Here is a 72,089-nt window from a genome sequence, read left to right as displayed (position 1 = left end):
CTCATCCTCATATTCAACATTGTAGTGTTCGTGATGGTTATCTATAAGCTTACATGTGGTCGTAAGAATACTGGCAGATCAAAAAGTCGCGACAAACAACAAGCTATTACCCGAGCTATTAACGCAGTAGCTATAACAGCTATATTAGGACTAACTTGGATTTTTGGTTTTCTTACTATCCGCGAGTCTAATTTGGCCTTTCAAGTTCTGTTTTGTATCTTCAATTCGCTGCAAGGGTTCTTTATCTTTTTGCTGTTCTGTGTACGTCCTGCAGAAATCCGTGATGCATGGACAAAGTTTGCACGTGAATGTGTGGAACGTCTTTCAAAATCTGACGACATAAAACTCTTCGGTCACGAAACGCAAACGCCTTCGCCGTCTGATCCATGTACTAATCAACCATTTACTGATAATAAACTTGGACTTGCTGGACAACCCAAAGCTGCAAGCATTAATCAGCTGATTAATGCTCTGAAGGCTACGGCTTCTAGTAACCCGACATCATCAACACAGCTAGTGTTTGATATAGAGCCTTCAAAACCTGGCGACATAAAACACTTTGGTCACGAAACACAAACACCCTCGCCGTCTGATCCACGTACTAATCAACCATTTGCTGATAATCAACTTGGACTTGCTGGACAACCCAAAGCTGCAAGCATTAATGCTCGCAAGGCTGCGGCTTCTAGAAACTATGGTAACCCGACCTCATCAAAACAGCTAGTGGTAGATATAGAGCTTCTTCCCAAATCTAACGACATAGAGGAAAATGACCAAGGACAAACAGAACCGCCAAAATCACAAACTAAAAAAGCAAATGAACCGAAGGAGCCAAAAGGTGAAAAGGAAAACCAATTTTCAACATCTCAGGAGAGCGATTGCTAGATGACGACAGACCTCGTTATGAGGTAGAGGTCTTCCAAAGACGCATAACTAACAAATGGTGAAATGTATGAAATTGGGTTCTTAGTAAATGTAGGTGTGATGTACATAGTTCTTAAATACGAAAAAGGGTATTATTTAATCAGTAGTTGCACCGCTTAAATTTGCTAATGCCAGATTCAATATGTTCTATTCTCTGTAACTGTAGAAATTCATTGTGTTATTTTTCATAATTGCATTTTCACTTGTATCCAAATAGCTCATGTCATATTATTATTTATCTTCAAAAATATGCAGGGTACAAAGACAAGTTATTTAGTGTTATTTAAAACTTCATTAACCTACTTCATTTGAAATTTTATCAAAAATTCACAAGGCATCATTCATGTATGTACCGGTTTTCTTGGAATGGAAAATAATTATATAGAGTATACAGTATGCACAATAAATAAATACGGTACCGGTTTGGATGAAAATGACCTTACAACAAACGTGAGGGTAACTTTCGAAAACAAGTTGACCCAAGGTGTTAATGTGCACAAAGGTGTTAAGTTATAAAGAACAAATTTATAAAACGAAACCGATGGAGGGAGGGTACCAAATCATAATTGAAGACCTGAGCGCAAGAAGACCGTAAGTCCACTTGGCCCCTCAACATGTATACACTCAAGTATTGTTTCGTATAGTTTGGTAATGTTTTATACATGTTCAGGGGCCAAAACAAATCTTTCACAACCTTTCATGATGTTTTCACCCTGGAACATGTATTATACATTATAAAACCCTAAGAAACTGTACGTAACTTTAGTGTATACATGTTGAGGGGCCCAGTGAACTTACGGTCTTCTTGCGCTTAGGTCTTCAATTGCACTTTTCGCTTCCGTCAGACCATTTGTGTTCCAATTAAAATAACTTGAAAATCATAGTGTCACCACCTTGAAATGGCCCTAAGATCTCCTGAGCTGAATCAACATCTTGTCCTCCCACAACTGTAAAATCACTGGCGTGTGACCTTTGATAAGGACTCATTGGCTATTTTCGTGAGCCGTGTAAAAATGCGGTTGCGCGAAGTCAATTAAAATAACATGAAAATCACAGTTTCACCTCCTTGAAATGGCCCTAAGATCTCCTGAGCTGAATCAACATCTTGTCCTCCCACAACTGTAAAATCACTGGCGTGTGATCTTTGATAAGGACTCATTGGCTATTTTCGTGAGCCGTGTAAAAATGCAGTTGTGCGAAGTCAATTAAAATAATATGAAAATCACAGTTTCACCTTGCAGAATTCCCAGAGACACATAATTGCACAAGTTAACATACGTAGGCAGGACGTCTCTCACAAGACGTGGTGTGAATGCAGTCTTTAGGAGAGCTGAAATCTGCATTCAGAGGAATGGTGGCTATACCCTGTGGAAAACTAAGACTGTCAATTACTGTGAAGATAGTGGTTAAACACAGTGGCGTAGCCAGGATTTGGAACCGGAGGGTCACAACTTGTAAATGTACCGACGGAAATATTTTTTGCCGACGGAAGTTGTGATTTGTTGACCCAAAATTGTTTTTGCATTGTTTGAAAAAGTGAAGAGCAAAAAAAGAAAAGAAAGGATAATAGCCGGTAACAACATAAAAACGCTCAATTTTTATGTCTAATTCACAATTTTTCATCATTTTTTTTACAATTCTCCCCTTTTTCCGTCACCCTGGGTAAAAAAATAGTGTATTGTTAACCCAATTTTTTTTCACCAACGCCTTGATTCTACCGACGGCCTTATATGAACCGACGGCCATGACGAGGGGGGGCCCTGCCCCCCCCCCCCCCCCCACTGGCTACGGCACTGGTTAAACATGTGATTTCAATGTTGCTTTGATTTTAATTGACTTCGCGCAACTACATTTTTACTCGGCTCGCAAAAATAGCCACTGGGTCCTTATTAATAGTCACACGCCAGTGATTTTAAAGTTATGGGAGGACAAGATGTTGGTTCAGCTGTCAACTATATTATTTTGACCAAATACCTCATACTTTTGAATCTAGTGGCTTATTTTGATACACCCTGTATAAAGGTGTTTAATGTAATGTAATGTAATGTAATGTAATGTAATGTACATAATTATTTCATTGTATTTTAAATCATTTTTGACTTCACTGTATTTGACATGTTTAAGTTAAGGGAAGGGGTATGAACGTTTGGACAGTATTTATTGTGGGACATTAGAGCACATCAGACATATCGAATTGCATTATGAATACGAAGAATGGCCTTCTGATATCAAATAACCAAAAAAAAATTAGGTCTTTTTGGGAAAAAAATCCATATATGAAAGGTCAAAATTTTCAATTGATCGTCGGCTTTTCCTCCCAGCTACATACACTTTAAGACTATATCATTAAATTTATAAAATTTACTTCGAGGACTGTTATATCTCCAAAATGTGAAAAATATCAAATTTTAATAATTTGTCCTAAAATTTGTATTATATCGTGAATTTCATAAAGTGAAAATTATTTGATATCAGAAAGACATTCTTCGTATTCAGAATGCAATTCGATAGGTCTGATGTGCTCTCATGTCCCACAAAAATGCTGTCGAAACGCTCAAAACGCTCATTTCAGTTCCCTTAAGGTTAAGTGTATATTAAGCAACTTATTTGGTGTCTGCCGGAACTCTTTTCAGTTAACATTTTTTCTTTTGTTTGTGTGCATAGTTTTTTACACACATTAAGCAAAGGCATGGCAACATCGCTGAAAAATAAAGAATTCGGCAAACTGTAAGTTGAATATCCATTCAATCCAATATGTTGTACATTACGTACTAGATATCAATGTTCTATGAACGATATGATTAAGGGAATGGATAGTGTTACGAGTCGTACTTGACTCAAGGCCAAAATCACCTTTTACCGGAACTCACACGAATGCACAACACAAATACACTGTTTGATTAAGCTAACAAAATCTAAGTCTTTAATTGAAAGCAAAATATGATTGGTACAATATATGACAGCAAATGTACATATAAAAATAATCAAGTATAAGTCGAGGGTTGACAAACAGAAGGCCTTAACTCACTTTTGGCCATTTTGAGATTTTGGTACCAAAATAATCTGTAATACCACAGATTCATAAAATCATAAAGCCTTAACTCAATTCAACTTCCTATTGCATCTATAGCACAATAATACTTGGTCACATCTCAATGCAAAATTATTATTTTACTCGTTTTTCTCAAAAAGGCACTTTTTGAGTTAAGGCCTTCTGTTTGTCAACCCTCGAAGTATTCTTTAAACTAATTAGTACTTAGCTAGCATTCTTCTTCTTCTTAAAGATAACAGAGTTCTTGCAATGTTCTGGACGGCTGATGTAAATATCCTCAATCACTTGTCCTGCGAAAATCAGCGATTCCTTTGTACACTTGCACTTATAAATATTCTTGCGTATAAAATCCTCACACAAAAATGGTGCTGCTTACTCCAAACAATGATCTCCTTGCGCTGTTTTCTCCAAACGCTTATCTGCTTGCGCTGCTTTCTCCAAACATTTATCTCCTTGCAATGCTTTCTCCAAATAATATGGTTTTTCTTTCACCAATCACTCTTTCTCCAGGGAACAGGTTTTTTCTGCATTGCTCCACTGTATTTGACAGATGTGTTGTTTTCAAAAAGAACTTTAATCCTTCGATGAGGAAGAGCACATTTGTGTACTCAAAAATCTTCTTCGTTGCTGTATTAAAATAGCTCAATTATTGGCTATGTAAACTGGTTAAAATGTACCTCCTTTGCCTTTTGAAGCACAATGACGACCAACACATTCATGTAGAGTTTACAATCTCTCATGACATTCTGTAAAGTCCAAACTCCAAATCTTCACCTTTTATACACACAATCTATTAATAGACCATTCTGTCACATTTGCTTCATGGGGAATGTCCAAAATTATGTCCATTTCACAATCTGTTATCAGGGATTCCCCCAATGGTGCAACTATGCACTGAACATTGAGCAATATAAAAAATCCACTATGATATTAATAACTCTGATTAACTTTGTTTACTGTAGTCATGGGAATTTTCCTAACATGTTGTAATGCACAAACTCTTACATAATTACTTCCAAGGGTTTCCCCTTATTGTACATTTCTTTACAATAACATAGCAAATTTAAATGTACGCAAACAAAATACATCAAAAACACACAATAAATGATAAAAGCAGAGGAGCATGCTGCATGAACAAATGTTATAAAAGATGCCAGTCCGGCATAGCAGTTCATGGATAAAAACAAACAAAATAAATATAAAAGCTCCACAAAACACAAATATACGGGGCATGAATAAGCGGTGGTATCAACCGGGGAATAAATAGGTCTTAAGACCCTTCCTAAAAGCAAGGACAGAGGAGGACTGACGAAGGGAAGCAGGTATGGAGTTCCATAGTCGGGGGGCTGCAGCGTAGAAGGCCTTGTCACCGTCGTTTCTGTATTTTCGTGGATTGCGTAAAAGGAGGCTATCATCACTGGAACGCAAGTTTGGCCTACCCCATGAATATCTCTGAAGAAATTCGGCGAGGTAAGGTGGAATGAGGCTTTGAAGTTGATTCGCTGTTCAATTGGCAGCCAATGAAGGTGTTTGAGTAGCGGTGCTGAAGGATGTAGTCTTTCGGCTCTAAAACAATTCTTGCGGCCCTGTTTTGGACTTTCTGCAACTGCTTGAAATCCCAAACATCAGAGCATTGGTGTAGTCGAGCCGGGACAGAATCAGAGCACGGACAAGATGATGGCAACTTTCTGTGGTAACGGCGAATCCGGTAGATGTTTCTGAGGTGAAAATTATCAGACTTAACAACAGCTTTGACATGGTCAGTCATGGACATTGTCTGATCGTATATCACGCGAAGGTTCTTGATTTTAGTAGAACGCTGGATAGTGTTGTCACCGATTCTGAGAGACAAATTATGTTATAAGTTGAAGCAGCGACAAAGAATTCGGACTTATCATTGTTAAGTTACAAAGCTGCCAATCTGGTCATCTACTTTTGGGTTGGACGTCATCGGCATACATATGGTAGCAGATGTTATGATCCCGTATGATGGCACCGATATGATAAGTATACATGCTGAAGAATAGAGGTCCAACAACAGAGCCTTGTGGGAGGCCGAAGTCAAGCGTGTGATTAATTGACGAATTATCCCCCAGACAAACCCGAAATGAGCGGTCCTTGAGGTAAGATCTTATCCAATTCAGGATTGTGCCAGAAATACCAAAATTATTCGAAAGCCGTTTGTAGCTCGAAAGTCAACCACCAAACGAAATTGCACAGAGTTATCAGGAATTGTCTTTCTCACTAAAAGCGTGGGTGCTGCAAAACTAGAATTTGAGGGTTCTATTAAATCATCTTCCAACAAATCATCTTTTCCCTCATGGTTTCCGTTTGTTTTGGTGGTACCCGATACAATCGTGATTTGGGTGGTTCTGATGTGGTTAAACCAATCTTGTGCTTTACTAGGCTTGTTCTACCATAATCACGTGAGTGTTTGCACAATACATCATCAAATTCACCAAAAAGTCCTTGAACTTAATATTTCTGCTCAACATTCAAGTCAGATTCAGATAGATCAACTGGTGGAAATGGTTTGACTCATTTTGAAAAGAATTTGCATGTTTTTGACTTTGAAACCGAGTGTACATCATGAAACGTCTGATTTTGCAATGTTTCAGTTTCACATGTTCTTTCTAAGATTTGATACACTTCATCACTTTGTTCAATACATGATCATAATATCCCATTGGGCTGTCCACATAATAAATGAGCATCATCACTTGACAAATTCATAATTAATACGGGTATTATTCCATCATTGGACCTAGTAGCTACATTTGCAACCAAAATACTTTCATGAATGTGAGAATCTGCTTCAAAAACCCCTTCATAATTGCTAGATACATCCATGTCAGAATTATCACCATCTACTAGTTTTAGAGGTATTATCATCTTTGCAGGTACTATCAACGTTTCTGTCACCAATGCAATGCAAACTGCTGGAGATATATTTTCTTTGCGTAACAATGAAACTCTTTCCCCTAACAGATAGGCAAGCTTCTGACAATAGAATGTCTATTTCATGCGCTAAAAGGAAATCCCAACCCAGAATGATTGACTGTTGGATATCCCTTGCTATTTTGAATGTATGTATAAAATGGTCATTTCCCATGAAAAAATCTACATCTACACATCCTATTATATCCAATGGGTGTCCCCTAACTGAAGTGATTGAATCCTTTTTAACTGGTCTTAATGTTTTATTTTTTAGAGTGGATATACCTCTGAATAAACTTTCATTCATAACACATATCTTAGCTCCACTGTCTACGAAAGCATCTCTGATTGTACGATCCAAGTTTATATGAACATATGAAACAAGATTGTCAAAGTGTTTTGATGGGTCGGATGAGTTTCTGTCATTTAATTTCTCCAGTGTGGTCGACAATTGAACCTCATTATCGACCTTGAGCTGTTTAAATGACTATTTCTGATTGGGGCTCTTTCATAATTTGAAGATCTATTTTCAGAAGTGCTTCCAAATTTCTAGAATTTCTTCTATTTCTAGAGTCATATGAAAAATCTCTTCCCCTTTCTCTTTAATCATGGTATCTATTGCTAGATCTGTGGGCAAATGAATCATCATATTTTCTATATGGAGATCTATGATTCCTTGAATAATCTCGTAAATAATCTGGTCTACGAAAATTTATAGAGTCTGTCCTAAATGAATGATTAGATCTGGATGAACGATCAGGTGAATTTGAGTACCGATCAGGTGAATTGGATCTAGATTCTCTTGAATAATATGATCTACGTCCAGTGTCAATATTTTCTCTAATTCTCGATCGTCCTCTATCTGGTCCAAAATCACTGGATCTGTAGTCATTATAGTACTCACGACCTCTTGATCCATGGTTTGAGTATCTTGATTTACTTTTTATGTATCGAATCTGATTTTGCAAATCTTGATTATTTTCTTTGATGGATTTGACCTCAGTGCATAATTCAAATACCATTTTTACAAACTTCAGTAGTAGGCCTTTCTGAAATAGCTTGAACAGTTTCTTTTTCTAATGTATCAGTTATCCCTTGATTCATTCCTCAAACTATTGGGCAAATTATAAGCGTAAAGTTATTTTGAAAGCCTCTTTTAATGTTTTAGACCCTGTTCCATACATTTTGTTCGCAATGAAGTATGTAATCCCTTCGTGAATTGTCTAAGAGCCTCTCGCTGCTTAAAATCATCACCATAGTCATAATCGCCAACAAATCCGCTATTTATCAGTTTTTGTAAAGACGCAGCATAAGTTTATAAAGTTTCATTTGCTTGTTTTGGTCTTGAATAAGCATAATCTCTAACTTTACGCAATAATTGCGCCCTTTTCCCAAAAACTAATTCAGTCTTACACGATTCAAAATTGAGCTTGGTTGTTTGGGGAAGTTGATCCCAGTATTCACTCTGCTAGATAGTGCTCTATGTAACGCTGGAGCGCCATGGGAAAAATTTTGAACTGCCAATTCAATTTTTCTACACATTTGAAATTGGAGTTGGAAGATACCTTCCCCTAAATAACAGCTAATAACAGTATTGCGAACCTTCAGCATCCATGGTTCGATGTAGAGAGTCTGTCCTATTCAGAGGAAATATTGCAATTACACACCTTATTGCCTTTTAACAATAACCAAAGACACTAGCACGTTATTCCAGTCAAGCACCAATCTTTAATCCTATTGTTGAAGAGGATAATAAGCTTATACTTATGTATAGCATTAGTAAAAAGCTTAAGTCTTTGTTTGCTTTGGCTAAATCCTGTTCAAGTGGTGGGCTAACCAACAATTAACAATGAGAGGACATTCCTGAACCTCTTTCAGTTGGGGGTGATTTGAAGTGACCGCCAATTATGACCATTTGATATTTAATACCAGCAATGTGGAAAAAAGAAATAATGTAGTGCCAAAATAATGTACCCTTTTACGGAAGGAGCAAAGTTTAACAAGCTATAACTCCGCTTCTGCAGTACGAAAGTCAGCGGCGAATGTCAGGTTATTATATCGGGGTCTTTAAAAAAATTGCAGGCAGAGGTGGGAATCGATCTCGGTACCTCCCGGTTAAAAAGCACTGTGCAAAACCACTAAGCCAACTAAATATCTGTTGTGAGATGCTTGACATTAATCTTTGATATTGCTTAATGGAACAAATCGTGGAATTAAATTAGTAATAAAAGAAGTATATAGATTCTTATTTAGTGGTCAAATTGGATAAAAGGGGAAATATTTGTCCCTGCTCTGAAGAAAATATAGGTTAGAAAATTATCAAATAAATTTAAATTTAAAATTAAGATTTTATATTTATTTCTTTCACGAGGCGGCATTATCACAGACAAACACTGTATAAGCTAAAAACTCGACCCTCATCACTAGATGCTGTCATAACTCAATGATAGAGCATCAGACTGCTGATGTCAATATCGTTGGTTCGAGTCCTCCTGCCAGCAATGGTTATATTTATGATTTTAATGCTATGCTACAATTTGTTCAATTTGTTCGTTTATTTATTCATTCATTTATTTATTTATTTATTTATTTATTTATTTATTTATTTATTTATTTATTTATTTATTTTTGTTTATTTATGTAAAAATTTGATATATTTGAAAGAGGTATTTGAGCAATCCTATGGGGTCATTTTGAACCCCCACCCCTCCCAAATTGCCAAACGCACAACACCTATGAGTTTGTATCATACATGTCATCATCATAAAAAAACATTCTATGTATACCTGACGCCGGCAACTAGACTACTATACAAAAAATAGTATCACATCTTTCCTGCCCAATTATCAGTTCCAGAACAACGCCAAATATGGATTAAAAGACCTTTGACCTTGGATGTACAACAGCATGTTATGATCTAATGGGAAACTGTGCACATCAACAAACACCATTTCTATCAAAAAGGCAACGGCCGATATAATTTGAAACCACATAAATTACTAGAGTTGGTTCTTCTCTTGGATTTGGACCAAGCTTTAGAATATCGAATGTTGCGTTTTGAAATAAAACAAACCAGAAATTTATCACCCATTGTAAAGATATGGCACATGTACCGAATACATGTACATACATTGGCTGACCTTGTGGATTTCCTGGCCCAGCCATGCTAACCACATAAGGAGATTATACGATTAACCTAGTGCAGCTATTGTCATAGCAGGGTATTATTATGTAATACTCCTGATCCATATTTGGCGCTCTCTTGGACTGATTATAATACTTGCAAATAGATCATAGGGTCCTTTCATCTTTTCTGTTCCGGTTTCGGTTTCCGGTTTCGGTTTCGGATCTCATTGTTATTTTGAAGTGTTAGCATGGTACGTGTGAACAATTATTTTATTCTAGTCTTTTGTTGACTACAGAAAAGTTGAACGAAGATAACTTCTGTTTCGGTTTCGGGAGTTATGTTAATTTCTGACATGAAAAAAGTGAGATGAGAGGGTTGATGCTAATCTAGACAAAAGAAGTGTCTAAATTTTACGGTCGTAAATTCGCGATAAATTGTACGGCTTCAATTGACTTGCATTGGGTGTATAGGTACTCCAGCGTAAGCGGGAGTAGATTGTGAAAATAACCCAGCGTAGAAATATACATTAACATGATTAATATAAATTAATCAATAATAATCAGTGTTGCCAAGAATTACGTATACTTGTTCGTGCAAGACGCCAGGCAAGGCGAGCAAAAATCGGTCATAATATGATTATTTTCGTCCCAAATACACCTTAAAACTTGGTAATATGCAACACCAGAGAAGTGCGTTGAAGTGAAACTAATACAATAGGATTTCTTTCATTGGAATTGGTAATCTGATAATTGCTTCAGGCAAAATTGCCAGACTCAAATCTATTTTAAATGTATATTATTTGAGAGAGTGGGAATGATGAGACGAGGAGATGATCTGGTGGAGGGGAGGGGAGGGGAGGGGAGGGGAGGGGAGGAGAGGAGAGGAGAGGAGAGGAGAGGAGAGAGAGGAGAGGAGAGGAGGAGAGGAGGAGAGGAGGAGGAGAGGAGAGAGGAGAGGAGGAGGAGAGGAGGAGAGGAGAGGAGAGAGAGGAGAGAGAGAGGAGAGGAGAGGAGGAGAGGAGAGGAGTGAGAGAGGAGATCGAGAGGAGATCGAGAGGAGAGGAGATCGAGAGAAGAGAGGGGCGAGCAGAGCAGGGAGGAGTTAATTCCGTTTATTATGAATTTTCCACGTTGATCATAGGCCTACTACTAAAACAGTGAGGGGGGAGAAGGGTAAAGGAAATACAACATCGAATATAATTCAGATATCCACATAATTCAAAAGATGGCACAGGTGAGAGTTGAGGAGAGGGAGAGACAGACAGACTAGAAAGAGAAGAAAGCGAGAGGAGAAGAGGCAGGGGTCCTTTTTTTTTAATGTCATAGTAATATGGACCATAATGGCACCCGCGTTCGGACCTGATGTAGGCCTATCAAATGACTGACATGAGTAAGATTGCCCACTTGAGACGCCAGTGTTGCATATAATTGACTTATCCAACCTTTATTGACAGACATAAGTGTGATTGACAGCACCTATTATTACCTCTTTAAATGAGAAGCATGATGCCCCAAACGTAACAATGAAGTCAACTTACACACCATCCTACTTAATCCCTTCCGTTTTCGTTTCTGAACAATAGAGCTCCCGAAACAGAAAAGATGAAACGAGGGCTAGGGACCTCAGCCCTCTTTTTAGGGGGTACCTCAATTCGTGAGTTATAAAAGGTTGTTGGGTATGGGGTGACCAGTTGGGTCCCCTTAACACCCTCCAGGTACACAACCAAAAAAATATAGGTAACTTTTTATTTTACGGGGGGTCATAAAGGGGGGCCTCGATGTTTGTTAATTTTTGTTCAAATTATATCGACATTAGACTCAAATTAAAGGACATTTTGTTTGGACCATTGTATATGACATTTATTTTGTCATACTACCTTCCTGAAAGAAGATAATTTGAAAAATGTAAACCTGTGTGTATTTTGTATCAAAACAGGCAAGTTCATCACAGTTACTGAATGACTTACTATCAAAATGGTATTAAGCTGTATAGCCTATTTATCTGTGGTAAATTAGATACCTTATCTGTAATGCCCTCATGTTGTTAATGTTAATGTCCCTAAATATTGTTAATACTCTATAATATTAATAACATTTGATCTTGCCAGAGCAATCGTAGACAAGAATCAAGATCATATGTTTTAAAGGTTATTCTACTTATTGGAGGATACCACCTGGTATATAACTTCTTTTGCAAAGTTATGAGAGACAGTGGTGGTGAAGATATTCTGACAACTAGTGGGCTGTGTCAAGAAGGAACAGCCAGAAAGATGTTTGGTGATTAAGCTGACTATTACCAAACGCTTCAAGCTGTGCAGATTTTGAATGAAGCGATGCGGCGCTTCTTCGACAATGCATTTGAAGATTGGTGTATTGAAAGGAGCAATGTTGATTAGGCTGATGACATTTCAATGATTTTGCAGATAGTACTGCTCGAGTACAACCTGCACAGAGCTGAACTATTAGAAGTAAATCAGTAAATCTCACTCCAAGATTGAGATTCTCTGCCAGCACATGGAAGAATTCCAAGACTACCTCTCTGACAAACCAACGGCAAAGCTCTGGATGACATTTATGGAGATGTGTGATATTCTTCTGAAGTTCCTGTGCCATGAACGAGAAGGAACTGGTTTGGTCATCTAAGTGAGACTGCAAATATGCTACCCATAGGCGTAGATCCTGGGGGATGGGGATTTATCCCCCCAATAATTTGCCAGGGGGATGGTCTATACAATCATCCCCCCCCCAATGTTGACGCCTGATAATGGGTTTCTGACCAAATTAACCTCATATTTGCACATTTTAGCCCCAAAAGTGCAAATTTGCGCGCGCGCTACTTTTACACCATATTTCATCAGTTTAGCTTCAAAATAGCAAAAATTTTCGCGCGCTTCGCGCGCATTAATATCATAAACTAATTTTGTCTACAAAGGGTGCTGGATTGACCATACTTCAAGATTTTTTTCCAACTTCATCCCACCCAATGTCAAAAAGAAATCTACGCCACTGATGCTACCATACCTAACCGCTGCAGGTCATTACAAATATGGTCAACAATCTCTCCCTAAATACTTGTCAGAGATGAAACAGCTAGAATCTGTAGCACCTACCATTCTATAACTCATTTGTACAGGGGAACTTTATTGGTAGTTGTTGCTGTAACAGTAATGGACGCCGGCGTCCGTAGCTACAGCCCCACAGATGTAGATGGTATGCAATCTGCAGGCAGTCACAATGCTGTTTCTCCAGACATGCTACTGAAACAAACATATAATGCAGATACTAAAGAGTCCAGTGGTCTTGATGGCATAACAATGAATGAATCGGCACAGACAAAATGGGTCTACACCAAGTCTCTAACAGCTGCTGCATCATTCCAGTTAAAATCTATGTTGGATTTGAACCCTGAAACACAAAATCCTCACCATATTCGAATCTGGCAAGGCATGCATCAGTAAGGATAATGGTCTGATCCTGAATATTACAGAGAATAATGACAACAACCCATTTTCAGTAGCCAGCAGCGATCTAATCAACATTGCTAATGGACAGATTGCCAACAACGAAGTAAAATCTGATCTGACCACCGTGAAGGATATAGGTATAAAGGCCTGCAAGAAACAACACAAAGTAACAAAACTAAGAATCCTGTCGTAAAATTGAACAGATTCCATACCTGAACAAGAAAGGCAAGAAGCCTAAGAGTCAAGTTTCTGGTAAGAGTATGGAAGTTGAAGCTCTCATGAGAATGACGCAGAATGACGCAGATTATGGCAAGTGGTGGTAAGGTATAATGTAACTAAATTCAATAGCAAACATGAATGTGCTAACAAACCACCATCCCTATTTGACAAAAATGGCGAAATGAGAGCACCCGGGACAAAGGCTATTCTTGTCAGGGTTCTGAAAGAAGACACACAGGTGACACCAGAAACAGAACTCCCACAGACCAACCTCAAAACATGTCTCATTATTGATGGCATGCATGCAATTAGGAACTGGTCTTTTCAGAAAGAAGAGGAAGCAGATACACGGATAATGCTATATGCCATGTATGCCACCACAGAGAATGCAGTCGAACGAGTGGTTGTATTATATGCAAATGACACTGGCGTTGTTGTTCTCAGTATCTACTACTACGCAACATACGTCGTACCTCAGCCTTAAAGAGCTATGGATAAGAATGCGGCATGACTGTTACTTGCCGATCCACAAGCTTGTTGACTGCCTTGGTGATGAAAGATGCTATGCCCTTCCGTTTATTCACAGCCTTTGTGGTAGAGATGTAACAAGCCACCCCTTCTTCAAAGGAAAGAAATCGTGGCTCGACAAGAGCAAGACGGTAGTGTTAGATGGAATCGCGTTAATCCCTTATTACGCAGAGAGTGACTTCACAGTATCTACAAGCCTGATAGACCAAGTTAGGACACTGTAGATGGCTCTGTGTGTATAGTTCTACTAAAGACCAGTTATCCTTCTCTAGTCTGGCAGAAATGCCAGCTTACAAGTTCCTCAACGCTTCTGCTGCACTTCACCTGCTTCCACCTACAGAGGATGGATTTCGTCTGCTTTTGAAATGGGCAGCTTAGCAACCATAATAGATGTGTTAAGATAGCATGTATCCCGAAGCCTGACATACCATCACCAGAAGACTATGGATGGAAGTTGGAAGGAGACCACTATGTCCCAGTACCCATCACAGCTAGTGCTTGGCCAGATGGTACCGCCAGCAAACTATCATGTGGTTGTACTACAGTGCACCATCAACTGCTCATGTGCCAAACGTCCGATCCATGTTATATTAAACGTGCATGAAGAGGTTTGCCTGCAAACTGTAGTCGCGCAAGACACACAAAACAGTTAGGTTCCAGTGACAGCAGTAGCAGCGATGAGAGTGAATGTGAGGATTGATTATTAGGTAGGCACTTTCAGTTCAGTCTTCTGAAAACTTTTGTGTGTTTTTATAGTTTGAGACAAGAGACAACCATTATTGTACATACTGCAGTTACTGTCCGTTTTCCTATACACAATACACAGTGCTCTCACCATTGACGCGTGACCCCTACAAATGATGTATGTTGGGAGAATGGACACTTGCCTAGTTAACATCACTGTGTGAAAAATAACCAGCCAATATTTTATTTATTCTCCAAAACTTCTAGCAAATATATTTATCTAACATGACCTAAAATTACAGCTAGGTTAGATGTTCAGAAATGGTCGTACTTTTGTAAAATATGAGTGAGGGCAAGGCATAGCTAGCCAATTCCCCGTGTTATTTGAATGGAGATTTGACCGAAAATATTGGTATCGGACTGCTCACTTCTGAAGGATGCCACAAAAAAACCGGTAAAAGCTACATTTAAATTATTCTAAATAGGTTCTAGAAAATAAAGTTTTGTAACATGTCCTAAATTTTAGCTAATTTAGGTGTTTGGAGAGGGTCGTACTTTTGTGTTTTAGGAAGGACATGTAAACGACAGATAACACCAAAAATATGAAGAAATTATTTCTAAACCGTGTTAAGTCAAAAATCATTATGTTGCTCATTTTCAAGAATGCTGGTTTACAAAAAGCACGACATTGTCTGATTTCGTGAACAAAGCCACACATAACATTGTTTCCTTTCGTTTCCTTTATAATCGGTTACCCAACTGAAGCTATGAATACCAGCTTTATTGCGATATCGCACATGAAAACAGTCACTTGTGCACAACCAGAGAAGATCCGATTTAATCAGTTGAGCTGTTTCAATGAGTGTTATCTTGGTTTAATAGCTTTTAATGGGGTTAAGTCCTGCAAAGGTCGAGATGAATTCTACTGTAGACATGGCTGCATCATGATTATATCATACTAAAAAGGTAAAGGTAAAGGAGACGATCCTGTATAAACAGTGATCGGAGTGCCCATCTCTGTTTCATTGGCGATTGGGCCAGACTCCTCCATGTAGGCCTAATACTGCTATAGGGGGATCGCTACACCTCCTCTACAGCGAGTCTGTTACCTTCCCAGCATTTAAGAATGCCGGTACCTATTTAAACACCTGGGTGGAGAGGAGTAATCGAGATAAAGTGCCTTACTCAAGGGCACAACACGACGTCGTCGCCGGGACTCGAACCCGCAACCTTCCGATTATGAGTCAGTGCCCGTTCCGCTAGGCCACTGTGCTCCTATCATATATCATACAATTATTAGAGACATAAAGAGCTATAGATTGATTACTGATTGATGATTCAGTGAAGAACATACCTGTTTCGATACACATAACCCATAATTTTTACAGATTTTCAACTACAAACGCACGCTGGTTTACATTTTTCAAATTATTTTCTTTCAGGAAGGTTAAATGACAAAATGAATACAATATACAATAATCTACACAAAATTTCCTTTAATTTGAGTCCAATGTCGATATAGTTTGAACAAAAAATTACCATAATTGAGGCCCCCCCCTTTTATGACCCGTAAAATAAAAAGTTACCAATATATTTTTGGTTGTGCACCTGGAGGGTGTTAAGGGGTCCTCACTGGTCACCCCCATACCCACCAACCTTTTATAACTCGCGAATTGAGGTCATGTGTCCCAGGTCCCTAGGTAGTGATCATTGTGTACATGGTTTGTTATGGTAGGGATTAGTGTCCGATCTCTGTAATGTAATGTAAATGAAGCATATTGATATGCAGGGAGAATCGATCAGGGCGCTATCTATTACGGAAAGATAAACACTATTCAAAATATCAATAGACAAGAAGAAAGGGATGTAGAGATTTGTAATTGAGTCATGCATGATTTAACAGAAGGTTCTTTCCAAAACCCAAACGTAATGACCACATTATGAAATCTTCCCCTGGTTTACCAGTGAAATATGATGGGAGATAACTAGGGTCCCACTCAACAGGTGTTGGAACTTCGCTCCCATATTGACTACTATCTGGTGGATCAGCCATTTTGAATTCCTAATGTAAATTCTACCCTCAATATTAATATCAAAACTTATTGAGGATGATATAATGTATTTTATCAACTATGTGTTGGTTATGACCCAACCAAATTTTTGGCAATTAAATAATTGCACCTTGCAATGAATATTCAAAATTGTGTCGCACCAATGGTGTACCTCATCAAAATTGTATCGAAAGTGACGATACTTTCCAAAAACGTGTTACATCAACGGATCACGTCAAATTTTCAAATGTATCACATTAACAATGTATCACATAAAAATATGACAATTTTCAAAAACGTGCCACATCAACGCTGTATCACATTAAATGTGATATACCAACGGTATATCACATTAAATCCGATAGAGCCCTTAAAAAATGTCTCGACATCAAGGATGTATCACATTGAACTCTACTTGTTATACAAACAAAATATGTCTGCACATGCATCAAATGCATGTATCATATTCACATCACAAAAATGTCATGTATGTACCAATATTCATACATGTATGTACTTTAATGCACATAATAAATGACAATATACTCTTCTGAAATATCAATGCATGCATTGTAAACACTTTGCACCTGTAAAAAACATTGCATAATAATTCACAAATACTATAACATATCACAAATATCGGAGTTATTTTCATAAACTTCAATGCATATCAGAATATGGGGTACATTTCATAATAGATTTTTGGCACATTTTATTAACATATTTTGTATGACAATCAGCAATGATTGAACTGCGAAAGCGGGATTTTTCTCGCAAATGTTCTGTCTTTGATACACGCCGTGAATATTAAAATACGATGAAACGATTTAAATGCGATGACGTGATTTTCCTCGCAAATGTTCTATCTTTCACGCCGTAAATATTGGCGAGATATTTTAATAATGGCAACTGCGATATCCGAAGCTTAGTGAATTTTTGAACGAAGAAAATATTTTTTTTGTTTACATTTTATAAAAACCTTTTCTGTTTTCCGTAAATTTTTCTTCGGTTCAGCTTTCACACAAGTCTTCTTTCTTCAGTTGTCGGTCAATTCCGCTCAGTTTAGCTCAAAAAGTTGAATATAAAACGAAATGTCCAAACACTAGCCATCTGACATCACATCATCACATAGCCATCTGACTTCTGAAACATCACATCACATAGCCATCTGACATCCCAAATTTCTGTATGAAGCGGCAAGTTCGCCTACATTGGTTAATTTTTGTGTCGAATACAGATTGAATATACCACGCCTCGTTGTCCCTGTGGAAAGGCTGCGATGTATTGAAATGCACAGGGTATCAAACCATTGATAATCTCAGGAATCAAGTCCAACATGTCGCCGCCATTTTTTTGGCGATGAGTTCAGACTCGCCTGCTGGCCACCATTGTAAAACGTGGACGAAACGGTAGGCCACTGGTAATAAACTGGTCTGGGAACAATGTCAATTTGGTGAAGTAATATTTATTTCTTCATACTGGTGCAGATAACATAAAATAATGTATAATATAAACTCCGTAAAACAGAAATAATAAAACAACCAGAGCAAAAGCTCCGTGTTACCACTCCATGTTCATGCGTCTGAGTTGATGAGAGATAGAGTGAACCCCGAGCACGTGCTACAGATTTTATCGGGAGTTCCCAAGCATCAGCCCGGGGCATCAGCCCACACAAATTCCGAGCTGTGATTGGTCGAGATCGCATCTTTTCGCATTTCTATTATTTCCAATGAATGACTCGGAATGATTCGGCAATAGCCGTTTGTGAAAGGAATCGGGATCCGAAATCGTGAATTTTCTAAGAAGAATATCCTACAAAAAGTATGGATTCCCCATCAACATTCTGCACTGTTACACACATACGCTGTCATGTCAGTTACCGAGTTAATGGCGGACCTCTATTGTCATGAACAAAAGGTACATTTCGATGAATAGCTTGTCGGAAAATCAAATCGGCACAAAGGAACAATGCGTCACGTTCACTGAAGACTGCCCACTGTCAGTAGAAAAGAAGCAGACCTCGCGTATCTGCTGATGCAACTGCAGAGAGTTTGCAACAAAGTAGGTTACCCCGTACTTCTTTGCGTGATTATTAAATAAATAAATAGGTTGCCCCATGCCTATGAGGTCGGTGATCATACAGACTGACGTCAAATGATCATTTAACAACGATTGGATGCGCGATGAGCGTATATCACTTCATATTCAAAATTCCCGCGCCGACATTTTCTAGTGCAATGACGTAATGGTTATTTATGCTCAATTATGGTCAGCCTTTATTGTATTACTGGGACGTCATTGCACTAGACAATTTCAGTGCCTGGCAATTTTGAATATCGCGTGCTGAGAGACGGCTGTTTTTATCCATTTTTATGCCCAATAAGCGTTTTTTTAAAAATAAAATCAGTTGTTTCGTGCTTAATAATTATTTTCTAACATATAAGGCATAAAGTTGTTCTTTGATAATCACACAAAGAGGTACGAGGCAAAATACTTTGTTGCAAACTCTCTGCAGTTACATCAGCAGTTAGGCGAGGTCTGCTTGTTTTCTGTTGAAAAGGGACAATCTTCAGTGAACGGCTCTTTTCAGAGCCCCCAAACCGTTAAATTTGAAAGATAGGCGAGGTCTGCTTGTGCTCTTTGTTACTTTGTTACATACTGTCAATGATCTATCCCCGGGGGGGCACTCAACTTTCGAGGTGACGCGTATGTAGGGCTGTTAAGACCCCTTTTTCAGCATCGCTGTCACCCAAAGACCCATATTTTTTACGAACACATGCTCTGTCACCCGAAGACCCTCCTATTTTTCCATTTGAGCTGTCACCCAAAGACCCTTACAAGTTCAATTTGAACAGAAACTTTCATTTTTCACTGATTTTGTTACTTATTTTGAAAAAAACAATGAGATTTACGAGGTTTTTGTGGCGCCCGTTTCGGCTCTCACCCAAAGATTCCATTTAAAAAAATGGTCACGTTCTCACCCAATGACCCCATATTTTTTACATTTTTCTCTCACCGAATGCCAAAAATAATGCTCTCACCCAATGACCCCATATTTTTTACATTTTGCTCTCACCGAATGCCCCATGCAGCGAAAATGTCAGCCTTACACCTATATCCATTTCATATTGAAGTGCCCCCCGGGGATCTATCTGGCGTTCTGGTGTAATAATTTGCTTATAATTTTTTCAAATTGTACCTGAAATTATGGGGAGGAGGATTAAAGGGTATTGACATAACCGAAAAGCCTGAGCAACATATTAACATAATATTACATCAAGTGAAAACATAATTACTGCCTTAAGGACTTGAACCTGGGATATTTGTAACAATGCTCTACCAACCGAGCTAACGAGTCAGTTAAATTACTATCTACCCGGGGGGGGGGGGTTACTCCCATTGTGGCCTGTACACCATCCGCGATAATGAAAACGCGTAAAAAGGGTCGTTTTTCGTGGGTAGGCACGATACGCGCGTATCGCGTTTAGGGTGTCAAAAACATGAGAAATTGAAAACAATTTCTAAATACGCGGAAATGAAATTTACGGTATGAAATTTGATGTTAGGAATGAAATCCCTGTTTAGGGTGTCGTTTTAGCCAAGGGTTAAATCCTTGTTTAGGGTGCTTTTCAAAAGTTGATTATCGCGGATGGTGTACAGGCCACAATGGGAGTGACCCCCGGGCTATCTACAGGCTACCAGTTCGGCACCAATCCACACACGGAAAATATACTGTCCGTTAAATTTGTTATTGTTGTTCAGTACTCGACTTAACTGTCGAAATACTAAAAGGTGAACCAAGTTTTATTTATTTGGCCCTTTTACAACTGACGTTAACTGAACTTTCACCTAAATTTTTACAAAGATGGTTACAGCTTGGCATGAAAAATACAATTATATCCCTTAACAAAATCGTTTCAATGTAAATTATATTCAAGCGAACTTTCCATTATGCAGACCTAAGTCGATAAGGTTCATTGCGTCTTCATATGGCGTGTTCTAGCCTCAGCTTGGTGGTAAAAACAGAAATAATTTGCACTTGCAAATTTAGTGTCAACAAACAAAGTTGTAGAGAATAACCAAATACGTGTTTCGTAGCAAATTAACGGTAACAAAACGAACTACCGAAATAAGGTCAGAACTTACATTATTTGATTAAATTTAGCAAGTGCAGATTTAACAAGCGCAAAGAAATGTTTTATAATATCAAGATGGCTGCCAACGAAGGACTGCGCCCATATATGTGGTGCATGTCCGTTATAGGTATTGTCATTCTTCTACTTCCTCGTGAAAATTACGGACTGACTGGTAAGATATAAGTTATTTTATTATGTGGTTCAATACAGTACTGTCATATTTAGTATTTCAATACACCAATATTACAAGCCTAACATGATGAATTTCAACTAGGGTGCTGGAAATATAACATAATTCCGGATCTTCTTCATTAAGGGAAGGGGTATGAACGTTTGGACAGTATTTTTTGTGGGACATGAGAGCACATCAGACATATCGAATTGCATTCTGAATACGAAGAATATCTTTCTGATATCAAATAATTTTGATTTTTTGACATTCGCAATGTAATACACATTTTATGACAAATCATTAAAAATAGATATTTTTGATATTTAACAGTACTTGAAGTAAACTTTATAAATCTGATGATTTATACTTAAAGTGTATGTAGGTGGGATGAAAAGCCGACGATCAATTGAAAATTTTGACCTTTCTCCCCAAAACACCAAAAAAAAGGTCTTTTTGGGAAAAAATCCATATCTTCAATATAAAAGGTCAAAATTTTCAATTGATCGTCGGCTTTTCCTCCCAGCTACATACACTTTAAGAATATATCATTAGATTTATAAAATTTATTTCGAGGACTGTTATATATCAAAAATATGAAAAATATCAAATTTTAATAATTTGTCATAAAATTTGTATCATATCGTGAATTTCAAAAATGAAAATTATTTGATATCAGAAAGACATGCTTCGTATTCAGAATACAATTCGATAGGTCTGAGGTGCTCTCATGTCCCACAAAAATACTGTCGAAACGCCATAAACGCTCATTCTAGATCCCTTAACAACCATAGACATTATCTTTCAGTTCTAGGGGGTAGGGGGTCAGGAAGGTTAACGGTCCTAATTGGAGACTCAAGGCTCGGCCCGCCTTTTGTTTACAGCATTTTTATCAATGATACCCCATATATTGAATATTTGGATGGAATTTCTTTATGATAACATAAAGACTGTACCTTTGTCTTTCAAACCACATATGTGTAAATAATATCATATACTTGATTACTTAAGGGATCTGGAATGAGCGTTTTGAGCGTTTCGACAGTATTTTTTTGTGGGACATGAGAGCACATCAGTACGGAGCCCCTGAAGTGACATGGTAAAAATATTTTTTTGGGATGTTAAAAATATTTTTTCGGAAATTATCTCGAGATAATTTTATTATCCCGAGATAAGATCACGAGATAATAAAATTATCTCGAGATAATAAAATTATCCCGAGATAAGATCTGGAGATATTAAAATTATCTCGAGATAATAAAATTATAATTGATAATATCTCGAGATAATTAACTTATCCCGAGATAATAAAATTATCCCGAGATCTTTATCTCTTTAACAAGGCCATGTCAATCACACAAATGTATAGTCGTTTTTTAATAGACGCCCGTACTGGCAGGTGTTATACATCTGATTAGGAGAATGTTGCAAATGCACCGCGCATGCACAGACCGCGACCGGGAACTTAAAAAAACCAGAAAATTACACTTCGGAGTAAACGTTGGCGAAATGAAATGACAATACTCACAATTTACAGCCTTTTATTTTCATCAGAAGTACAATGGGATAAAACCAATAACATATGCATGAAAGGTGAAAACAAAATTATATATAAACTCAATAATTTGACTTGATTTGCTCAAATAAAGATAAAGTCGACAGTTTTCCTAATACGAATACTGCCAAAAAACCGGGCCCAAAAATGTCACAACATTTCTCTCCAAATTTCATGCAAAATTCCCCCCCCCCCCAAATACTCTATTGTGGCCGCAATTTTAGATTTTAAGACCTGAAAATTAAAAATTAGCTTTTGCATGGGGTTATTTCAACCATAACTTGAAACACAACACTGGACAAAAGTAAAGTTACAAAGCAAATTGGACAGCAAGGTGATTTCAGAGCATAGCACCAGTTTCACGCGAGAGTATTCGAGCGAGCATCATGAAAGGCATTGTACGTCGGGGAATGGCCCGTTAGTTGCCCCCGCGGGCTACCGGCTGGAGTGCTGTAAAGACAGCTTGACGCAGTCGTCTTCCATGGCCGGGGTGGGGTTTGTTTGTTTGTTTGTTTGTTTTGCTGTTTAAACGGTCGCGGCCGTGTGGAGACACATTTGAGTCCTGATGGGAACAGCCCGGTTCAAAAAGTGCTCAAGCCAGGGCCTGGTTGCCAGGCTAATCGAGCCTAATCATGCTGGCCTAGTAGGGGCCTACCTCGAAAAGGAGATAAATATATTCGCAGATTTAAAAGAAAAGAAGGCTACTCCCAACAATCAAGTGAACAATTTTACTGTCAGCCGCCGTGTCAAGAAAAATGGGTTAGAAGCAAGCCTACCCCCTAGGCTTTTTTGTAGGCCTGCTCATTTTTGTCAAAGTTGGCTCCCCTCAACAATCGTATTCCCCTGGCTACGCCACAGTTGTCCTTGCACTTAGCTGAGTCACAGATCTTGCTATGTATGCAGCTTGTGGTAGAAAAAGATCTCGGGATAATTTCATTATCTCGAGATAATTTTATTATCTCGAGATCTTATCTCAGGATAATTTATTATCTCGAGATATTATCTCGGGATAATTTTATTATCTTGAGATAATTTTATTATCTCGAGATATTATCTCGGGATAATTTTATTATCTCGAGATAATTTTATTATCTCGAGATATTATCTCGGGATAATTTTATTATCTCGAGATAATTTTATTATTATCTCGGGATAATTTTATTATCTCGAGATATTATCTCGGGGATAATTTTATTATCTGGAGATAATTTCCGAAAAAATATTTTTAACATCCCAAAAAAAATATTTTTACCATGTCACTTCAGGGGCTCCGTACATCAGACATCGAATTGCATTCCGAATACGAAGAATGTCTTTAAAATTTAATAATTTTATTATCTCGGATAATTTTATTATCTCGAGATAATATTATTATCTCGAGATATTATCTCGGATAATTTTATTATCTCGAGATAATTTCCGAAAAATATTTTAACATCCCAAAAAATATTTTTACCATGTCACTTCAGGGGCTCCGTACATCAGACATCGAATTGCATTCTGAATACGAAGAATGTCTTTAAAATTTGATATTTTTCACATTTTTGATATATAACAGTCCTCGAAGTAAATTTCAGCAGAAGGACATTCTTCGTATTCAGAATGCAATTCGATATATCTGATGTGCTCTAATGTCCCACAATAAATACTGTCCAAACGTTCATATCCCATCCCTTAACAGCATTAGCATAAAATCAATAGTCTACAGTGGCGTACCGTGGCCGCCCCAGCCCCGGGGGGCTGAAGAAGAAACAATTTTGCCGCCCCTTCCGTAACAGCCCGAAAAGGTTGACCCAATTTTTTTCACGGTCGTTTGAAAGAAAAAAAAAAAAAAAAAAAAAAAGGATTTTAGGCGCTAGCGCCCTAAAAGCAACCTTTTTTCAAATTGTTTTTTGCCGCCCTTTTTTATTTGCTAATTCGTTTTGCCGCCCCTGTTTTTGCCGCCCCTTCTTCTTCCGCCGTCCCTTTCTTTTTGCCGCCCCCTACTTTGACACCGGGGGGCTGGCGCCCCCAAAGCCCCCCCAAAAATACGCGCATGGTCTAGAGACACTGCCAAATCACGCAAAAAGGCGGGCCATTTAAATTACAGCAAAGGCATGTGTTTAAAACGTCCGAGAACAGCAACAGTACAGGGTGTAAATTGTTAGTTTTGGGCTGGAATAAACACTGGGTAGGACCCAGTGTCTCCCTTTAGTAAAATCTAAGACTTGCCATTAAACTTGGTGGATACGTCTTTGAACTTCAACAACTTTAGGACAAATGACTTTAATTATCTTCAAAATGAAACGGGTTAAAATATAACGTTTGGTCACATCACATGTGAGAGCTAGTACTCAATACGATGATATAAACTGGTGCAAATGAAACAACAATCTGCGCATGCGTAGGGGAATGGGCGATACAACATGCTGGAAATGTATGAAAATATCACAATTTCATGTAAATAGGGCCTAAAATATTACAAAATGCTATGTTAATAGAAATTTAATAATCTATGTGATTTGATATGGATGACTGCTCTCTCTGTACTTTTTGAATAAAATGTAACAAAAGAATAACAGTTATATTTTAATCACGGTTCCAAATATTTTCTTCTTGGGGGACCCCCGTTTTAATGATTTGGCATTAGGGATTAGTCAACAGAACTGGCAGAAAAATTTAATTTCTACGTTTGCTATTGTTGGCAATATCAAAATTTTTATAGAAAGAAGAACTTGTTTTTGTCAAAAATAACACATACTACACATAAATCAACTGAAACCTTTATATCCCGACAAAGATGGTTTTATGAGCGGGAAGTTTGTGTTCTACTGCAATTTCAACAGGCAGCACTCTCTCTATACTTTAAAGGAGTATTTCGTGATCCTAGCATCCTCATTTTATGACATTTTTCAGTACATATCCACGAAAAAAGCATATTCCCAAAATTTCAGTTCATTCCGATTTTGCGTTTGCGAGTTATGCATGATTATGTGTATTACACTGCTCCATATACGTTGTAATTTCGTTCTGGTGCACCAGAACGAAATTCAAATTTCGCGATATCTTTGCTAAACGAATTAATCTGCAAGAAATATTTTGTACATAAACAATATGTAGCCAGAGTATTCCAAAAATTTCAACCTTTTTTGAGAAAAGTGGGGGATGAGGCTGTGGATCACGAAATGCCCTTTTAATTCCCGAGAAAATTAAAAATATGCAGCAATACCTCATTTCATCCACTTATTTCCCTTAAAAACGACTCATTTTCAGCCAGTGACTGTAGACCATTAATTTTATGCTAATGCTGTAACGTAATCAAGTGTGTGATATTATTTTTACATGTATTGTTTGAAAGACAAAGGTACAGTGTTTGTGTGATCATAGAGAAATACCATGAAAATAATCTATATTGTGACTGGACACTACGAATCAGCCGTAAAGTCGGCCCGGTCAATTTTGTTTTATTATGTGTTTAGAAAATATATATCATAAGCTTTGAAATAGTATATCATTTGACTTCAAACGATATCCAGAAGCGGGGTTATGGTTTTTGAACTCTGCTCCTTCAACAAAATGGTACCTTTTTTCGGTTCTACATCTGTCTCTTTTTCCACATTGCTGGTAATAAAGTCATAATTGGCGGTCATTTCAAATCATCCCCAAGTCAACGAGGTTCTGGAATGTCCTCTCAATGTTAATTGTTGGTTAGCCTATAGCCTACATACCTAGACAAAATACAATGCAATTGTAACCCACCACTTGAACAGGATTTAGCCAAAGTTACAAGTTACAAGTCAACTTTCATTACATACTGAACAACCCTCGTTTTTACACGACGTATTGTTGGTCGAAGCAGTCAAAAATCGATTTTCTTTATTTAAATCAATATATTATTGAAAAATAACACTTGATGTTTTGGAAAAGTTAATTTTTACAAATCATATACTTTGAAAACGTGCTTGATTTATTGATGTTAATGAGTTATGTACGTTTTACAAAAGTGTTGTTTTTCAGCCCTTTTTACAAAATAACTCAAGAACCACAATTCTTCTACACACTCACTATAAAAGGATCAATGCAATTTTTGCCAAATCGCAACAGTTTGCAATAGTTGCTAACCTTTAAGATCAATACAGTTTTGGCTACGACTCAGAGAAATCTTGCAATGTATTAACTCTGTAAGTAAAGCTGAGAAACATCTTTATATACCAGGGGCGTATCTTGGAGCGGAGCAACAGTGTACCCCGGGGTCGTGCTAGAGCATAGTTGCTAACCTGAAACATGTTTTGTCATTAGACTTTTTTCGCAACATTAATAATTTCGTTTTATCATCAATTCAAACAGATCGTTATTTGAAAGAAATTCAATTAACATTGAACTCTTCTGCTACTATACACTCACCTGGCTACCCACATGATTACGACAACAGCGAGCATTGCAAGTGGACAGTAACACCAACAGCAACACGGAGGGTCTCTCTTAAGTTCATGGACTTTAACCTCGAATCTGATGATTTTTTATATATTGGAACTGTCAATAATATAAGAGCTCTTTCTTATTCTGGTTATCATGAATCGTCCGAAGCACGTATCATATCATCAGTAGGCGAAAGTTTACTAATTGAATTCATAACAGACAAAAAGAACCACAGGAAAGGGTTCTCCTTATTAGTAACCGATGTAGCGGATGGAGGTAAGACAATAGCAGATCGTGTAATCATCACTGAAAGCTAAACTGGAGTCAGGGTGACTCCAAAATCAGAGTCCAGCTCTCTGCGACTCTATGTCTAAAATGACTCCATATTGGGAGTCATCTGACTCCCTTGAAAAGTCATAAATTTCTTGACTCCGCGGAAGAGTCACCGTTGATGACTCTACACAGGAGTCATTTGACTCCCAAAATGGAGTCATTTTAGATATATAGTCGCGTAGTGGCTGGACTCTGCTTCTAGAGTAACCCAGACTCCATTTATAGAGTCAACCCGACTCCATCACAGGGTCACTCCGACAGTTCGGAAATAGCACAAAATAATGATACACATAGATGTATAGCCTAGATCAAGATAAAACTTCAAAGTATATACCTACCAGAATATGAGACTTTTCACGCCGTATAGGCGATCGTCAGACGACAGGATAGAGAAATATCCGGGAGAAATATAGGCTGAACCACCATCCCTTAGGAATGGGAGAATATAAATTCCATGGTGTCAAAAGCCAAATTATTCCAGAGTCTGACTCTCTTGAAGAGTCATAAATTTCTTGACTCCGTCGACGACTCTGAATATAAAGTCAAATGACTCCAAAAGTAGAGTCAACTTACTCTCCTGTGACAATCAGTTGACTCCTTTTGTGAGTCAGTGCTTGCCTAGTTTACTCCACTTAGAGAGTCACTTGACTCTAGTTTGGCTTTCAGTGATGGTAATAATCTTATGGCTGGAATTAATTTTTTTAAGCGCGTCGGAGGGGAACATGACCTTGGCAGCCGTGTTTGCATTCAAATATTGAGACAAAATAAAGCGATGGTCACTTTCTGGAAGTAGGACTGAACAATGCACAGTGTCATCGCCCCGATATCTTCATGGCAGAAATCGCCATGGTAGGTTGAATCCACCGCCACGCATGGCCATTTTGTATCGACCTGTTTAATAGTTTTGAGTCGCATAATGGGCCGAAGGACATCTGACTAAGGCTACTGACAATAGCCCCGATTAGCCGGTTACTGACCTCGCTGATGTGTGGGTCGAGCATGGTACTCCATATGTCATATTCTTTTAGACTACCTCAACGATTGGCCTATACACTGCGCTATATAATTCGGCACATATAAATCAAAATTATTGTCAGTTTTTGACTCAAGACGCACGGTTCTTTCTCAAGACGCAAGCTAACGACTATCATATCTGTTCAAAATATATATTCAAGTGCAAGGGACCACATCTGGTTTCTTTATACGAAATCATTTACGGGAGATATTCATCATTTTCTACCCCGGTATCCTAAGATTTTCTTCTCATATCAAACTCGTGCATAGCAAATTCACGTGTATCGTATTCACGTTATTTTAGTATCTCTGCTGACAAAGTAATTATTAGCCAGGCGATGTCGGTGTGCAATGTCATATAATATAACTGATTCTAAACCTGTGGTATGGCAAACTATTTCAAGGACAGCTAAAAGGAAGAATGGAAATACTTCGAGGGACCTTTTTATAGCAACGATGCTATGATAACAACAGTATACCCGAAACAGAAGATATCGAAGTATCCCAGCAAACACAAAACGTTTTCAACATCATTCGCAAAAGGTTATAAAAGGATGTCAGAAAACGTTTAAATGTCGAGTTATATAAAGGGTATATTAAGGGTATAAAATGTTTTCATAACATTAAAAAACATTTTTTGATAATCAACTGCTCAGCAAACACAAAATGTTTTACAGAAAACGTTTAAATGTCGGGTTATATAAAGGTTATAAAAACGTTTTTATAATACATTTTAAGAATATTTGGAAAATGTTTGCAAAAATAGTTTACAATAACACTTTGAAAACATTTTAAAAATATTGTTGTAGTGTTTTCATACCAAACGTTTTAAAACGTTTTCATGACCTTTATATAACCCGACATTTTTATGTTATTAAAACGTTTTTACCTAAACCAAAAGCAAAAATATAACTTTTTTAAAACGTTTTTGTGTTTGCTGGGTATGCGATTTCGACAATCCATTTTTGATATTTTCAGATAACCTGCATCATTTACGTCTCCTACCTTGCAATTTACGATGGAGTTTATAATTAAAATAATCCGAATACATGTATTGGTTGACTTTAAAATACCATATTGGTTTCTAATGAAACATTTTGTTATTTTATCTTCGACTATAGATTATATCCTTTGCCACAATGGTTTGGAAATTCTACGCGATTCATTTACGTGTTATGGTAAGTTTAATAAATGGTGAAAGTGCCTTTTTTCTCACGAAAACCCTTAGAATTGTTGTGACTTTTCTTCTGTTCAAACTGCAGGGTGTCTCAATAAAAATAGGTTCTGTGGATTGGGGACTTAACTTAAAATATCTGCAGTAAAATTAAAAATTCAAAAGCCGTGAAGGGTCAAATGGTACAAAAATCATCAAAATCCGTTCACGCTTCACTGAGATAATTGAGCTTGTACGGATAGAATTAGTTTTGGACAAATGGGGCAATACACAGTAACAATAATGTGCTACATTGTAGTTTAAAATGGAAGAAATAAATGAAGTAAATCCACAGTGTTGCTGGGTAGGAGATAACTTTCCGGTCCTTCTGTTATTGATGTTATTTACCAATTTTGCTTATTTCACCATCAATACCAACACCTGGACCATTTCATTTTGATGGAACCAATTTCTTTAGAATCAATTATTTCAACCACTTCAATGTAAAGGCCATCATAATATACACTGCAACATATTATTGTTAATATGTATTGCCTCATTGGAAAGGTCCAAAAATGAATTATCTCAGTGACGAGTGAACGGATTTGCACCATTTTAAAGAAAAAACGTCATGGTTTTTGTCCACAATCCACGTGTTTATGGAGACAAACTGTATGTCACCCACAGACGACCTCCTGTACTATTTGAGACAAAAGTGTTGATTATAATTATTATAATTTTGTAATATTAGCTTTAATGACTTATGGTTTGATTTTAACATGGCGTTTTCTTAATAATCAAAAACGTGTTTGTTTTTGTATTATATCATCACAGATTGTCCTGACGAAGAAACTCATTTAGATTATAAAGCGTCCGTTACAATACAATCACCAAGCTACCCAGCAGATTATTCTAATAATCTCCGATGTGAATGGATAGTAACACCAACAGTGGGGAGACGGGTCCTAGTTTATTTTCTAGACTTCCATCTTGAGCATGAGCACGATTTTTTGTATATAAAGACTTCTTATAGTCATTCCACGATTCTTGCTTACTCTGGGTATCATGAATCGTCTGAAGCTCGGGTCATTTCTGCAGTTAGCCAAAGTTTACAATTTGAATTCAAAACAGACTTTATAACCACGAGAAGAGGATTCTCAATGTTAGTAACTGATGCTGCGGATGGAGGTAAGAATTGTTGGTCCAAAACATATCAAAGCACAATTAAACTAAACATATTTTGGGTTCTACATGTACAGGGTCAAAACAGGAAAAAAAGGCTCTGATGATTTTAATAAAATGCTGTGATTTAGATGCAAATGGTCTCAAATAAAGAATATATCCTACTATTTAGAACCATTACTAACCACGTAACACAGGAAAAGTATTGATGTTGTCCTTATGTGCTGTGTTACCTAGGTAAAAGCACATTCTAAGAACTATAACAACGGGTAAAAATATTGAGACAAGTTTCATTAAAACATTTTTTTTCTGTTTTGATACCTGTACAGCCCAAAATTAAACTTTTGAAATTTTGCTGGGATAAATCGTAGGTAAGCTAGGGGCTACATTTTATTCACTAATCAAAGCCATATTTATAACATTTCTTTAAACTAGATTAGTATTTATTTTCAATAAAGTGTTAGCATTTACTGTCAGATATGTCCCCTTTTAATTTTGAGCCGAACAAGTGAGGTAAAGCAAAGAAAATTGGAATTTACTACTAGCGCCAATGCATGTTACTCCGGCGGTTGTAATATGGTACGATCCTCTGGCGTGCGTGTGTGTGTCCCGCACGCCGTGTACGTAGGGGTGTGTTGACATCGCATACGCGTTCGACTTATATCGTAATAATAAAACGACGGTTCCGGCGGTTTATTCAAAAGCTCGGATTTTGACAAATCTACAGCACATAAAGTCTTCATTTTTGCAGAGAATCTTTGTTTACTAGAGTACATTACAATCGTGTAAAAACCTGAATTTAAAATATTGTTGAGGGCGTTCTCCTCAGCAAATATTATAATATGGCTTTAACTTGAGCAATCTATTCTGTATTCGAACTGACAGGTAAAAGAGTCAATTTTAAAAGCACTCAAATCTTATTTCGTACCACCAATTGGGCATCAGAAAAGAATAAAATAACTGGTAAAACTATCTATCCCCCCAAATTATGGTATTTTCTGCCAGAATATTTCTGCATTTGAAGGTTATAATCAAGCATTCATTTTCAATGAATAGATTATTACGCCCTTTGCTCAAACGGATTGGAGATCCAGAGTGAATCATTCATTTGTCAAGAACCAGAACCAGAGTCCTCCTATGGTAAGTAGTGTTAGTGCGTCCAGTTCATGGGAACTCGGGAAAGCATTTTGAAAATTACATACGTTGTAATTTCAAATGATAGAGAATGTAACATTTGATATTCCATTCAGCATTAAGCATATCGTGACTTTTCATCTGATAATCTTATATTAAGGAATGTTCAAAGGATTTTCATGTCTGCAGAGTATAATGTACTATTCAGGTATTTCCCCACCCTCAAACTCACTATCCTTGGAAGTGTAAGCTGGGATTACATAGGGATCATAATCTGGTTGGTTCGCTACATGGACTGGGGTGTACAGCGTCTTGTTTGGCTATGCAATAATTATGAGCCCTGGGGAGAGTAAAATTGGGGGGGAGGGTGGCGCAAGAAATATTTGGCAAGCCGAAAGGGGCGGGGGGGGAAGCAATTTTTGGCCAGCCGAGAGAGGGGGAAGCAATTTTTGGCACACAAAATAAATAAAACGCTCTAAAACAGATTAGGAAAACAGTGCGGAAACGCTTTAATATGCTAATTTTCCTGCTCGCTGCGCTCGCAACATTTATCTAGACCATTTGAGGTTTGCAAATTGGGATCCCAAAATTTGGCATGTGCAAGGGGGGGGGGGCAAAGATTTTTTTTGGGGCTCATAATTATTGCAGAGCCCCTTACATGTGGAATTATCGGGGGGGGGGGGGGGTATAAAAAACGTGATTGTATGAGCATAAAATGCATAAAGGAATCCGAAGAGGTCGGGAATGTACTTGCTTGTAATTAATCCGAAAAATACAAGTCCCATCTTTTCCCCATATTTGCGAGGATAGACGGCGCCGTTTCTGCGGGAAGTGTATATACTGGAATAGTACACCCATAAGTGTATGCCTTGCATAATGATTATGAAATACCGTAAAAATTCGATAGTTAGCATATGTGCTTACTATTGAGCGCTTTTGAAAACATGAAATTGTGCCAGTGGAAAAAGTCCGGCGCTTTATCAGATGAGCTAATGGGGTTGAGACACACATTTGCAGGTTTACTTGTTCGTATATATTTATGTGTATCGATGATTTGCTCGAAACCCTTTACACTTTTGTGGATGGGGCTCTTCATGTTTGCATGTTTTGAAAGCACTAGACAGTAAGCACATTATGTGACCATCCAGCACAACTGAGCCCTGAAGTCGCCAATCATCATTTTTGAGATATTCAGCCAAAATATTTTGCATGAAATTAGCTTTAAAATGATGTATATCATGTCTATAATACTTGACATTTAAGTAGTGAAAAATCAATAAAACAGTCAATAAATCCTTTGTTTCCTATTGTTTATTGTTAAGTTCAATGGAGCATATCTTAATAGTGGCACTGGAGACATCCGGGCTCAGTTGTGGTGGATGGTCACATATGCTAACTTTCGAGATTTTAAGGTAGTAAGCTCAATACACATTGCCTATTATGATATGCAAATAGATTAACGAAATATTGCAGGAAAGATTAGAGGTTGAAAATATGACTCGTATTTTTTTTTATCACGTTCATGCAATTTGCAAATTCTATTTCTAGGTTATAGGTGGCCCCCATATTGGTACTCTTTCCTTTATGCCAGTTCTTCCTATGAATCTCTTCCTACATCTGATTCCTGCGATTTCGTATGTCCGAATGGTGACTGCATACCGACACATTGGTTATGTGATGATATCAATGATTGTGGGGACCTTTCAGATGAGGACTCATGTGTCGACAACAACGGTAAGATATACCGGTACTGGTAGAGGAGGGTAGAGTCTGTGGCGTATGGATCATAATATTACAAGAATGATTTCAGAAGGATTAAAATTGACCAAAATAAGATTAATTAATATCTGAAATAGACAAATAGGAGATGTAACTAGCACAAGTATGATTTAATTTGTTTTTGTTCTTGCGCATAATAATATGAATAACACTAAACATAGTTAATATATTACAAGTCATAGCCAAAACTGTATTGCTCTTTTAATACGCTAATTGATAACATTGATAACGCTTTAATGCTTATATTTCAAACAGATTGTCCTGAAAAGACCATTCAGTTGTCTTTGAATGATGCCATTACCATACAGTCACCCAACTACCCAAACAATTATCCAAATGACCTTCAGTGCCAGTGGATAGTAACACCGGCGCCAACACGGAGGGTCCTAGTTCAATTCCTGGACTTCACATACAACCAATTTGCTGCTTTGTATATTGGAACCATCACGAATCCAAGAGCCTTTATTTATGACGGTCCTGTAACGCCCCAAACACGCATCGTATCTCCTATCAACGAAAGTTTGCAATTTGATTTTAGACAAAATGCTGCGGTTAACACAAATAATAATGGATTTGCATTATTACTACTTGACGAAGCGGGTAACGGTAAGAAACCCCATTACAATTTGTTTTGAATTCATGGGAGAAAATACATCATAGAGTCTGTTATTTAGAAACGAAAAATCAAAATAATTATAAAGGGCTTTACATGGGGCTTTAATGAGATGGACTATATTGCTGTTTTATTAGTACAAATGTATAGACCACTTGACATGTGACGTCATTGCCCGGCAGTATGCGAGCGAATTATGGCATTTTCATTGTTCTTTGCCCCGCAGTGTGCGTACGCATATATCGTACCTTGCTCAGGGCACTTGAAATCGCCCACCACATTAGTCAATATCGCTTGGAATAGCCTAAACAACCCCCTACTCTATCACTCTACACCGTATAAATTTGTAGGTCAAATTCCTTTCGTTATCATGAGTGCAAATGATGGACTCGGATTAACCAAAGTTGTTTCAGCGTTTGCATTACACTGCGGACACATATGTTGGGTATACCATTTTCGTCAGTGACGTCATTGTGCCGAGGCAGCGAAATCATTTCCGACCCTGATGTATCCGTGACGTTAACGCGCCAAGGCAGCTGTTTCGAGGTCGCATCTATGCGGCGTCATTAAGCGCGTTCATGTGTACGCCAACGCTGCGCCCACCGATATTCGCACTGGCGTCACTTCCACATGCAGGGTGAAAAATGGTCTAGTCTATAGCACCCCTCGAGTAGGAAGAGGGTTAAGAAGGATTTCAGAATCAAACTGCCGATGATAGGGAATTAGCAAGCTTCAACACCGGCTATTCTTGCACACAAGTATTGTTAAAGAACTTTTTAACGGTGTACCGGGTACACGTTTTATATTACATGCTGAAATAATTAAAAAATAACATCAATTACTGTTTTTGTGATAATTTCCATTGTTTTATCATGTTTATCATCAATTATGTGATTTCTTCCTAGATCATTCGCTTTGCCCGAATGGTTTGGAAATTCTAAAAGAGACCTCCGCGTGCTATGGTAAGGATAATCAACCTATTCTCATAAGATAATTATTTTCATCATCATCATCATCACGGGCATCATCATCGTCATCATCATCATCATCATCATCATCATCATCATCATCATCATCATCATCATCATCATCATCATCATCATCATCATCATCATCATCAGTTCTCAATTTTAGATTGTCTTAATAAAGGGATTATGATGTTATGATTGCAGATAAGATCTGCTCCTGTTTTTAATCCCTTTATTAAGACAATCTAAAATTGATCATAATGAATGAGATAGAGCCCTTTTGGTTGTGTTGGGAAAAGGAGAAAAGCGCCGCTACTTCATTTGTCAAATACCAAATGCTTTTCGCTCAGCAATGGAGTAATAAATTCAACATTAGTGTAGAAGGGCACGCACTAATGTATAGATGAGGTGACCTCAATGTTTATCAACAAATGCAAGGGTCTGGTAATATCGATATGCTTTAGTGAACACAATGCAACCACTACACTGTTCAATAGCCTTATTGTGATGTGGCGGGAGTTTTAAAAACACGAGCCCTAAACAAAATATGATGCGCGCGCATACTGCCAGGCAAAAACAATGGAAATTGTGATGATGCGTGCGCATATTGACAGGCATTGACGTCAGAAGTCACCTCATCTATAGTACCATAATAAGTATATAACAGCCTATTGTCATGATTATGCTAAGCATATTATTGGCTACATATCCGCCTTTGTTTGTGTTATGTTATGTTGAAGTAAACAAATATAATGTATGAATCGGATATCAATCACACGCGAGCACGGTGACTGCTGCATTCATAAGCGACATAAAAATTCATATTTTATTTTGTCCCGGAAAGCAAAACACATACAACTCAACTGGGCTCCCTTATCCCCTCACCTGAATTACCTCATTTTCTCCTATTCCCTCTCCTATTCTCCCCCATGTCTCCTTCCTCTCTTCCTCACCTCTCCCCTACACAGCACTTCCTTCCCTTCCCTCTTCTAATCCACTCTCTCCCCTCTATTTCTCTTTCTCTCTCCCATAACCCCTCCTCCTCATACACACACCACCTCCTCTAGCCCCCAGCCTCTCACCCTCTTTCATTTCTTTCGTGTAATAAATAACTTGAATAAAAGCCAACTAGCCTTTATATCGGAAGTCATATAGCTTCAAGCGATTATCCCGTTTGCGATATGCATATGAATTAGATGTGTTCATCACTCAGGTGTCTATTCTTTTGTAATCTCAGGAGGAAATATTTTGATGGTCTATATTTTTTACACAGGAACATAATCCAAAGATTATTCGAATATCTACACCACACTTTCAAAATGTAGATTGACATGTTCGATTTCTCTGCTCGTAAATATTGCACTGCGAAATGTAAAAACTTCTTTTGTAATTTCTAAACCGACTTTTAGCACAAAAATTCAACTAACCTTGAATTTTCGATGTGTGACACACATCCACATCAGAAGATGTTTTGATGAACTAGTCCTTTTATTGACCTTTGGCGACTTTTGGTCGAATGAGGGCGTTGTATTAGGTCGGTAATTCCAGTCCTTGATCGCGATTTAGCTCTGGTGATTTCCTCTTGATCTGGATGGTACATTCGAGTACTTCCTGTGTATATTTTGGTCAAAGTAACTTCAAACCAATTGATTCTGCGGTCACACGATTATGTAACAAACTGAAATGAAAACCTAAACTGCTTAGAATACAGACAAAGTTATCGGTAATGGCGTTAGTCAAGAGCTTAGGCAGGATATCAGGGAACCACGTGACCAAAACCAAAAGCAATCCTAATACTTATTACTTGAAACGACCAAATGTTTGACCTATTGTACCAACATTTTCACACACTTGTGTTCTTCGTTATATGTAAAAGGACCCCTTGATCATTTGTCTTACCATGGCGTAACGGCTAGGTTTTGTATTCCATTCATTTGTTCTTACCCTGTATACGCCGTAGAAGTGACGTAGTTAATCGGATTAACTACCATAGCATCTTTGAAAAAAGCGGTATTATATTCAATCTATGTTTGCTGACATACACAGGTGATAGTGCAATCTGTTTTTAGTGCAGGGCGGTCTATTCAAAAATTGTATTCATCTATTGCTATGGTAGTTAATCCGATTATGACGTCACTTCTACGGCGTATTGTGTTATCTTCTTCTACATATCGCAAATATGTGACCATCCATCTCAAACCGCTCGTAAAGTCGGCCAATTGTATTTCGAGTTACAGTGCAAAATATGCATAAAGGTTGTATTCATATTTACCTAATGTTTGCCAATCTTTAATCCTATTGTTGAAGAGGATAGTAAGCTTATACTTATGTATAGAGTTAGTAAATAGCTCTAGTCTTTGTTTGCTTAGGCCAAATCCTAATCAAGTGGTGGGTTAACTAACAATCAACAATGAGAGGACATTCCTGAACCTCGTTGACTTGGGGATGATTGAAAGTGACGCCAATTATGACAATTTGATATCTAATACCAGCGATGTGGAAAAAGAGAGATATCGTAGCACCAAAATAATGTACCCTTTTACTGAAGGAGCAAAGTTTAACTCCGCTTCTGGATATTGTTTGAAGTCAAATGATAATATCATTGTAAAGCTTATGATATATATTTTCTAAACACGGAAGAAAACAAAATTGACTAGGGGCCGACTTTACGAGCGTTTCGACGTGGACGGTCACATAAAAATCATGTCGTCCCATGAGTTAATAGCAGCATTGCAAACCAAACACCAAGATGATCTTGATTTGCTTATTCAATCTTTGAACAGGTTGCCCTGAAGAGATATTTCAGTTCACCTTGAATTCTTCAATTACAATACACTCATCTAGCTACCCTAGCAATTATCCAAATTACCTTCACTGTGAGTGGATAATAATACCGGCACCAATGCGGAGAATTCTAGCCCAATTCCTGGATTTTGACCTTGGAAATGATCTCGGTGATATTTTGTATGTCGGAACCATCTCCAATCCAAGAGTACTTGGTTTTACTGGCAGAGATACGCCGCAATCACAAATCATATCCCCATTGAACGAAAGTTTACTGTTTGAATTTAGAACAGACAATGACAACTCATATCGTGGATTTTCTCTGTTACTGACCGATGAAGCAGACAAAGGTAACCAATAACTTAATTCTGTAAATGCAAAAGATTCCAACTTTTGGGGTCTGCAAGGAAAATCGAGAAAACTGCTCTAATTTTTATGAAAATGGTCTCAAATGCTGTGCCATTGATATAGTAACAAGTTTATAATACTGTGCGATAGGAATTATGCCCTACTGTTCCGAGTCTGGATCATTGAGAATGAATAGTTCAGATCTTGTGGGAAAAATAACTCACAATAATTTCCCGGATTCAACAGAGTGGCAACATGAAATCGAGCTAGATGAAGCGTCTGCTATTTTAGCTCTTAAATGTTGATTAGCTTATAGCCATAATGTAAGATCTTTTGAAATGAGGTCATTTTTTTCAAACGTGATTTTTTAGCTTATTTGTTATATGTACACATGACGCAACTTACATATAATTGGATTCAGCCAAATTCATTGTGTTTTAAGGGCTGGGGTATGAACGTTTGGACAGTATTTATTTTGGGACATCAGAGCACATCAGACATATCGAATTGCATTCTGAATACGAAGAATGTCATTCTGATATCAAATAATTTTGATTTTTGAAATTCGCAATTTAATACACATTTTATGGCAAATCATTAAAAATTGATATTTTTGATATTTAACAGTACTTGAAGTAAACTTTAGAAATCTGATGATTTATACTTAAAGTGTATGTAGGTGGGATGAAAAGCCGACGATCAATTGAAAATTTTGACCTTTCGTATTGAAGATATGGATTTCTTTTCCCAAAACACCAAAAAAAATTAGGTCTTTTTGGGAAAAAATCCATATCTTCAATATGAAAGGTCAAAATTTTCAATTGACCGTCGGCTTTTCCTCCCTGCTACATACACTTTAAGAATATAACATTAGATTTATATAATTTACTTCGAGGACTGTTATATATCAAAATTTTGAAAAATATCAATTTTTATAATTTGTCATAAAATTTGTATTATATTGTGATTTTCAAAAATGAAAATTATTTGATATCAGAAAGACATGCTTCGTATTCAGAATGCAATTCGATAGGTCTGAGGTGCTCTCATGTCCCACAAAAATACTGTCGAAACGCAATAAACGCTCATTTTAGATCCCTTAAGGACAACACAGCAAGTTTTAATTAAAGTCATATTATGACTTTCAATTCCTCATAGAACACCACAGTTAAACGGCTAAGATAATAAGTTTTGATCTTTTTACCTCATTAGTTTGGATTTATATGACCAAATAATATTTCATATTTTATAATATGTGGCAAATAATTTTATCAACGTACATAGCAAATAATTGTCGGAAAATAAGTTACAACAAATTACACCATTTTTTTCTAGATTATATCCTCTGTCCCGATGGTTTGGAGATACGAAGTGAAACTTCTTCGTGTTATGGTAGGTAAAAGGTATTGATATTGTTAACAAATATTAATAGAGTCATTGTAATTTAATTCTGAACAAGACAAACAGTTGGCAACATGGCAAAACTAAAACTGGTTTCATACTTTTTGCCGCTTGCCACTGAGCGGTGTGACGCTTCATCATGCCGCTTGTCCTTTTCTGCAAAGTCAATGTTGCTGCGTTTCTCATACGTCAGAGCGGCGCCGCTCCCGAGTTGACTTGAATTTAACTCTTAGCGATCTGCCGCTTTGGGCAAAGCGATGGAGTGATTGATATATCGGCTTGCCGCTGGTCACCACTAGCTTTTCTGGTGCGATTGCGCAGTGAAGCAAAATCGTCGTCAGAGCGGCAAAGCGGCAAGCGGTAGGAAAGTAGGCCTATGAAACCAGCATAAATTGACAAAGCATGAATCCGAAAGCGTATCCAAAATGGTAACCTAAATTCCACGCGTCACTAATCTTAGTAATTCTATGGTGACACATCCCACATACACCCCTGGGGTACTCGACTCGAATGACCGATGTGTGTGGACAGCGATTCGATGAGAGATTTGACGCCTAAGAAAGTTATTATCTTAAAATGACTACATTGACCCTCAGGTGACCTTGTTTAGTGCAGATTTCCAGAAATTGACGTTCGCCTCCTGAGGCAATTATTGGTTGGCAAATGTTGGCATGTATTGGTAAAAGTTGTCATGCTTAAAGCCACAGTATGTTTGGATGAACCTCTGCTATTTTGAGTTCATTTGTTTAGTCAAATAAAAAACGTTTTTGCTGACAGTTTCACCAAAAAATATTCTGGCTTTCTCAAAACGTTGATGGCGTTATTGGTCCATCTGCTTTGACCGGGACCCATGACCGGATGTTTTTGTTTTCCCAGAAGTGTTAGTGGCGAAACTGTTAGCAGATTCACTTTAGGAGTAACTACAGACAGAACACGGCGGTATTACAAGTACGTGGACAATTGTCCGTCACCGCCACCATCTTGCATTCTCTCTCCGATGCAAGGAACTGAGCTTGACACCAAAATGTCTAAGTGGAAAATGCCCTATCAAGATCGTTAGGGCCCAGGATATACAGCCTGTCTCAAAAAAAATTGTGCAAGTGAAAAGCGCCCTCTGTGGCAATTAGTAAATACTGTTGTGACATAATGCTTACATCAACGTCAAGGGCATAGTCTTAGCTCTCAAATGTCGTTTAGTCTGTTCAATTTGCTTGTTTTAATCTTGAGATATGCTTACTTAACAACGAAAGGGTAAAATCACAATTGTGCCACTTTTACTAGGGAAGAGGGCTGTACATGTAAATCAATGATAGCATCAAGTTTATCAAGAGTTCCTTCGTGAAATCAAAAAAATGCATCAATTACATAACAATACAAAGTTGTTTTTAGTGTTTTATCATGATAAAGGTATAATGATCATTTCTTTTTCCACTTCCACGACAAATTAAACGATAAATAAATATTTCACATTCTGCTGTAAAATTAAATACATGTGCATGTCAATGATTTTACCATGGTAAATACTGTTCTCTTTGTCATTCAAGACATGTTAAAAGACAAACAAATATTGCACACTTATAGGTTAATGAACTTTGACAAGTTCATGAAATTTGACAAATTAATGAAATTAGACAAAATAATGCACGCACGCTGGTGTTGATGCGTCTTATGCACGAGCACCGAAGGAAGAGTGCATTAGACGCATCACCATCAGCTATCATTGATTTACATGTACAGCCCTATTCCCTAGTAAAAGTGGCACAATTGTGATTTTACCCTTGCGTTGTTAATTAAACGTATCGCGAGATTAAAAAGAGCAAATTGAACAGAACAAACGGTATTCGAGAGCTAAGATTATGCCCTTGATGTTGATGTAAGCATCATATCACAACGGTATTTTCTAATTGTCATAGAGGGCACTTTTCACTTGCACAATTTGTTTTGAGACAGGCTGTAGTAAATAGAAGTAATAAACTTGACAATCATAAGGAGGAATAATCTGATCTATCAGCAGAGTCCAATAACAAATTTAATGAGGATGAACAGCGCCATAACTTGTCCCGTATTGACCATGTAAAGAAATATTTTTTATAAATGGCCATCTCGTGGGTTAATGATTTATAACTTTTATAATACCAATCTACAGTTGTGACAGATGTGACAGTCTTGCCTAGTGATTCCCTGCAAAAATATGAGTAATACTCAATTAGCACCAGAACCTGTTGTTAGAATGTGTGTGTCATTCACAACCAGTCATGTTTTATTGTTATAGCTTTCAGTGCAAACAGATTCGACCGCTTGAGCAATACAAACCATGCTGTACCAAACCGTTTTTGTTTTTACTACAATCATATGTTTTGTATTCAATTGTTTTAAAACAGATTGTCCCTACGATGTAATTCAATTGTCACTGAATGATGCCATTACAATACAGTCAACTAGCTACCCCAATAATTATCTAAACGACCTTCACTGTGAGTGGACAGTAACACCAGTACCAATGCGGAGGGTCCTAGCCCAATTTATGGACTTATACCTTGAAGATAGATATGATAGCGATACTTTGTATATTGGAACTATTGCACATGCAAGAGTCTTTGCATTTACTGGTAGTGCAACGCCACAAATGCATATCGTATCTCCAATTAACGAAAGTTTGCAGTTTGAATTCAAAACAAACACTTATAGAACATATCGTGGCTTTTCGATATTACTGATTGATGAATCCGATAAAGGTAAGGCACCACATCGAATTTGGTCCTATAGAACTATCGGTGCCCGGTTAGGATCCGATGATTCTTAACATCACTCCCTGGAGACTTTAATAATTGTATCAAGCATAATAATGAACAATTGCATAGTGTTATTGTTTTTCATTTAAATAAAAAACAAATGTTCAGGGTACGATAAAAAGTGCCACCTTTTCGGACACCGATAGCGCTATAGGACCAAAAAAGATTTCCTAAGAAATTCAATAATTATGTGTATTGACTTCATGCTGCTGAGAAGGAAACTTAGTCAAATTCCTATTCTTAATATTCTTTCCTTTGTTGTTAAGCGTAAAATATGGTTTCCAAAATCAAAAAGTCTTGCTGTCCCAAATTTGCGCATTGCATGGAACAATCACAATCTGGGAGACTGTGGAACAATTAATTGATAAATATTATTCTTACAATTCGTAAGGGGTATCATAGCGACCTTTTCAGGTTAACCCCTGTTGAAAATTTACCAACACCAAATACGGTGATTTGGAAATGCCGTGGGTCAGTGCATGATATTTGTTTACACAGAAATTCACAGAAAAATATACTTGCAAGATTTGAGATAGTGATTGTAATGTGTTTTATACTTATCGTTAAATTTGTTCTTGTGCCAGAATATGTCGTTTGCCCAAATGGTTTGGAGATACCAAGTGAAACTGTCGCGTGTTATGGTAAGTGCAAGATGTTTATAAGTTGGATATAATATGAGAAGAAACTTGACGATGCCATTTTGTATATTGTGTATTTTTGGTATCTTTTTACCTGTTGTCCATTTAGTGATGGTACAGCCAAAGTATTCTAGTCCTGAACAGTGGACTGTTTGAATACTTTAAGTCTGTACAATCAACTATGCTTTCGTTTCATTATGTATGCCGCCAAAGTTTCCAGTTACTTCACCTTAAAAGAAAATGCCAGCATCAAAATATGAATAAAACCAAATGTCTTAAAATTAATTTTGTACTTTAAGTTAATTACTCCTCTGGTATACACATCAAAGGCGGTATACATGATGGTATAAAACCAATGCGATAGCCCTATATACAGGTCTAGAATACTTTGATACAGCTTGACACGATCTGTGATGCATTGTATACGCCGATCAGTTTATTCTTCAGTATCTTTCGTCTCCTATTTCGTCAGCAGTTCACAACTTCATTAAAAATAGCTCTCACTAGTATTTGAAAGACAGCTCCTCGAAAGTGTTCAAATTGGAATAGTTTATATTAAACTCATTTCGTTGCCTTCATGACGATTTGAATAAAAAAAGTCTCCAATGGTAAAAGACCTTTGTGATGCCTTGGTATCAAACTCCAGTTGAATAATATGCTGTATTTTCAATGCAAACATGTTATTTTGTATTAAGAGTGCACGTATGTGAATCATGCCGTAAGCAAAGTTAGCACATTACAGACCAAATTCCAAGCTGATCTTAATTTTAAACTGGTTAATTATGCTAGCCGAATCCAATAAATATTACTCACGGAACTTGAACTGAGCCTTCGCCATCTTGGCTGATGGCTTAATCACAGATGAACTGGTCCACTGCTTTTCCCGCGAAACTTGGTTGCTAATGACGCATCCTCGTTACCCGGAAGTGATGTTGATTTAAGCAGTGGGTCATGTACATGATCTAGAAAGTATGCACCCTCGTCGCCGTTGAGTGAGTTCTTGCCCTTTTTCTGATTTGGATGGCCTCCCTGACTCTTCTTGAGAAGGCGTTTGAGTCTCTATCCAGTCGATGACATGATTTTCTTGTGTTACGTGGTCGGTTAGGGCGGACTTGTGCTGTTCGTTGGTAGAGAGCTTTCTGCTGGCTCTGGTACAGCGTCATCATCCCTATATCTTCGTGTCAAAAATTGCCGTGATAGTACGGCGAATCCTCTCGTTTTTCAATAGCTACGCATGGCGATTTTGTTCGAGATAGGCCGAGCGACTCAGGCTAAGCATAGTACGACTATCATGTGAGATACCACCAAGTTCTATTCAACAAATTATTACGATTTGCGCATGCTCTAGTATCCCATATGGTATTGCTATTACAAGGAATTTCGATTTGTTTTGAGGTAAACCCCAGGTTTTGTTTTTGATACACTAACTTGAAATTAAATACACTAATTAGCGACCATTGCTGTTAGCTCTGGATACATTTTTACTGCAAATATTGTGATATATTTAATTTTGAGAATTACAATTATATAAAGGAACACAAATAGCCCATTCACCTAAAATCCAGGTGCTTGTATTGAATTTCAGATTGAGTGTATTTCAGAATGCATATGTAAACTTTCTTTTCTATGTCAACAATAGAGTATTGATTTCACCAACGGAGTATGAAGCTATGAAAAAAATATTTATAATACAGGGTGTTGACACTGTGTCTGGTGAAATTTGTGGTAGTGAACTTTTCTGTGTCTTTCTGATGCTCTTTCTTCCTTACCCCATCAGCCAAGATGGTGAAAGCTCAGTTCCGTGAGTAATATTTATTGGATTCGGTTAGCATAATTAACCAGTTTATGATCTCAACAATCCTACCAAATGAATCTCTTTGCTGATCTTAATTTGTTTCCTATTTTTCACTTTTTTTTAAAAATTAGGTTGCCCTGATGAGGAAACTCAATTATCCTTGAATGCTTCCATTACAATACAATCATCTAGTTACCCAAACAATTATCCCAATAACCTTCAGTGTGAGTGGAGAGTAACGCCGGCACCAATGCGGAAGGTCTTACTCCAAATCCTAGACTTATACCTTCCACATGAAGATAATATTTCGTATATTGGAAATTTCGCTAATCCAAGAGTGTTTGCTTACAGTGGGATAATAACGCCACAGGCACGCATAATATCTGCAATTAACGAAAGTTTACAGTTTGTGTTTACAACAAACGCTTATTATACAAGCCGTGGATTCTCGTTATTACTAACTGATACAACGCATAACGGTAAGACATTAATTCGTATTCGTTATAAAATAGTAAAAGTCATATTAAACATTATTACCGTCCTTATACAACGGAGCTGAATCTGCCTCTATTCAATAACGCATGGAGGTCTTTCAATTAATTAACCCTAACACTCCCAGGTATTACAAAATACTACATGATATATGCATTGCGAGTACACGCATCCCACGTAATCACCCTCAGTGATATAAAGAATCGCTTTTGTTGGCCGGGAAGCGGGCCAGCGAAAGAACCGTGCTACATGTCGCCGACCTAGTGCTTGCCAAGCGAGGGGTCTCTGATTCGAATCCCGACCAGATCAGCCAACTTCTTTGTTTGTTTTCTCTCTCTCTCTCTCTCTCTCTCTCTCTCTATTTCTTACTTCTTTCCCATCCAGTCGCAAAAACGCCCTTTGGCGTTAGGGTTAGTTAACCACTATCGAAACTCCATATAGGTATCTCTTAAGGGATGGGGTATGAGAGTTTGGACAGTATTTACAGTGGGACATGAGAGCACATCAGACATATCGAATTGCATTCTGAATACTAAGAATGTCCTCCTGATATCAAATAATTTGGATTTTTTGAAATTCGCAATGTAATACACATTTAATGGCAACTGATTAAAAATTGAAATTTTTGATATTTAACAGTACTCGAAGTAAATTTTATAAATCTGATGATATGTACTTAAAGTGTATGTGGGTGGGATGAAAAGCCGACGATCAATTGAAAATTTTGAAAAGAAACTGAACAAAACGGTGTTGTTCAACGATGTTTTAATATAAAATAATTCACTGACGTTTCGTACAAAAGTACTTTATCAAAGTGATGAAATAGAGAATATCTGCGAGCGCGGAAAACAAAACCTTTCCCTCCCTTTCTTTCTTTCTTTCTTTCTTATCTTATTTTCTTTCTTTCATAGGCCTACTTTCATTCTTTCCTTTTCTTTTTCCTTTCTTTATTTCTTTCTTCTCTTTTCTTTTTCCTTCCTTTCTTTCCTCCTTTCTTTCTTTCTTTCTTTCTTTCTTCTCTTTCTTTCTTTCTTTTTTTCTTTCTTTCTTTCTTTCTTTCTTTCTTTCTTCCTTTCATTCTCTTTTCTCTTTCTTTTTCATTCTTTACTTCCTTCATTTTCATCTCTCTCTCTTCCTCTTTCTTTGCATTTCATTTAATATCTAGAGTTTGTCTGCGATCGCTTATGCTCGCGCTGCTTTAATTTGCGTGTTGCGCCATTTTTAGTACGCACCTTTTATCATCGCGTTTCTTATTTTTGTTTTCCGCGCTCGCAGACATTCTCTATTAATTTTCATCACTTTGATAAAGTACTTTTGTACGAAACATCGTTGAACAACACCTTTTTGTTCAGTTTCTTTTCACTTTTTACCATGCGATGTAACGTGGGACTCTTAACGTTTTTCTGCAATTTTGACCTTTCGTAAATTGAAGATATGGATTTTTTCCCCAAAACACCAAAAAAATTCGGCTTTTCCTCCCAGATACATACACTTTAAGAATATATCATTAGATTTATAAAATTTACTTCGAGGACTGTTATATATAAAAATGTGAAAAATATCAAATTTTAATAATTTGTCATAAAATTTGTATTATATCGTGAATTTCAAAAACTGAAAATTATTTGATATCAGAAAGACTTATTCAGAATGCAATTCGATATGTCTGATGTGCTCTCATGTCCCACAAAAATACTGTCGAAACGCTCATTCCAGTTCCCTTAACGGGAACGTAAAATCGTTCACGTAGGGAAGAATGTACATAAAAATGTATAATCAGATGTTTCCATAATTATAATACTAGTTTTTTCACATCTTAGAAGTAAGCCACATACTTTTTAGTTATTTTCAAATGGTCGTATATCAAAATGTTGAAATATTATATATATCATAGTAAATTTTTGATTTGTACAACGACAACTGAAAACTAAGACAAGCTAGGTTTACAGTGACATCAAAGCTTCCAGTATTATATATATCATGTTTGAGACGATTTTACCAATGTATTAGTACATGACTAGAAAAAAAGAAAAAATCGAGCGAAAATAAAGACACATGATCTATAAAAGGAAGGTGGAAACCAAAATATATTAACGTATAAAATGTATTAACGTACTCGAGCCGGACGCGTCGGGCATCGAATACGTTCATTCAGTGATACATACTAACTAACTGAATGGTGTACCAAGCCATTCAGTCCAATTGCTTCTGGAACTGATATTTAATAATTTACGTTATACACTTTGAGTGAGTTTTGGGTTTGTATTTCATTTTTAAATTGATTCTTTTGCTAGATTATATTCTTTGTCCTAATGGTTTGGAGATATTAAGTGGAGCTGCAGCATGCTATGGTAAGTGATTTGCATTAACCCAGCAAACACAAAACGTTTTCGACATCATTCGCAAAAGGTTATAAAAGGTTGTCAGAAAACGTTTAAATGTCGGGTTATATAAAGGGTATATTACGAGTATAAAACGTTTTCATAACCTTAAAAAGCATTTTCTGATAATCTACTGCTCAGCAAATAAAAATGTTTTACAGAAAACGTTTAAATGTCGGGTTATATAAAGGGTATAAAAACGTTTTAATAACATTCCAAAAAGATTCTTGAAAACTTGATACAAAACATTCTAAACAGAATGTTATTTTGGGGTTGAAAAAATATTTTTCGAAAAATGTTTGCCCAAAATATTTTCAATAACGTTTTAAAAACGTTTTCATGACCTTTATATAACCCGACATTTAAATGTTATTAAAAGGTTTTGAAAAACACATTTTAAGAACATTTTTGTGTTTGCTGGGTTCAAACATTTTAACATTATGTTATTTAAGTATCGACACAATATTTTGCAAAAATGTTTGCAAAAATAGTTTACAATAATATTTTTTGAAAACATTTAAAAATATTGTTGTAGTGTGTTTTCATACAAAACCTTTTAAAACGTTATTATGACCTTTATATAACCCGACATTTTAATGTTATTAAAACGTTTTTACCTAAACCAAAAACCAAAATATAACTTATTTAAATCGTTTTTGTGTTTGCTGGGAATTTGATTATTTAAAATAATTTTTTGTGCATCATAATGGCTTATTTTTGTCATAATCACTGGCAAATGATAGATACAATTTTGGTATAGTTTGTTACTTTCTGTCATACAGGGTGTCCCAGAAAAAAATACCGGGCAAATAAATTTGGACGTAAGTCGAGAAATAGACATCATAATCCAAAAATCTGAACATCGGCGTGTAGCCCCGTCTTATTCTGCATCTTATACGCTAATTTTGCTGGAATCGGTTGACTGATCGCGAAGAAATGAGCGATTACATAACGCATGTGTCAATTCACTTCATTCCAAGTTTGAAAGAAAGATCATTCAACACAATGCGCACTAGTGGTTAAACTGTCAATGGGCTTCATATTTTGTTCTATGAAATCCTTTTCATTCTTTTTAAACAACATGTTTCTTGAAAAACATTTCATTAGGTTTTGTTCAAATTTGAAAACCTGCACGATATTGAAAATGAAGGCTTGCATGTAAGATGATGCTCTGTATTTTTTTGTTAATGTTGATATAAATGTTGCATAAAGAATAACTACATCAAGAATTCCAACTGGCTTATACATTTCTCACACACATTAATGTTTTCGGAATATTTCCAAGAAATTGTAATGCAGAGTTTAAATCTTTTAAAACTTCAACATTAATGTTACATGGCATCAATATCACACGTAAAGCTGTAATTACTTGTCATTCTTGGCTCAAATGTTCTTTGTAAAGTTAAAATATAATATATTTGCACAACCTAAAGAATTAAAGCTGGAGAGCTTCCAATTCCAGAAATCAAAGTTTTCTCAGACAAACTATTATTCATCTTCGTTGAAAGCATGAATGACATAACACCGTCGGATTTTAATAGATAATATGGACAAAATTTAATGAGATACACAAACTTTAGGAAGCAGTGAGCGAGTATGAAAAAATGCCCCTGTTGATCAAACTGGAATGAACTGCATGGATGCACGCATTATGCAATCGTTTATTTCTTCGGAACCAGTCAACCGAATCAAATCAAATTTTTTGATTCTGATGTCTATTTTGTGACTTACGTTCAATTTTATTCACTCGGTAATTTTTTCTGGGACACCCTGTATATATTTTAAATATAGACTTCTAATGAACAACATAAATATAGTCCCTTGGACTGTTCGCTTTTGTGTAAAGACCAATCGCAGCTTGAAATCTACCATTACATTTTCAAAATGTAATAGCTAAAGAAGCCATCTTATGTTTTATGCACAATTTTGTAGCCTTATGTGTCAAAATCCAACTTTTTTGAAGTGACGATCTAGTCACGTAGCATTGTCTTGACCTTTTCAGTGCAAACTTGGTCTCGCATTTTGAATCATACCATACCATACTCGTATATCGAGAGTTTATAGCACTTTATGATCAAACTCAAACATGTTCCTGCAGAAACCATTACTTTTTTGTTGCTCATATTTTTTAAACAGGTTGTCCTGACGAGGTCATTCAAATGTTCGTAAATGCTACTATTACTGTACAGTCATCCAGCTACCCCAACAGTTATCCAAATAACCTTAATTGTAAGTGGACAGTAACACCGGCACCGATGCGGAGGGTCCGTGTCCAATTCCTAGACTTTGATCTTGGGTCCGGTGGACGTGATGTTTTGTATGTTGGAACTACCGGCAATCCAAGAGCGCTTCTTTATCATTGGGACAGAATGGCACAATCTCATATCATATCGCCACTTAACGAAAGTTTGCAGTTTGAATTCAATACAGACGATAGGGAGCTTCATCGTCATCGTGGATTTTCATTATTGCTAATTGATGTTGCAGATGAAGGTAAGATATAAAAATTTGAAGCTTTCAGAAATGAATCGCCAAGTTTGGCACTTGTGGACTTAGAATACCTTTACAGGTGTGGGGTGAGTGCGTGTATGTTGGTGGGAATTTTATTTTTGTGCAGGTGGACGTGTGGGGTTGTGAGTTGGTGGGCTGGGTGTGTGGTGGTGCGAGTGGTTGACTCATCTTTATACCCGCACGCGAAGCATGAACGGGTATATTACCATCCTGTTGTTTCTTCTTCTCCTCCTCCTCCTCCTCCATCAAACACATCATTCTGTCACGGCTAGCGCTAAAACTACAAGGGCCCCATGGCCCATATGTGGTACACTTATGTGCCCTAACCCGTAGATTTATCCTTTGCCCATCTTGGCCCCAGAGGTCAAAGGTCACGGGGCTCAGGGCCCAAATGTAAAAATACAAAGCATACCATTTCTCATCAAATGAAGCAGCCTCAGGGCTCTGAGTTGGTACACTGATAGCCCCAAGGGTACTCTATATAATACAAGAATACATGAGCCCCATATGTCATATATTATGGGCCCAGGGCCCCAAATGTTAAAATAAGGGGTAACAGATTGACAGGGCTAGCGGTAAAACTACAAGGGCCCCATTGCCCATATGTGGTACACTTATGGGCACTACCCTGTAAATTTATCCTTTGCACATCTTGGCCCCAGAGGTCAAAGGTCACGGGCCCAGATGTTAAAGGTCACGGGCCCCAGGGGCCCAAATGTAAAAATACAATGCATGCTGTTTCTCATTAAATGAAGCAGCCTCAGGGCCCTGAGTTGGTACACTGATAGATCCAGGGGTACTCTATATATACAAGTATACATGAGCCCCATATGTCATATATTATGGGCCCATGGACCCCAATATTAAAATAAGGGGCAACAGATTGGCAAGGCTAGCTATAAAACTACAAGGGAACTAGAGCTCATATGTGGCACATGTATGGGCCCTAAGTTGTAGATGTGCCTTTTGCCCATTTTGGCCCCAGATGTTTAAGGCTAGGGGCCACAGAGGCCCAAATGTTAAAACACAGGCCCGGTCGTTTTTCAGCAAATGAAGTAGTTGCAGGGTTAAGATTTGGTACACTAACAGGTCTTCAGCATTATATTGTAATATGTATATATGAACCCCATGTTTCACATAATATGGGCCCCAGGGCCCCAAACGCTAAAACATAGGGCCGGTCGTTACTCAGTAAATAAAGCAGCTACAATGTCCAACTTGAGTCTGCTGATTGCACTTGAGAATTGTATTTCAACTTATGCACATGAGCCCCATAAGTCAAATATTATGGGCCCCAGGGCCCCAAATGTTAAAGCAAAGGGCCGGCCATTTTTCATCAAATAAAGCAGCTTTAGAGCTCAGAGTTTGTACACAGATTGCACCTGAGAATTATATTGTTAAATGTACATATGAGCCCCATATGTCACATAATATGGGCCCCAAGGCCCCAAACGCTAAAACATAGGGCCGGCCGTTACTCAGTAAATAAAGCAGCTACAGTGCCCAGCTTGAGTCTACTGATAGCACTAGATAATTAAATGTTAAAAAAGGGCCGTCCGTTTGTCATCAAATAAAGCAGCTTCAGGGCTCAGAGTTTGTACACAGATTGCACCTGAGAATTATATTGTTAATAACACCCATCCCATCCCACCCCATACACGTAGGACTAAACAGATTCACAGACAATAGCGTAATTATAATATAGATGACATAAACGTTAAGGCTGTTCCAGTTAAATTACATACCCATTGGCTGTTCTATTTAATTTACATACTCCCTCTGAAATGGGCACAAAATAGGCTCTTCCATTTAATTTACATACTCCCTCTGAAATGGCTGTTCCATTTAATTTACATACTCCCTCTGGAATAGCTCTCCCCTAATCAAATTGCATATTGTGAATTTCAATAGCGTATAATAATTATAGATGATGATAATTGGACATTCTGTGTGTGAAGCGTTAAGCGTTCCACTTAATTTACATACTCCCTCTGGTATAGCTTTCCCCTAATCAAATTGCGTATTGTGAATTTCAATCTATCAAATTGCATAGCTTCACTTTGAATTAGAGAGACTGACAACAGCAACCTAAGTCCTCAGCAAATAAGGACTGTAAATTTGTGTACACCGATTACATGCGGGTATAGCAGTATTTGCAGGCGGCATAGGAAGCGCAACACGTGACGTACGAGGCTGGCGAAGATACAGGGCTGACAGCCCCATTCAAAATACACGGTTAGCAATTACAAATGGAAAATTAACATACTTGCAGTGTGGTACATCGTCGTACCCCGACGGTTTTAGAGTAAGATAATTTTGCTTTTACACCACATAACAAATTTAGAATTGTTTGTGAAGATTTCATGATTATGTGTTAATCCAATGGCGACCTCAAAATTGGCGATATCGCTTCCATCACCGCCTGTGTATTTGTGTACAAATATAAAGCCCTCTAGTCTCTTCTCTACACGTTTTATATAATTCATAGGACTCTCAGGATAAGACTATGTGGCATCTTGTGATGGTACTATGCTGTGTAGTGATTTAAACCCCTAATGTACGATTTCCTTCGAAATTTAAATTTGTTATTCTATACTGAAATAGTACTGGTAATAATTGTTGGGAAGGGTTTCTGTCCATTTTGAGCTGAAATAACAAGGTAAAGTGAAAGAAACGCTTGGTCATTTTGGCTGTTTAACATGTAGTTATTCAGGAGAACAGAGAACATCAAGTCATAATTTCATGAAATTATGACTTTGTATTACTATTTGTCAAACTTGGCTCTGTTAATCTACAAACACAACAAATTTGTCTAAGTCCATTTAGGTGCAAGTTCGGACATGTTTATATATTACAAATATGCCAAACATCAGGTTTGAAATAGAAATTAACCAATTTTATATTATAAGATCGCACATTATGGCTTTAACTCGTGCAATGGTAGTTTTTTATGAAAGTACTATTATGAATGTATGGTTAATGTTATTTTAATCATTTGATTAATACTTAGTTTGAAAATTACATTTTATTCTAGATTATATACTTTGTCCCGATGGTTTGGAGATAGTAAGTGAAACTTCCACGTGCTTTGGTAAGTGCAATGTATTTATAAATTGAACAGACCATCATAATAATGATAATTTGTATGTTGGGTGTGTGCATTTATTCGATATCTATAAACTGGGATACGCCTGCAGACGGGGATATATCCATGTTCACTAAATTAGGTCTTCATTTTGCAGAAGTTTCGCACTACTGAGGGGTTTCATCCCCCTCAGACACCCCCTGCGTCGGGAAAGCGATTCTCCTTTTGGCGGTAAATAAGACGAGACTGTGCAGCAGTCACGGTTGTTTGATGTTTATAGAATTGGCTTCATTATTAAGAAAATGCAAACTATAGATGGCGCTATTTATCATAAATCATATTTCTTAATTTGCAAGGGTAATCAATACTGCCATTGAAACAGGTGGAATAGGTGAAACAAGCAACAAGAAATTTTGTATACATATTTCATCAAAAAATAAAAGGAAATATTATTATTAAAAGCCTGAAAGAGTAATTTCCAGTATCTAAATAGCGCCACCAATCTTGTCATAAATAGATACATTTTATATCCGAAAAAGCTTTAAAAATGCTGTGAAAGTGAATAATGTTGTAAATAAGAGGAAATTAAAGTTGAAAATGACTCAAAAGCATCTGTATACATATATATTGACTGCTTTAAGCCTAAAAATTGGGTTGTACATGATGTTTTGTTTAAAAAACTATTAAATGATCACATCAAACAACCCATGGGTCACGTATACTTATTTATAAATACGAATTTAAAAAAATAGCCGAAGGTAGCTGATTAGCGCCCACTATCAAGGTCGACATCATTTTTAATAACAATATGATATTTAAATAACAATTAGACATATGTTTATGAGCAATTGTCGTACCAAAACTTCAATAATCCTTGACAAAGGGCCGAGGAAGAGATTCATAACCGATCGATGCCTTGCCTCACTTTGTAGATCGCAAACCAACGGAACCAACCATCGATTTGCGTTGCTGATATAAAAAAATCATGAATTTAATTTGTCATCTCCATGACTATACGATGGTATATTTTATCTTTTGAAAAAGAGAGCTCAAGGTCAAGATTCGAGCGTATGAACATTTATTTTCATTGGTATACTTACAGCAAAAAGTATGACTGTTTCGCTCTACCTTGAGTTCAATATTTATGTATATCATAATTTTCCTGATAGGCCTACATAACCATAGCAGCTCACGCCATTGACCAAGTGTTTCTAAAATATGTAAAAAAACAACTTGATTTTAATGCTAATTATTGCACTTTTCACGGTAGTCCTGTGACCGCTCCGGAAAAAGCCGAATATTAAATATACATCTTTTTAACGACTTTTGATACCTACTTACTTCACAACTGATTTAGTATAGAATTAAATCAATTAAATTTTTTCCATACACCATATTTTTAAAGTTTAGTGACAATGAAGACTGAAAAATCTACCTACGTTGTTGCCAATTATTACTAGAATTGTGAACTCATCACATGCAACAGGCTCATTTCCATCAAAGCTGAAGCGTTCTGTTATAACACATGTAATCAAGAAGCCTACCCTGGATCAAAACTCCTTGAAAAGTTATCGTCCTGTGGCAAATATAACATTCCTTTCCAAAATCGTCGAAAAAGCTGCGACATGTCAGATGCTGAGACCATTGGTGAGAAACACCATAGTACAGAGACTGCACTTCTTATTCTGCAGTCTCTGGACAATGGTAAGGCTATTTTAATGGTGTTACTTGACATGTCAGCAGCATTCGACACGGTTGATCACCACATTTTGTTACAAAGATTCAAATGTAGGTTTGGCATAGAGGGTACTGTAAATCGTTGGTTTGCATCTTACTTATGTGATCGTACAACCAAGGTTACCATCAAAAATGAAGTTTCCAGAGATCACATGTTGAAATATTATCTTCCACATGGTTCTACTATCGACCCTTTGGGTTTTACTTTGTATACTACCCCTGTTGGGGATATCATACGTGATCACGGTATTATGTTTCATGTGTATACTGACGATATACAGCTACACCTTGATTTTGATCCAAAGATCCTGGGTGACTGTCAGCAAGCCCTAACTAGCTTGACCTCTTGTATCTCAAAGATCAATGATTGGATGGTTGCTAATACACTTCAACTCAATCAAGCCAAGACAGAGTTGATCGTTTTTGCTAGCAACCGCATTTTACCAACTCTTGTCAATCTAGAGCTCAGCAATGTCTGCATTATCCACTCAACATGTCTGACCAAATCAACTCCCTCTGTAGATCTATAAATTTTCATATAAGGAACCTTTGGAGGATTCGTCGCTCCATTACCCGTGAAGCTTGCCACGATGCTGTCAGGGGCTGGTCCTCTCGCGCTTGATTACGCAAACTCTCTGTTGCTGGGTGCACGTGTAGTAGATCTTAAGCGTGTACAGCGTCTCCAAAACAAATCCGCATGGTTCGTTTTTAGTTGTGGCCGAGGCCAGCCCTCTGCTGGCCTGTTGCAGGAATTGCGTTAGCTCCCTGTTAATGAGCGAATTAAGTACAAGATCCTGTTGTATATTTACAAATGTCTCCATGGTGAAGCTATTTCTTATTTGGAGGAGCTTATTTGTTTACAAAGAAGTAATGATCCCCTTGGTGCTAGACGCCGACTCCGCTCTCAAGCCGACTGCACCCGTCTGTCCACTCTGAGATCTCACAAAAAGGTGGGTGATTCTTCCTTTGCTGTCGATGCTCCTCGCATTTGGAATAACGTGCCTATTGAGATCCGTGAAGCGGCGTCTGTGTCTTGCTTCAAGCGTATCTTGAAAACATATTTATTCCTATGTTATTTTTTTTGTTGCTCACTTTTTCTTTATGTGCTTTGATTTGTATTTTCCTGTTATATATACAGTAAGCCAAATAATTAAGGTACCAGTTACGTTCACCCCCTGTATATCCTAAATAAAGGCAGATCTGTCATAATTGGAACCAACAGCTAATAGCTGCATCTTTTAGCTCGAATTTAAGACCTCATTTGTTGAAATTGTTCAAGAAAAAAAGACACGACGATCCAAAAACCCAAAGAAGATGCAAATGAAAAAGTTGCTGTTTGCCACATTGCATGCCCTATTGATTTGTACACAAAGCGTTCGCGAACAAGAGAAGTAGCGCCGTGCTTTCATTAATTAGCATGAAAAACTAGCGTCGTGCTTTCATTGATTAAAACACAAAAGTGCAACTTTTTATATCGTATCTTCATTAGGTTTTGGATCACCGTTTCTTTAATTCTCAACCGATTTCAACAAATAAGGTCTTAAATCAGAGCTAAAGAGTACAGGCATCGGTTGCTTGTTTTAATTTTGACACATTTGTCATTATTTAGGATATGCAGGAGTGAACACAACTGGTACCTTAATTCTTTTGCTTACTGTATATTTTTCATTGTAAAGCGCTGTGTTCTTTGTAGAGCGCTTATAAATGCTTGTATAGAATAGAATAGAATAGAATAGAAAAAAAAGACGGTAACATTTAAAGTAATATTTACATAGAACCCCTCAAAAGATTACCGTTATGTTGTCATGGTAATTTTATTTTTTAATTTCGTAAATAAATTTAGGGGTTCTACGCGGATTTTTGGTGCAAACTGGAACAATCCAATGCCTTACCAAAAACATCTACTTCTGTCAGCTTCAAAATGGAGTTCGGATGCAGTTCGTAATGCAACTTGCAGGACATGTATTGCTCCATATGAATAAGCATAGCATATAGAACACGTAATTTAACAACGATTTAGCGCTATAGTACACATTAAATGTTTTTTGGCAGATAAAGTTCCAAAATATGGTACGTTTTTTGTCTTTTCTTGTCATGGTATTGTGAATGCTATAACCGATATGTCGGAGTTGCCTATGTTTAAAATTAAAGATGGTTACCAATAAGTTAGGTGGCCGAACGAGTTAGCACGTTGAAAGTATACGATACCGGCTAGTTGCGGAGGCGTGGGTTCGAGGCCCACCTCTGCCGAACTAAATTTGTCCTGACGAAGATGCAGAAGAAGAATGGTTTTTGTAGTCAAACCTTTTCATATGACTGAACTTATTACGGTCAGATATTATTTGTGCTACTCTTTTTTTCTAATAGGTTGTCCTGTCGAGGTGACTCAATTGTCCTTTGATGCGTCACTTACTATGCAATCAACTGGCTACCCCAACAGATATTTAACTAACCTTCAGTGTGAGTGGATAGTTACACCAGCACCGATGCGGAGGATCCGAGTTCAATTCCAGGACTTCCACCTTGGTTATAATAACCAAGATTTTTTGTATATTGGAACTATCGCCATACCAAGAATACTTATTTACACTGGAGATACAACACCGCAATCACATATCATATCTCCAATTAACGAAAGTTTGCAGTTTGAATTTACAACAAATCCTTATCACCGATATCGTGGATTTTCATTATTAGTAACTGATGAACAGGATCAAGGTAAGTCATTTTAAAACAACTGTTTTATTGAAATAAATTTTTAACTTCAACACTACACTATTTTTCGCTCACCTGGAACGTTTTCACTAGTCCTACTAGCGTCTTCAGATATCTGATGACGTCATATGATTGACAGAATGACGTCATAAGAATGTTACGATGTAGCGCCCCCGGGCATCAGTAGGTTATCCCAAATAGGATCTATTTCAAGCCCTTGGTCGCGATTTAGTCTTGGTTTTTGAGTCCTTATGTGGATGGCTTCCAGAACTCTCCGGGAATATTCTTTTTGTTCCCATTCGAGCACCTTGACGTTTTCCCAATCCATCTGGTGACATTTGTATCTTACAACATGTTCCCTAACCGCTGATTTGGAGCTGCCAGCAGTAGACTTGTGTTCGCTAAGCCTTTTCTCAAGCTTCCTGTCAGATTTACCGATGTAACTAGCGTCACAGTCAGCGCAGGTTATTTCATATACGATCCCAGACTGTTTGAAGGGATCTGTCTTGTCTTTAGAGGCAACTAGTGCACTCCTAAGCGTATTCTGTGGTTTGAAAGAGGTGGATACTCCCGCGGTTCTGAAAGGTCTGAGTAACTTCTTAGAAAAACCTTCTATGTAAGGTAAGGTGGCAAAACATTTATTTGCAGTCTCTGAGTCTTGGTTCTGAGAAGTACCGGTACTGTCCTTTTCCTTTGGTTGGCCGCGAAAGAAAGTCCAGTCTTTATAGCCGCAGTTCTGTAATGCGTTCTTCACATGAGCTGTCTCCTCTTCTTTATCTGTCGGGTCTGTGACAACAGTATCCGCGCGGTGTAGTAGCGTTCTTACGACACTGAGTTTATGCTCAAGCGGATGATGGGAGGAGAAGTTCAAAATATTGGTCTGTGTGCGTTGGTTTTCTGTAAACTTTGACATTGAGAGTTCCATCCGGTTGGCGACAAACTAAATCAAGGAATGGAAGTTTAACGTCTTCCTCTTCCTCCCGCGTAAATTACATTGTAACATCCTTAATATGACGTCATTATGTTAATCATATGACATCATCAGTGAGAGATATCCCGATTGTAGACATGATATCATCACAGCATCACCATCTGCTGAAGACGCTAGTCGGACTAGTGAAAACGTACCAGGTGAGCGAAAAATAGTGTAGTGTTGAAGTTAAAACTTTAATTCATTTTATCTACCACTACGTATGAATATCCACTCGTAAACTGTTTTATTGATTTCGTGCTCTGAAGCATGAACACTTGGTGCAAATTGTGAAATACTAATATTGACATTTATAGTAGGGTAGTCACATGAGAATTTTAAACCTACCCATGAAGTTACTTACCATTTCCTTCTGCAAAATGATTTTCAAAACTTTTTGAATCGCCTGAAGATACGGCCTTCTAAAGATTCCCAAAATTCGCAATTTTTTACCCGATTTTTAGGAAAATTCTGATTTTGTAATAAATATACATATTCACAAAGTGATTATTGTGGGAATAAAACTAATGAAGGTATGAGATGTATTGTTTTTAAATTATTTTTTGTTTATTTAGTGTTCTTTTATGCAAATATTAAAAATCCAGGGTCATACTTGTGATTTCTTTTCTTTACAACATGAAACATTGCTGAAATCACAAAAATAACACTTTTGCAAGTACTTTTAAGGTAAATATGTGTGATTTTCCTGTTGAGGGCACAAAGACGTAAAATAATTTCCGGTTGCATCATTTTGACCCGGTATTATCGGTGGGTTAGAGATAATGTATATGTAAAAGTCTTCGAGCTTCCACAAAATTTGGGATGAATTTTGGTGGAAGACGGCCTCCTTGCCCCTTTTGTCCTTATCCTTCTCACTGGGACAATGTGCGCAAAAATGTTGGTTGAATTTTGATGGCAAACGGGCTCAGTTTAGTTTATTTTTCTTCCATTTTTGCACCACATATTCTTACAAAGATATATTATTTAGAATATGTAAAAATACAAGTTCTTCTTTGGATCACTCTGCAGAGGTTTATATTACATTTTCGAATAACTCATTATATATCACTTCTTTTACCAGATTATATCCTCTGCCCTAATGGTTTAGAGTTACCAAGTGAATCTGTCGCGTGTAATGGTAAGTGCATGATTACCAGTGTTGGAGGACTCGAGTCCATGTTTCGGATTCGAGTCATGATTCGGACTCGGACTCGGAAAGCCGATGACTCGGACTCGGACTCAGACTAGGATGTTGTCGATGACTCGACTACAACACTGATAATTACTAAAGTGTTCACTTTGCCAATAAACTGTATGGAGTTTTATATGCGCATTATGAATTGATGCGGGAAATTTCTTTCTCGCTCTAATATTCCAGCTATTAAAAGCAATATGAGAGACCTGATTCTTCAAAGCCGGAAATCCATTTCCACTGCGCATAGAAAACTTTAGCAAGAGCTCAATTACATTATGACGCCGTAGTGACGTCATGTGGAAAATGAATCAGTAAAGCGGGTTGGTTTAGAAATCCAAGAGCTTTCTCAGGAGGGTGAGAGTTCATAAGAGTAATGCAGGGTCAAACGGTTACAACGGGACCTAGGATACATCATGTTTTTACGCATGCTTGTTCGTCACTACAGCTATTGTCTTCTCCAACTTCGCAAAACGCTATATGGATTGACTGGAATTACACTGACGACGGAGGACAATAACAGCGGTCAGACGGTCTAATTCTATCAAGCATACATGTATTACCTCAACAATCACCGGATATACTGGATATATTTTAATGTTCAACAGAATTTATATTGTAATGCTCAACATACAATTTAAAATTGTAAACCTGTTAACTTATATATTTTTGTGTACTAAAGTATTACGACACAGAATAATGGTGTACATTGTACACATGTAGGAAGCAAAATGGCCGCTAATGGCGCCTATTGTCTATACCAAGGGCTCATCATCTGAATCGTTACGTCATTTCCGGTTGCCTTTTTCTAATTTATTCAAGTTCCCTGACTCTTCTCTGGGCTCAAAGACTGTGATAATGGGTCGTACCTCACTCACTTCAGAACAGAGTAACTCCTTCGGATATTGCACCGTAATCTGGTTTGAAATATTAACAAAAAAATGAATTTTCTTCTTGTGATGTTATTATTCAGTCTGCCCTGTCATACGCTTGTGCTCCAGTTGAGACAAATCTGTCTGTCCAGTTTGTTGTGATCGTAACTCGAAATGTTTTGCAGCGATGCAGCGACTCATTTAGATATTATTGTTACCATGTTACTATCGTGTCTAGACACCCAGTATCAGTCAAGCCAAGCACTATTGTCGACCCCGGGTGAAGCCAGGGATCGATATAATGGGATAGGCATCGTAGTATTACGTAACACACCGAAAGATGTAGTTTAACTCTAGACAATAGGCGCCATATTGCAGGAGGGTTAGAGTTCATAGAGGAAACGTTAAAGGTTAGTAGATTAGGTCACCCAGGCACATCACTAATGTGTTTCACGAGTTGTAATACCGACAGGTAAAAACATTGATTTTGTAAAATTCTCCCGATTTTTAAAATTACTAAATAAGGTTAGTACTTCAAACCATTCTTTGATGAATCTATGCAATATGACGGTAATTTTGAAACATCTAAGAATCAATCTTAAACATCTTCATGATATTCATTTTTTTTGCGCATGGTCAAAGCATGCTCTTGCGCTATCCACAGACTATCCGGTGGAAACTTCAAAGCAACGATCATGCGTTAATATTTACAAAATGGCGAATGATGTAGTTTAAGTCGAACAATAGCGTGACCGGCGTGACGTAGTTTTTGGCATTGTTCCTATATGCACTTTCACCCTCCGGGTGAAGCCCGAACTCCACACTGATCTTGCCTCATTTGTAACGTTGCTATTGCTCATTTTTAAACAGGTTGTCCTGACGAAATAATCCAAATGTCATTCAATGCTGCCATAGCAATACAATCATCTAGCTACCCAAACGATTATCCCATTAATCTTCAGTGTAAGTGGAGTGTAACCCCAGCACCGATGCGGAGGGTCCTAGTTCAATTTCAGGATTTCTACATTCAAGATCATCGTGATATTTTGTATATTGGAACCATTAACAATCCAAGAGTATTTGCTTTCACTGGGACGGGAAAGCCGCAATCACACATTGTATCTCCAATTAACGAAAGTTTACAGTTTGAATTTACAACAAGCGCACATAGCACGTTTCGTGGATTTTCATTATTACTTACTGATGAAGTAGACTCAGGTAAGAAACGCAATTATCAGTATGCTTCGATTATAAGTACGTATTTATAAATACGCACGTGACCACCTACGTGCTGCAAGTGGCGGCGCTACGGGGTTGGGGTCAAGGGGCATTCCCCTAAATATTTCCCCCTCCCAGTTTTCCCCCACCCACACTTTTGAGGCTAAATTCCCCCCAAATTACGTAAATTTCCCTTTGGGGGCAATTTTGCACAAAAGTTGTCGATTTTGCTCCCCCAGAAATTTACTTTGCCCCCCAATACCCCACCCCGGAAAAAATCCCGGGGCCGCCAAATATTATTGTAAACTATTCCGTCGATATATATTTTTTAAATGTTGTGTTTGATAACATTACAAATTTGGAGTCCCCCATGTGAGATAATTTTGTCGTTCCCATGGGTCACGTGCGTATTTATAAATACGTATTTATGAATATACAAGTAGTCGAAGGTAGTTGATTAAAGTAGTCAACTGTAGTTTTATAACTGATACACAAAACCAATTTATTGTTCACGTGAGCCTTTGACACGACGACAATTTTTAGACTTATGGAATTGGTTTATTGATTGATCTTGGTTGTTACTATAAGCTGGCGATGTCATGTGACAGACCGGGTTAATAAACCAGTGGTAGTTGATGGCGGCCTTTGTTCTTGTTGTGTAAACTGAGGTGGTGTCTGATATTGGTGGTTTCAGTCCCTGTTAAACCAGTTGGAGTCCTGATCTAGCACCTTCACATCCTTCCGCGTGATGGAGTGTTTTGTGTCTGGCGCCCGGGGTCTGGCGAGGAGGCAGTGGTCCTACGTATGTGTTCAGTCAACCTAGATCCCCCCTTTTCAGTGCCGCAAACCGCCTTTTTTCTGACCGATCAGTTCCCTAGACTCCAAGTTCGGAAGTGGCGGTGGCACACCCCTACCAAAGTTTAAAGTTTAAAATGTACGTAATGTAACATTATATCTTATTCACGGAAACTATGAGAATATGTTGCATTTTTGTAATAAATCAAATTAATTTGATTTCGTTTTTGTTAGATTATAACCTTTGTCCTAATGGTTTGGAGATTAAAAGTGATACTTCTCCGTGCTTTGGTAAGTAAAATGCATCGATTGATAAACTGGCCTCAAAAAGAAACTTATAATTTTTCACAAGGTTATATCTTAAAATCCTCTCCATGAAAATGAACACAAATTGCACACACGATTACTTAAATACTCTACTCTAAACACATGTCAGTAAACAAGCGGTTGTCTAACTGACACAACAGCAAAATTGCACTGACATGGAACACCTTCCTGGACCAAAATTCACAGCCCAACAGATACACATTATACACAATCAATGCACTCCACGTACTTTTCTAAATTCAGTTTAAATGCATGCTTGTTGCAAGGGCAACGGGCTGGAGTACAAAATCCCAGACCATACTTGTCATGCTTGGTTGGTAGTTCTGGTAAGATATTAAGCTGTGATTGCCAGGAATATTAACTTTCAAGTGGCAGTTGGCATTTTTATTTGAAAAAAAACCCATCATTTTCATTATTTTTATATCATTGTTAAAAAAAGTGTTTGATGTTTTTGGAATTTTTGGGTCGGTCGTGTCTGGGCAAACAAACACTTTTTTGGCCATAGCAACATGTACTTGAATTTGTCAACACTGCTGTCTTCTTCGTTTTTGCCAAATTTGTCATTTCAAAAGTACCTAATAATGACAATTTGAATGACTTATTCTTCACTTTTAATTTCGTAACAATTCCATTGGGATCACTGAATGGCCTTTAAGTCAAGGATTTATATTTCCATAGTCTTGCGGTTCTTAAGTTAAGGCCAATAATGTTTCAAAACGAAAGCGTTACCCCTCCTAATTAAATTATGCACACGGAAATTATTCCCTTTATAAAAGCCTTGGTATATCCCCCATAGAAACCACCAAGTGTATTAATGTCTCAATATCTGAATGTAATCACCGCTATGCCATGCTCCGATTACCTTAAGTTAACGTGGGTGATGCTGCACCAATTCGTTATAGGTTTCAGCAGAGTGGGGTTCTGATTGGGTAATTGAATCACGTCATCATCAGATCACATTGGCACCTCATTCGCGGGTAAAGCTGCGTAGCAACGCGTAACCTTGTTCTTTTTACGCGATAATCAGACAGGGCAGACGGACACCGCTAGCGCTGAAGTAATTTGCTGAATGGTATAGCTGTTTACATTTGTTTGCTTACTTTTGTTTCAAACAGGTTGTCCTGACGAGGTAGTTCAGTTGTCCATGAACGATGTCATTACCTATACCGTACAGTCATCCATACATCACAACAATAGATTTAATGATGAGCTTCGGTGCAAGTGGACAGTAACACCATCACCGACGAGGAGGGTCCTAGTTGAATTTTTGGACTTCGACCTTCAAGACCAACGTGATGTTTTATACATTGGAACTATTAGTAATGCACGAATTCTTGCTTATAGTAGTTATTCAGCGCCGCAACAACACATATTATCTGGAATTGATGAAAGTTTACAGTTTCAATTTAGAACAGACACTTATTCCACATATGGCGGTTTTACATTGAAACTTCTTGACTCTGAGGCGGATGTAGGTAAGAAATTATATTGTCTTTTTGCTGACTTTGTGCAGTGCAGCATGATATTATGAAATTTTGAATATTATCATATATTTTGAAAGTACATTCGGGATACAATAAATATTTTGATTATTATTAGGATAATAATACCGTATTATATACATTCATTGCAAAATTGTATCCATTGAGGATAGTGGAGGCAATGAAAATTTATTTAAAATTATTAAAAGGGTGAAACAGGTAACATATGTACTTTTATAGACAACTGTTTAGTTTAAAGCATTTCGGATATAAACCAAAAAAATATCACAGCCCAATGTTTGTTGTTTTGTCGAAACAAGTAGCAAGCCCATATTTGGGCCCAGTCAAAGAAATTTCCCGATCGCTCCGAAATTTGGTGGACCCATATTTTTAAGCTTGTAAGAACATTTTTCTACTCTCTTAAAACCCCATCGCACATCATGGCCCATCGTGGAACTTCCAATCAGAATATAATTGTCAATAACCTTTTACGTTTACGTTCCTAGATTACGCCATCTGTCCGAATGGTTTGGAAATAAGAGAGGATACATCGACATGCTATGGTAAGTGCAGTACTTCTATCCATGTTTTAGAGCATGAGGAAAGTATGTGTTTCACAATAATGCTACTGTGTCCCTTACACCTAGGTTTCATTATCATTGAGGTATAGGACTTTTTATTTTTTCGGAGAAGAGCAGGTAGGGCAACTACTTGATTATATTTCTACATGTTCATACTACATACTCTAAAAAATTTAGAAAAATCGCACGAGTCCGTTTTTTTAAATCACATTTTGTTCCTAAAATGGGGTTATAGCGCCCTCAACGGGCACTCTCTCCATAGGGCTACATGTAAAGTCCAGTTATAGACAAATGGCCCTAAAATAAAACGGACTTGTGCGAATTTCCTCAAATTTTGCATATGATGTAGATTTAACATGTAATGCAAGTGATGTCGTTGCTGCTCTTCTAAATTCATTTTTAAAATGTCCGTCCCAGACCAAGGTGCTTAACATATATTTTAATGTTAGTGTTGGCGTAAGAAATAAATTTAGACTCTGCACAATTTACACTGACAACTGTAAGCCAAGACAAAACTTTAAAAACCATTATACAACATTCAGGGGCGCAGCTGAACATAGGCGCAGTTCCATAGTCTACCAACCTTTGCAGCCAGGGACAGCTTCCCGAGTATCGCACGGGTAAACCGAAATAATTATACAGCTAGTTCCATGTCCAGAAGAATTTCAATATAACACACTAAGAGCATAATTATATAAATTATTAGTGTCTTTGCTATAAGCCCAATCGCCATTCTAACTTCCGGTTTTTGAAAGCAGTTTTGGGACACTTTGACCTCTGACATATCAGGAAAATTGACGTAATTATTATTAATTTTCTTATTATTGTCACAATTTTGATCATTAAAAATACCAAATAATTAATTTATAAAATACTAATATTTTTTATATTTGTTTTAAACATTGTAAAACATTTTAGATTATATTTTGTACGTACAAAAACCCAATATTTCTGAATTTTCTGAGAGGTCAAAGGACAAAGTGTCCTAAAACTGCAAAAACTGTCCTACAATGCATTGCAAACTTCCAAATGCCGATTGGGCTTATTCTCTTCTACCACCCACACCTTTGTAAATACGTGATCAAAATGTCACTCTGATTTAATACAAGGGTTCAACTACCATGACTACGTCATACCAGACTTCGAGTGTACAGCAAAATTGTTTACCAAATCGCTTTCTTTTTCAGGCTAGCTAAACATACATTAATTTTTGCCTTGTCAATAGAGGTAAGAATCTGGTTATGAATGCCCAACCACAAATCCCCAAGCATCCCCCCGATACTGACCAATTAACAGTTCCTCTTTGACATACAAGCCACCAGCTAACTGTACAGAACATTTGATTTATCATATAAATGTACCATGATTTACTCAAGCTGTGAATCTGGCCAGGAGGGGCTATTATCAATTAGCGAGCAATTAGTGGTTTTGGTCCATACTAGTAGCTGTTTAGATAGAGTGACCAGACTATACACAATTTGTAACTTGCTTAAGGGATGGGGTATGAACGTTTGAATAGTATTTATTGTGGGACATTAGAGCACATCAGACATATCGAATTGCATTCTGAATACGAAGAATGTCTTCTTTTTTTTGTGATTTTTTGAAATTCGCAATGTAATGCACATTTTATGGCAAATCATTAAAAATTTATATTTTTGATATTTAACAGTACTTGAAGTAAACTTTAAAAATCTAATGATTTATACTTAAAGTGTATGTAGGTGGGATGAAAATACGACGATTAATTGAAAATTTTGACCTTTCGTATTGAAGGAAGATATGGATTTTTTTCCAAAACACCCAAAAAAATTAGGTCTCTTTGGGAAAAAAATCCATATCTTCAATATGAAAGGTCAAAAGTTTCAATTGATCGTCGGCTTTTCCTCCCAGCTACGTACACTTTAAGAATATATCATTAGATTTATAAAATTTACTTCGAGGACTGTTATATATCAAAAATATCAAATTTTAATAATTTGTCATAAAATTTGTATTATATCGCGAATTTCCAAAAATGAAAATTATTTGATATCAGAAGGACATTTTCGTATTCAGAATGCAATTCGATATGTCTGATGTGCTCTCAGGTCCCACAAAAAATACTGTCGATACGCTTAAAATGCTCATTCCAGATCCCTTAATTTTAATTTATTTCTCACAGGTTGTCCTGATGAAATGTTGCAGTTATCTGAGGGCAGCATCGTCAGCATACAATCATCTGGTTATCCTCGAAATTACCCCAGTAACCTTCAGTGTGAGTGGAGAGTAACACCAGCACCGAAGCGAAGAGTCCTCGCTCGATTCCGGATTTCCAGTTGCAGTCTGATTTTGACTTTTGTACATTGGACTTATTGACAATCCAAGACTTCTTGTTTACACCGGTCATGAAACACCTCAAGCACGCATCATATCTCCGGTTAATGAGACTTTAACGTTTGAATTTATAACAGACGGGTACGAGACAGAACAAGGATTTTCGTTAGTGGTAATGGACGAAGCGGACAACGGTAAGAAACGGTTAATATTGACCATGTATGAATAATGAATTGGACGAATGATTATTTTTGCCAAGAACTGAGACTTACATGAACTTACATGAAGTGCCACACAATTCCGCCCTTTTCTCACTTGGTTGCAAAATCCTTTTTAGGGAGGGAGGTTCATAATATGGCTTAGTGAGTGGGCTTTTCGACCTTAGTAACCCGAAAAGGGTTGGAGCTTGGTTTTGAAGTTGTTTTTGTTGGAGCTAATACTCAGGTGGTGTATGACGTGCAGTCCCTAAATTCAGCAAATTTTCATCGTCAACCGTGTAATTGAATGGGATTATTTTGAAATTTTAAAACGCTTGAGATATCACAAACAAATAGGCCTATGTTGATAGATAATATAAATACAAGCTAAAACCGTTGGGGTTCGATAATGAACCCCACAAAACTAACCGAGTATATGGAAAATGCCATACGGCCGGGCGGTTTCACTAGTTGCCGGCGCGATCATGTCATCCGCCGCCTGCTAATACTGTAGAATTCTCGCTATTCACAATAAGGGCGCCGCCAGCAGGTTGCGATGTAATCGTGATGTATCATGGGAAAAGGTCGACATCAAGTCCGCGCAATACAGAATATTTTTCATCGATTACATGCGGAACACGTGATATTGATTTTTAGTTTGTCAAAATAAAGGTGTTACACGCGAATCGATACTCAATAATAGCATGGTAATAATGTGATTTGCGGATTTGCACAATCGAATTTTTCTCTATCGATACGTCAATACGATTATATCGACAAACTATTGGCGGCGCGTGTTCTTTGTGAATAGCGAGAATTGGGTAGTCTATTCCAGTCTGTTATAACTCCTTGGCTGAAGATGTACGCGCGTAGCGCTTTGTATCTACTATCATGTGTTGTTTTTGGAGTTTCATTTGGGTGGCCTCTTGTAGCTTGGTATTCTGCTAGTTGGAACATGTCTGTCGGTTTTATATTGTCATTTCCTGTGTATATTCTGTACGTTTGGATCAAGTCTGCTTCCCTCCTTCAATCTTCCATTGTAGCTCATTGTCATGAGATTATGTCTTTAGTCTTTCGTGGTATGGTTTGGATTTCAGTTCTGGTATTATATTTGCCGCTAGTCTAAATGTGGTCTGACGAGGGACTTGTAAAGTTGAAGAATAATCCTCTTGCTCCTGTACTGGAATGTTCTTTTTACCATCCCAAGTGTTCTGTTAGCCTTCTTGGTTGCTTCCGCAACCTGTTTCCTACTTAGAGTGTATTTTCCGTCCAGACACCAAAGTATGTTTCTCCTGTTGTACTGCGCTTTATTCTTCATTTAGTACTGGTGTTGTGAAAATACCTTCAGGTATTCAGGCCAGGAGCAAATCAAAATAGTATTAAAGTTCCACGACGTGTGTGGGTGGGGGTGCACTTCAATATTAAATCATGTAAAACGAGACTTTTTCGGCAAGTCAATGATGAATGAATGTTGCTGTTGAAATAAAAAAATAAGGCCTTTGGGTGACAGATCAAATGAAAAAAATATGTAAAGCGGTATTTGAATAAACGGAGTCTTTAGGGCGCATGGCACCAAATCACTGCGCGAAAGGTGCAATGGTGATGAGTTCCGGTTAAAAGTATATGGCTACTGGAGACAATGTGGTGTCCTTAGGGACCATGTTCTTCGTGAGGTTGGCTTGTTCTGATTTAAATGAAAGATGCTAACCTATTAATGACTAAAATAGATATGAAATTATACAAATCGATTTCACAAGAAAAGTAGGCCCTGTCCGAATTACTGCTAACGGAACAAGTTTTAATGCTAGTTTTGGCGTTGAAATAGCGGCGTCGCTTTTCAACATTTTTAAATAAAAAACGGAATCTGTTAAGTTCCCCAAAATTGAAGCTTAAATGAAATTTCAGTCCTTAATTAATACAGGGATGACGTTAAAATGTGAAAAAAATTGTCACGCCTGGTAGAAAACGCCGCTTAAAAAAGTTGATTTCTACGTGCTTTTCAATGGAGAAGTTATTTGGTGGTTTACGCCCTTTATGCGACAACGATGCTTAAAAATGGTGTCTTACGCGTCACTTGGGAAAATAACCCCAGTTTATACAGAGTAGCTACAACTATTGAAATTCTATATAGGCTTTAATATCTACTGGTTCTTTGTATTTATTGTTTTACCAATAAAAAATGGAAAATCTTGTTGGATTTGGATTTCTTATGTATTTTTATTTTTCTTGAGGTATAATTTTGTGTGTGCAATGACACTGCCTTTCGATGGTTTGCAGGGGTAGCATTAAGGCCCGAAAGTCGGGGGTTGTTTCCCCGTGTTTTTCACTCCCGAGCTTGCAGAAAATCCAAATACATGGGGTGAAAATTAAATATCGGGGTGTAGTATATTTTGCAGTGTAGTCAGGGGTAGGGCTAGGAAGGTCCAAAAGCTTGCACATTCCCAATATATGGAGGGTGAAAAATTAATATTTTTTAAATTTAGGGGTCATTCACCCCCGATCGGGGGTTAACGCTACCCCTGATGGTTTCAGATTCTTAGCTTATTTTAACCAGCTGGTGCACTCTTAAAAAGATTACTCAATATGAGTAAAAAAGGAAACGGTGCAAATATCAGTACCTAAAGTACAAATTGACTCAATTTGTTGAGCTGTTCCCTTTTACTCAATATTTAGTGTAATTAAATGCTTATCTTCAAATAAAAGAGCATATGTTTATATTGCTAGATTATTCATTTTGCCACAATTCTTTGGAGTTAAAGAGTGAGGCATCGGCGTGTAATGGTAAGTAGTGAAAATTGATGTTGTTTTCTATTAACATATTTACCTAACCCTAACCCTAACCCACTATCCCTAACCCTAACCTTAATGTAACATTGCCCAACAATAACCTTAATGTAAAACAGAGGGCGCTATTTCCTGCCGTGCTTATAAGCACTATCATCACTTCAGTGAAATGCGCAGAAGTCGTGTTTTTCTTAAAATGTCATAATATTTACATTTTAAGCTTTCTATTGCGCATGCCTTAAAATGTATCATATTAACAAAATTACGTGTTCACGATTTGTAACATTATATACAATTTAGCTAGAGAATGAGTTGGATAATGATGATGATAATGTTAGGGTCAGGGTCCCAGTATCAACAAAAACATCAATACCGCAGGGCCGGCAGCCCCGAGGGTTAGGGCTAGCGTAACCGTAAGGGTGACGGACATACTTCGAGACAACCCGTCACCCATTTCAATCTTTTTTTAAACTTTTTGCCCCATAATTTCCCTCATTCTTCAGGCCCTGCCCTGTATCGGTGGCTTATTAATAGTTTAAGCTTGTTTGCTATTGTTATGGGAGCATTGTTTCTTTTTTTATCTAAAGAGGCCGCTATTTACTCCCGTATAATTTGATGATGATCGAGTCTTTATCCTAGACTACTGCACATTCTTGCGCATGGTTTAATTTGTATCATATACAAAATAAGAATGAGAATGGGTTGAATGATGATGATGATGATGATGATGATGATGATGATGATGATGATGATGATGATGATGATGATGATGACAGCGACGATGATGATGATAATGACGATAATGTTAGTAGAGCAATATTTCTTTTCTCAATTAGTTGATTTTGCTGAATTGATATTTTTATGTTTTCCCAGGGTGTCCTGATCCACATATTCAATTGTGGAATGATTTCGTGACTATACGGTCATCAAAATACCTGGCACATCATCCTAATGACCTTCAGTGTAAGTGGATAGTAACGCCATTACCGACACGTAGGGTCATAGTTCAATTCCTGGACTTCCGGCTTCAATCGGATTTTGACATTTTGTATATTGGAACCACCGAAAATCCAAGAGCTCTTGTTTACACCGGATTTCAAATACCAACGGCACGTATCATATCTCCAGCTAGCAAAGGTTTATTGTTTGAATACGTAACAACTGTTTACACCATGGGTCGAGGATTTTCTTTATTATTTTCGCAGGAAACTGATACAGGTTAGTATTAGGGATCTGGAATGAGCGTTTTGAGCGTTTC

General features: G+C 37.4%; 2 protein-coding genes across 2 annotated transcripts; both read left to right on the top strand.

The window, feature by feature from the left end:
• Positions 1-21,192: 21,192 nt before the first annotated feature.
• LOC140139562 (tolloid-like protein 2) lies at positions 21,193-34,473 on the top strand. The gene is made up of 7 exons (XM_072161269.1): positions 21,193-21,293; positions 27,172-27,519; positions 29,712-29,768; positions 30,578-30,931; positions 31,982-32,065; positions 33,608-33,793; positions 34,094-34,473. The coding sequence occupies exons 1-7, from the start codon at positions 21,197-21,199 to the stop codon at positions 34,471-34,473; spliced, it is 1,506 nt and encodes a 501-aa protein (XP_072017370.1). The 5' UTR covers positions 21,193-21,196.
• A 3,741-nt stretch (positions 34,474-38,214) lies between these two features.
• Positions 38,215-68,081, top strand: LOC140139346 (cubilin-like). The gene is made up of 15 exons (XM_072161124.1): positions 38,215-38,553; positions 39,887-39,943; positions 42,334-42,687; positions 43,329-43,385; positions 45,309-45,656; positions 47,964-48,020; positions 50,187-50,543; positions 53,596-53,652; positions 57,751-58,101; positions 60,150-60,206; positions 62,003-62,350; positions 63,380-63,436; positions 64,588-64,947; positions 65,460-65,516; positions 67,699-68,081. The coding sequence occupies exons 1-15, from the start codon at positions 38,322-38,324 to the stop codon at positions 67,890-67,892; spliced, it is 2,943 nt and encodes a 980-aa protein (XP_072017225.1). The 5' UTR covers positions 38,215-38,321; the 3' UTR covers positions 67,893-68,081.
• Positions 68,082-72,089: the final 4,008 nt, after the last annotated feature.

The sequence above is a fragment of the Amphiura filiformis genome, chromosome 18 (assembly GCF_039555335.1).
Source record: "Amphiura filiformis chromosome 18, Afil_fr2py, whole genome shotgun sequence".
In the NCBI taxonomy this organism is placed as follows: Eukaryota; Metazoa; Echinodermata; class Ophiuroidea; order Amphilepidida; family Amphiuridae; genus Amphiura; species Amphiura filiformis.
The sequence above is the reverse complement of the archived record's forward strand: the minus strand, read 5'-3'. Positions and strand labels throughout refer to the sequence as shown.

What these genes read in the sequence shown, in the direction of transcription:
- LOC140139562 (XM_072161269.1), top strand. Translation starts at nt 21,197, where the DNA reads ATGGCTGCCAACGAAGGACTGCGCCCATATATGTGGTGCATGTCCGTT. An exon ending in TGAAAATTACGGACTGACTG is followed by an intron (nt 21,294 to 27,171) that starts GTAAGATATAAG and finishes CAATTCAAACAG; the next exon opens with ATCGTTATTTGAAAGAAATT. An exon ending in AACCGATGTAGCGGATGGAG is followed by an intron (nt 27,520 to 29,711) that starts GTAAGACAATAG and finishes CTTCGACTATAG; the next exon opens with ATTATATCCTTTGCCACAAT.
- LOC140139346 (XM_072161124.1), top strand. Translation starts at nt 38,322, where the DNA reads ATGCGGAGAATTCTAGCCCAATTCCTGGATTTTGACCTTGGAAATGAT. An exon ending in TGGAGCTGCAGCATGCTATG is followed by an intron (nt 48,021 to 50,186) that starts GTAAGTGATTTG and finishes TTTTTTAAACAG; the next exon opens with GTTGTCCTGACGAGGTCATT. An exon ending in TGAAACTTCCACGTGCTTTG is followed by an intron (nt 53,653 to 57,750) that starts GTAAGTGCAATG and finishes TTTTTCTAATAG; the next exon opens with GTTGTCCTGTCGAGGTGACT.